Source organism: Glycine soja, chromosome 19, assembly GCF_004193775.1.
Source record: "Glycine soja cultivar W05 chromosome 19, ASM419377v2, whole genome shotgun sequence".
Classification (NCBI taxonomy): domain Eukaryota; kingdom Viridiplantae; phylum Streptophyta; class Magnoliopsida; order Fabales; family Fabaceae; genus Glycine; species Glycine soja.
The window spans coordinates 15,055,978-15,128,066 of NC_041020.1; positions in this window are offsets into that span (position 1 = coordinate 15,055,978).

A 72,089-nucleotide genomic window follows, 5' to 3' on the forward strand; every position below is an offset into this window, starting at 1 on the left:
TCCCTTTCCTCAAGTTGACAAAGTGTGCAGAAGTCGACAATAGTCTCTGCATGTTATTAGGCGTTGTGTCTTACAGATAGCAAAATAATGTTTATACAGATAACCAATTGGGGTATTTCCGCCTGCCCCATAACCTCACGGGTTAGTGGTTGACAGAGGTAGCCTGCGCCGAGGACGACGTAAATCTCTGCGTGTCAACGGGCTTGCTTGCGTCATGTTAACAAATGGTGCAGAACACGACGTTAGTCTCTGCATGCTATCAGGCGCTGAGTCTTACAGATAGCAAAAGAATTTTTATACGGATAACCAGTTGGGGTATTTTCGCCTGCTCCCTAACCTCACGGGTTAGTGGTTGACAGAGGTAGTCTGCGCCGAAGACGACGTAAATTTCCACGTGTCAATTGGCTCGCTTGTCTCTGGTTGATAAATGGTGCAGAATTCAATGTTAGTCGTTGCATGCTATCAGGCATTGAGTCTTACAGATAGCAAAAGAATGTTTATAAGGATAACCAGCTGGTGTATTTTCGCCTACCTCGTAACCTCACGGGTTAGTGGTTGACAGAGTTAGTCTGCGCTGAAGACGACATAAATCTCCGCGAGTCAACGGACTCGATGGCCTCTGGTTGAAAAAGGGTGCAGAAGACGACGTTAGTCTGTGCATGCTATCAGGCGTTGAGTCTTAGAGATAGCAAAATAATGTTTATACGGATAACCAGTTGGGGTATTTCCGCCTGCCCCCTAACCTCACGGGTTAGTGGTTGACAGAGGTAGTCTGCACCGAAGACGACGTAAATCTCCGCGTGTAAACGGGCTCGCTTGCATCTGGTTGACAAAGGGTGCAGAACACGACGTTAGTCTCTGCATGCTATCAGGCGTTGGGTCGTACAGATAGCAAAATAATGTTTATACGAATAACCACTTGGGGTATATCCGCCTGCCCCCTAACCTCACGGGTTAGTGCTTGATAGAGGTAGTCTGCGCGGAAGAAGACGTAAATCTCCACGTGTCAATGGGCTCGCTTGCCTCTGGTTGATAAAGGGTGCAGAAGACGACGTTAGTCTTTGCATGCTATCAGGCGTTGAGTCTTACAGATAGCAAAAGAATGTTTATACGGATAACCAGTTGGGGTATTTCCGCCTGCCCCCTAACCTCACGGGTTAGTGGTTGACAGAGGTAGTCTGTGCCGAAGACTACGTAATTCTCTGCGTGTCAACGGGCTTGCTTGCCTCTGGTTGACAAAGGGTACAGAAGACGGCGTTAGTCTTTGTATGCTATCAGGCGTTGAGTCTTAGAGATAGCAAAATAATGTTTATACGGATAACCACTTGGGGTATTTCCGCCTGCCCCCTAACCTCACGGGTTAGTGCTTGATAGAGGTAGTCTGCGCCGAAGACGACGTAAATCCTTCTCAACAGGATTTGTTCTTGTTGGACCTTGTGGCCTCAATAATCTTAAAAGGGATAGACTTAGAATGCAGAAGAAGCAACAACAATCAATTTAACAATGTTCTTTAAACATGCAATACACAATTTTATACTGGTTCGGCCACTTCCCGTGCCTACGACCAGTACTCAAGCAACCCACTTGAGATTTCCACTATCTTTGTAAAATCCTTTACAAAGTCTGAACCACACAGGGACAACCCATCCCTTGTGTTCAGATGCTTTACAACAAGAGACTCACAGTCTCTTAGCCAATCTCATTGAATAAGAAGAATGGAAGAAGAATTCTCTCTTCAAGAGAAGGATATTACAATTGAAGTCTATGGATGAACTCTTAATGGATTTGCAAGTGTTTGCCCAAGAGTTTTTTTTAAGAGAGTATTTGGCGATGAAGTTCTCTTGGAATATCTCTCTCATTACTTTTTGAAGTCAGACACACACATATATATAGGTCCTTCGTTCCTTTTCAAAATGGTTTGAAGAGATGTGTCTTTTCAAAAAGTTTTTTATGAAATTTTTCACTGGTAATTGATTACAGGTTTCTGGTAATCGATTACACAATTATTTTTTTTAAAGGATCATGACTTTTGAATTTGAATTTCAGGAGTTTCGTTGCTGGTAATCGATTACAGACATATGGTAATCGATTACATGTTCAAAATTCAAATTCAAAACCCTTTTCAACATCTATTTCTCAAACTTCCCTTCTGGTAATCAATTACACTTCCTGGTAATCGATTACTAGAGCCTTGCATGACTTTGAAACCTTTTGTTTTGAGGCAAGGCTTGATCTTGAATCAAGGCTTTGTTTGTTGAAGCAATCTTGTATTAATCTTTAAGCAAATGTAACAGCCTTGTTTGATTCTTCTTTGGCATCATCAAAATCATGTATACATACATTCACATTCTCCCCCTTTTTGATGATGACAAACATGTGATTTCTTCTCAACACCATCAAAGCTTGCATGATTTACATTCTCCCCCTTTCTCAAGCAAATTCTAAATTCTTCTTGACATCATCAAAATCTTCATGATTTACATTCTTCCCCTTTTTGATGATGACAACCACCTGCAGGTTAGGAGCAACAACAAAGAAAAAATATCTATTTGCATATAATTTACTCCCCCTTGATTTTGCAATGATTGCTTATATGAGACAGTTGAAGATTTCATATTTTTCATATGTAAACAAATTGTCTCATAAACAATAGATAATTTTTCTTACTATTTTATCTTTTATCTTTCTGTCCCCCTTTGTCAACATCAAAAACAAATCATGAATAGAGAGGAGAAAGATGTTACCACTTGTTGCAATGTATGAGAATCAAGTGATACCAAAAGGCATTAAAACAATCATTCAATATTAATCAAGCAAAAAACAAGTACAATAACACATCAATCAAACACAATCAAATACAATTAATCATCAAATATTTCAAATCAAATTAATTAAGTTAACAATCAACTAACTATACACAATAATTTCTATTAAAAAAAATTCAAATTTCAAATTTCAAATTTCAAATTTTAATTTTTAAATTTCAAATTCCAAATTCTAACTTCCAACTTCAACTTTTAGTAACTTCCCCTTCCAACTTCCAACCTCCATTTTCAACTTTCAACTTCCAATAACTTTCATTTCCAACTTCCAACTTCCAGTAACTTCCACTTCCAACTTCCAACTTCCATTTTTAACTTTCAACTTCCAATAACTTCTACTTCCAACTTCCAAATTTTAATTTCAAATTTCAAATTTTAAATTTTCAAATTTAACTTTTCAAATTTCAATTTTCAATTTCAAATTTCAAATTTCAATTTCAAAATTTCTTTTTCTAAATTTGAAATAGTTTTCTTAAAACATGAAACTAATTTGAAAAGTTTAATAGATTCTTTAAAAACAATCAAAAACTCAATCAGGAACAAATATCAAAGACAATACAATCAAACACACAATAAAAAATACAATCAATCAATCATCAAACACAGTCAATCAAATTCAATCACAATCATCAAGAACAGTCTAAACTCAAGTAGAAAACAAGCATAAAAAGTAATCAATCAAAGACAAGTGACCTGTTGGTATCATTTGATATTACTTGTTGGGGTTGTTGATCAAGTGGCCTTTGTTTGTTGTCTCCATATATCGCATATTCACTTTTCATGGGGAGAAATGTGGCCTTCGTTTGTTGTCTCCATAAATCACATATTCATTTATCTTGGAGAGAAATATGAATAAACTTTGATGCATGCCATGTGTTTGGAGAAATTGCTATCAATGTATCGACTTTGCTCTTCTCTATTTTCATAGTCTTTCATCATGATACCCAGACTTATGATTTTCTTCTCTGAATCACTTGAATAATTTATGACATTATCTTCCCAAGTGATATATCCTTTCTTTTCTTTCTTCTCTTTGAAATTCATCTTGTCGGATTTTTCCATTCTTCTTTTAAACACAGGACAATTTAATCTCATGTGCCCAAGTTGATCGCACTCAGCATTTTGGGGCTAAAGAGGAACTTTCTTCTTTCTTCTTTCATCATCATCTTCTTTCTTCTCTAGTTTTTTTTATGTAGTTGCATTTCTCTCTACCATTGTAGGAATAAATGAATCAAATTCAATGGCTTCCCATATCTTTAGATCTATGGCTTCTATAAAGATCTGCATTCGGATTTTCCAATAATGATAACCCTCACCATTGAACATAAGAGCCTATTTGTTAGTGTTTAGCTCTACTGAGCTTTAAAAGATTGGCTAAGATTTTGTTAAAACATAAGCACTTAGACAATGAAGGAAAGCTGGAGTTGCTGCACATGATGTCCAACGTTATGTCAAGGAATGAGATCGGGCTGCACAATGCACAAGGCAAGATAAAATGTCAAATGAAGAATTGAAGTTGCAGGATCCACGATGTCGGATACAATGTCCTGACATCCTGCCCGAGAATACTGGAGTTGCTGTACAATGCAAGATAAAAGTCAAGTGCAGAAGTGAAGTTGCAGGATCCACGATGTCGGATACAATGTCCTGACATCCTGCCCGAGAATACTGGAGTTGCTGTACAATGCAAGATAAAAGTCAAGTGCAGAAGTGAAGCTGCAGGATCCACGATGTCGGACACGATGTCCTGACATCCGGCCCGAAAATACTGGACATATAAATCTGTTATATCTTTAACAGATTATTGTGCAGTTAGCAAGAGATTAGAAGATCTATCTTTAGGAACGAATTAAAAGATCATTAAAGTTCGAATTTCAAAGTAGAAGAGTTCGTTCAGGGATTAAAGATTAAAGATTAAAGATTCAAACTAAAAGATCAAAAGTTATCTTTTAGTTCTTTAACTGCAGATTTTTTAGAAGAAGATAGATCTCCTCCAGCATCAAGGAGTTGCAGCCCAGAATCGTACACGGCTATATAATCATGGAGGCTGCACGAGTTCTGTACCAAGTCCGGGATTGAAGAGTTATTTTGTGAGTTTTGGGACTTGAGTCATTTGTGAGCCACCTTGATGGTACCCTAGCATCAAGTGTTGGACCTATGTGTGTAGAGTTGATCTCTTGTGTGTAGAGTTGATCTCTAGTGTGTAGAGTTGATCTCTTTTGTTCAGAGTTGATCTCTGGTGTGTCTTTGACTTAATTGTAAACACGGGAGTGTGAGTGAGAGGGAGTGAGCAGAGGTTCTCATATCTAAGAGTGGCTCTTAGGTAGAGATCGCACGGGTAGTGGTTAGGTGAGAAGGTTGTAAACAGGGGCTGTTAGACCTTGAACTAACACTATTGAGAGTGGATTTCCTCCCTGGCTTGGTAGCCCCCAGATGTAGGTGAGGTTGCACCGAACTGGGTTAACAATTCTCTTGTGTTATTTACTTGTTTAATCTGTTCATACAGACACATATAAACTGCATGTTCTGAAGCGTGATGTCGTGACATCCTGTACAACATCTATCCCCTGGTATCAGAATTTCAATTGGTATCAGAGCCAACACTCGAAATCACAGAGTGAGATCTAGGGAGATAAATTCTGATGAACATGGAGAAAGAAGGCGGACCAGTGAACAGACCACCAATTCTTGATGGAAGCAACTATGAATACTGGAAAGCAAGAATGGTGGCCTTCCTCAAATCACTGGATAGCAGAACCTGGAAAGCCGTCATCAAAGGCTGGGAACATCCCAAGATGCTGGACACAGAAGGAAAGCCCACTGAAGAATTGAAGCCAGAAGAAGACTGGACTAAAGAAGAAGACGAATTGGCACTTGGAAACTCCAAAGCTTTGAATGCTCTATTCAATGGAGTTGACAAGAATATCTTCAGACTAATCAACACTTGCACAGTGGCCAAGGATGCGTGGGAGATCCTGAAGACCACTCATGAAGGAACCTCCAAGGTAAAGATGTCCAGACTGCAACTATTGGCTACAAAGTTCGAAAATTTGAAGATGAAGGAGGAAGAGTGTATTCATGACTTCCACATGAACATTCTTAAAATTGCCAATGCTTGCACTGCCTTGGGAGAGAAGATGACAGATGAAAAGCTGGTGAGAAAGATCCTCAGATCCTTGCCTAAGAGATTTGACATGAAAGTCACTGCAATAGAGGAGGCCCAAGACATTTGCAACATGAGAGTGGATGAACTCATTGGTTCCCTTCAAACCTTTGAGCTAGGACTCTCGGATGGGGCTGAAAAGAAGAGCAAGAACTTGGCGTTCGTGTCCAATGATGAAGGAGAAGAAGATGATGTGGGTTCCAAAACACAAGGCTGTCAGTCTTGTTGTTCATACTTCACTTAGAGCATCAGCTAAGGAAGATTGGTACCTAGATAGCGGCTGTTCCAGACACATGACAGGAGTCAAAGAATTCCTGCTGAATATTGAGCCCTGCTCCACTAGTTATGTGACATTTGGAGATGGCTCTAAAGGAAAGATCATTGGAATGGGAAAGCTAGCTCATGATGGACTTCCTAGTCTGAACAAAGTACTGCTGGTGAAGGGACTGACTGCAAACTTGATCAGCATCAGTCAGCTGTGTGATGAAGGGTTCAATGTAAACTTCACAAAGTCAGAATGCTTGGTGACAAATGAGAAGAGTGAAGTTCTAATGAAGGGCAGCAGATCAAAGGACAATTGTTACCTATGGACACCCCAAGAAACCAGCTACTCCTCCACATGTCTATTCTCCAAAGAAGATGAAGTCAGAATATGGCATCAAAGATTTGGACATCTGCACTTAAGAGGCATGAAGAAAATCATTGACAAAGGTGCTGTTAGAGGCATCCCCAATCTGAAAATAGAAGAAGGCAGAATCTGTGGTGAATGTCAGATTGGAAAGCAAGTCAAGATGTCCCACCAGAAGCTTCAACATCAGACCACTTCCAGGGTGCTGGAACTACTTCACATGGATTTGATGGGGCCTATGCAGGTTGAAAGCCTTGAAAGAAAGAGGTATGCCTATGTTGTTGTGGATGATTTCTCCAGATTTACTTGGGTCAACTTTATCAGAGAGAAATCAGAAACCTTTGAAGTATTCAAAGAGTTGAGTCTAAGACTTCAAAGAGAAAAAGACTGTGTCATCAAGAGAATCAGGAGTGACCATGGCAGAGAATTTGAAAACAGCAGGTTCACTGAATTCTGCACACCTGAAGGCATCACTCATGAGTTCTCTGCAGCCATTACACCACAACAGAATGGGATAGTTGAGAGGAAAAACAGGACTTTGCAAGAGGCTGCTAGGGTCATGCTTCATGCCAAAGAACTTCCCTATAATCTCTGGGCTGAAGCCATGAACACAGCATGCTACATCCACAACAGAGTCACACTGAGAAGAGGGACTCCAACCACCCTGTATGAAATCTGGAAAGGGAGGAAGCCATCTGTCAAGCACTTCCACATCTTTGGAAGTCCATGTTACATCTTGGCAGATAGAGAGCAAAGGAGAAAGATGGATCCCAAGAGTGATGCAGGAATATTCCTGGGATACTCTACAAACAGCAGAGCATATAGAGTATTCAATTCCAGAACCAGAACAGTGATGGAATCCATCAATGTGGTTGTTGATGATCTGTCTCCAGCAAGAAAGAAGGATGTCGAAGAAGATGTCAGAACATCGGGAGACAATGTAGCAGATGCAGCTAAAAGTGGAGAAAATGCAGAAAACTCTGATCCTGCTACAGATGATTCAAACATCAACCAACCTGACAAGAGACCCTCCATTAGAATCCAGAAGATGCACCCCAAGGAGCTGATTATAGGAGATCCAAACAGAGGGGTCACTACAAGATCAAGGGAGGTTGAGATCGTCTCAAACTCATGTTTTGTCTCCAAAATTGAGCCCAAGAATGTGAAAGAGGCACTGACAGATGAGTTCTGGATCAATGCTATGCAAGAAGAATTGGAGCAATTCAAAAGGAATGAAGTATGGGAGCTAGTTGCTAGGCCCGAGGGAACTAATGTGATTGGCACCAAGTGGATCTTCAAGAACAAAACCAATGAAGAAGGTGTCATAACCAGAAACAAGGCCAGACTGGTTGCTCAAGGCTACACTCAGATTGAAGGTGCAGACTTTGATGAGACTTTTGCCCCAGTTGCTAGACTTGAGTCCATCAGATTATTACTTGGTGTAGCTTGCATCCTCAAATTCAAGCTGTACCAGATGGATGTGAAGAGCGCATTTCTGAATGGATACCTGAATGAAGAAGTCTATGTGGAGCAGCCAAGGGGATTTGTAGACCCAACTCATCCAGATCATGTATACAGGCTCAAGAAGGCTCTCTATGGATTGAAGCAAGCTCCAAGAGCTTGGTATGAAAGGCTGACAAAGTTCCTTACTCAGCAAGGGTATAGGAAGGGAGGAATTGACAAGACTCTCTTTGTCAAACAAGATGCTGAAAACTTGATGATTGCACAGATATATGTTGATGACATTGTGTTTGGAGGGATGTCGAATGAGATGCTTCGACATTTTGTCCAACAGATGCAATCTGAATTTGAGATGAGTCTTGTTGGAGAGCTGACTTATTTTCTGGGACTTCAAGTGAAGCAGATGGAAGACTCCATATTCCTCTCACAGAGCAAGTATACAAAGAACATTGTCAAGAAGTTTGGGATGGAGAATGCCGGCCATAAAAGAACACCTGCACCAACTCACTTGAAGCTGTCAAAGGATGAAGCAGGCACCAGTGTTGATCAAAGTCTGTACAGAAGCATGATAGAGAGCTTACTATATTTAACAGCTAGCAGACCCGACATCACCTATGCAGTAGGTGTTTGTGCAAGATATCAAGCCAATCCTAAGATAAGTCACTTGACTCAAGTAAAGAGAATTCTGAAATATGTAAATGGCACCAGTGACTATGGGATTATGTACTGTCATTGTTCAAATTCAATGCTGGTTGGGTATTGTGATGCTGATTGGGCTGGAAGTGCAGATGACAGAAAAAGCACTTCTGGTGGATGCTTCTATCTGGGCAACAACCTTATTTCATGGTTCAGCAAGAAGCAGAACTGTGTGTCCCTATCTACTGCAGAAGCCGAGTATATTGCAGCAGGAAACAGCTGTTCACAGCTAGTTTGGATGAAGCAGATGCTGAAGGAGTACAATGTCGAACAAGATGTCATGACATTGTACTGTGACAACATGAGTGCTATTAATATTTCTAAAAATCCTGTTCAACACAGCAGAACCAAGCACATTGACATTAGACATCACTATATCAGAGATCTTGTTGATGATAAAGTGATCACACTGAAGCATGTTGACACTGAGGAACAAATAGCAGATATTTTCACAAAGGCTTTGGATGCAAATCAGTTTGAAAAACTGAGGGGCAAGCTGGGCATTTGTCTGCTAGAGGAATTATAGCAGCTACTGCAATCTGAACGTGCCCAAACGAATCACTTAACATTAATAGCACGTTCACCACAAGGCAAATTCGACCGTTGCTTCACACGCCCCTCTACATTCTTCATTCAAATTTATATCTGCTTGGCATTCGTGTTTTCTCCAGCATTTCCCAATAGCTTTCTGAGATTTACGAAATCATTCCAAACGCTCTGCTTTTCCATGGCTACCTCACCAAAAGAAACTGCAGCTTCTGGTTCACCCGCTGTACCATCATCTCCGCACCAGGAACAACCAGAATTCAACATCCAACCCATACAGATAATTCCTGGTCAAGCTTCAGTCCCTGAGAAACTGGTTCCCAGAAGACAACAGGGAGTGAAGATTGCTGAAAACCCTAGCCTTGCAACAAGTTCTAGGGAAGTAGACAAGGAGATGGACAAGAAAATCCGCAGTATCGTGAGTAGCATTTTGAAAGACGCCTCTGTTCCTGATGCTGGTGAAGATGTTCCAACATCTTCCACCCCGAATGTTTCTGTGCCGGATGTTGAGAAAGATGTTCCAACATCTTCCGGGCCAAATGCTGAAGTACTCTCTTCCCCCAGCAAAGAGAGATCAACAGAGGAAGATGATCAAGCGACAAAGGAGACCCCTGCACCAAGGGCACCAGAACCTGCTCCAGGTGACCTCATTGACCTGGAAGAAGTCGAATCTGATGAAGAACCCATTGCCAACAGGTTGGCACCTGGCATTGCAGAAAGGTTACAAGGCAGAAAGGGAAAAACCCCCCTTAAGAGGTCTGGACGAATCAAGACTATGGCACAGAAGAAGAGTACTCCAATCACTCCTGCCACATCCAGAAGAAGCAAGGTTGCTATCCCCTCCAAGAAGAGGAAAGAAATTTCCTCATCCGATTCTGATGAGGATGTCGAACTAGATGTCTCGACATCTAAGAGTGCCAAGGAAATCACTGCCAAACGAGTCCAGCATTGGCCAAAGAAAGGGAAGCTTTCAGCAGGGAAGCTAAGTGTGAAGTATGCAATTCTGCACAGGATTGGAGCTGCAAACTGGGTACCCACCAATCATACTTCCACTGTTGCCACAGGTTTGGGTAAATTTCTGTATGCTGTTGGAACCAAGTCCAAATTTAATTTTGGAAACTATATTTTTGATCAAACTGTTAAGCATTCAGAATCATTTGCTGTCAAATTACCCATTGCCTTCCCTACTGTATTGTGTGGCATTATGTTGAGTCAACATCCAAATATTTTAAACAACATTGACTCTGTAATGAAGAGAGAATCGCCTCTATCCCTGCATTACAAATTGTTTGAGGGGACACATGTCCCAGACATTGTCTCGACATCAGGGAAAGCTGTTGCTTCAGGTGCTGTGTCCAAGGATGCCTTGATTGCAGAACTCAAGGACACATGCAAGGTGCTGGAAGCAACCATCAAAGCCACCACAGAAAAGAAGATGGAGCTAGAACGGCTGATCACAAGGCTCTCAGAAAGTGGCATTGATGATGAAGAAGCAGCTGAAGAAGAGGAAGAGGCAGCTGAGGAAGACAAAGAAGCAGCCGAGGAAGAAGAAGAAGCTGCTGAGGAAGAGGAAGATGCAGCAGAAGAGACAGAATCAGATGATGATTCTGAAGCCACCCCATGATCATCAGACCTTTATGTTTGCTTTTACTGTTATTAGTTAAAGGGGCATGTCCCTTTGAACAATTGTTTACTATGGGTCTGTAATATTTGCACATTAATTTCATGCATCCTACTTTTGCCAAATTTATGTCTAAAAAGGGGGAGTAATAGTATTATGCTTGCTATTATGCATGATTATGTTGAATGTATGATGTATGGCAGTAGGAAACGATGTATGCATGACTCATGATTTTGAGGGGGAGTTGTATGTATATGACTTTGAGGGGGAGACTGCTGCTGCTGAGGATGACTGTTGTAAGCTACTAGAAGATGCTGCAGTAAGAGCATGAAGACAGGGGGAGCAGATAGCAGATGTCACATGAGATGTCTCGACATCCTGGAAAAGACTAGTAGCTGATAGAAGATGCTGCAGTAAGAGCATGGAGACAGGGGGAGCAGAAGCAGAAAGCTGATGTCACGAGAGATGTCTTGACATCCTGGAGAAGACTTGTAGATTTGCAACTTGAAGAATTTCCGCTGTGCATGATTACTCTGATAATGGAAGTTGCTGATCCCACTTGCATAACTGCTCGTACCTGCTCAGGAAGTGTCTAAGTATGTTTTAGACAAAATTTGCCAAAGGGGGAGATTGTTAGTGTTTAGCTCTACTGAGCTTTAAAAGATTGGCTAAGATTTTGTTAAAACATAAGCACTTAGACAATGAAGGAAAGCTGGAGTTGCTGCACATGATGTCCAACGTTATGTCAAGGAATGAGATCGGGCTGCACAATGCACAAGGCAAGATAAAATGTCAAATGAAGAATTGAAGTTGCAGGATCCACGATGTCGGATACAATGTCCTGACATCCTGCCCGAGAATACTGGAGTTGCTGTACAATGCAAGATAAAAGTCAAGTGCAGAAGTGAAGTTGCAGGATCCACGATGTCGGATACAATGTCCTGACATCCTGCCCGAGAATACTGGAGTTGCTGTACAATGCAAGATAAAAGTCAAGTGCAGAAGTGAAGCTGCAGGATCCACGATGTCGGACACGATGTCCTGACATCCGGCCCGAAAATACTGGACATATAAATCTGTTATATCTTTAACAGATTATTGTGCAGTTAGCAAGAGATTAGAAGATCTATCTTTAGGAACGAATTAAAAGATCATTAAAGTTCGAATTTCAAAGTAGAAGAGTTCGTTCAGGGATTAAAGATTAAAGATTAAAGATTCAAACTAAAAGATCAAAAGTTATCTTTTAGTTCTTTAACTGCAGATTTTTTAGAAGAAGATAGATCTCCTCCAGCATCAAGGAGTTGCAGCCCAGAATCGTACACGGCTATATAATCATGGAGGCTGCACGAGTTCTGTACCAAGTCCGGGATTGAAGAGTTATTTTGTGAGTTTTGGGACTTGAGTCATTTGTGAGCCACCTTGATGGTACCCTAGCATCAAGTGTTGGACCTATGTGTGTAGAGTTGATCTCTTGTGTGTAGAGTTGATCTCTAGTGTGTAGAGTTGATCTCTTTTGTTCAGAGTTGATCTCTGGTGTGTCTTTGACTTAATTGTAAACACGGGAGTGTGAGTGAGAGGGAGTGAGCAGAGGTTCTCATATCTAAGAGTGGCTCTTAGGTAGAGATCGCACGGGTAGTGGTTAGGTGAGAAGGTTGTAAACAGGGGCTGTTAGACCTTGAACTAACACTATTGAGAGTGGATTTCCTCCCTGGCTTGGTAGCCCCCAGATGTAGGTGAGGTTGCACCGAACTGGGTTAACAATTCTCTTGTGTTATTTACTTGTTTAATCTGTTCATACAGACACATATAAACTGCATGTTCTGAAGCGTGATGTCGTGACATCCTGTACGACATCTGTCCCCTGGTATCAGAATTTCACTATTGATAGAATTTTCCTCAAAAAATGGAAATTTGGTTGAGGCCATATCTATTCTTGAAGTTTTTAAACTTTATACAAGAATCCCGCTCTGATACCACTTGTTGGACCTTGTGGCCTCAATAATCTTAAAAGGGATAGGCTTAGAATGCAGAAGAAGCAACAACAATCAATTTAACAATGTTCTTTAAACATGCAATACACAATTGATTGCAACAAAATAAATAAGATAAGGGAAGAGAGAATGCAAACACAATTTTATACTGGTTCGGCCAATTCCCGTGCCTACGTCCAGTACTCAAGCAACCCACTTGAGATTTCCACTATCTTTGTAAAATCCTTTACAAAGTCTGAACCACACAGGGACAACCCATCCCTTGTGTTCAGATGCTTTACAACAAGAGACTCACAGTCTCTTAGCCAATCTCATTGAATAAGAAGAATGGAAGAAGAATTCTCTCTTCAAGAGAGAATTCCTCTTCTTTCTTCTTATACAAAGAGATTGTTTAAGGGATCGAGGATTTTTTAAGTTGTAGGGAATTATGAACACAAGGGAAGGGTTGTCCCTGTGTGGTTCAGACTTTGTAAAAGGAGTTTTACAAAGATAGTGGAAAATTTCAAGTGGGTTGCTTGAGTACTGGATGTAGGCATGGGAAGTGGTCGAACCAGTATAAATTGAGTTTGTGTTTCTCTCTTCCCTTATCTAATTTATTTTGTTGCAATCAATTTTGTCTTGCATGTTTAAAGAAAATTATTAAATTGATTGTTGCTTCTTCTTCATTCTGAGCCTATCTCATTTAGAAGGGGGTTAAAAGTTTGTTAGTGGGAAATTAATTCACCCCTTCTTAAGATAACAGAGGCCACATTTGTCCAACAAATTCGTGTTATAAGTCACATATATATAGACCATTGGTGGTCATGAAAAATCCGGTTGAGAAGTTGTGACTGTTGGCGATATTCCTTGAAAATCCTCTCTGGTAATCGATTACAGAATTAGTGTAATCGATTACACAGTTGTTTTTCTTGAACAGTTGTGACCCTTCATTTAAAATTTGAATTCCCAACATTCAGAGTCTCTGGTAATCGATTACATATGATGTGTAATCGATTACACACTTTCAAATCATAGGTAATCGATTACATGTATTGGTAATCGATTACATGTGCCTTGAATGACTTGAAACCTTTCATTGTGAGGCAAGGCTTGATCTTGAAGAAATCTTGAATCAAGGCTATGTTGGTTGAAACAATCTTGTATTAATCTTGAAGCAAAATGAGCCTTGTTTGATTCTTTTTTTGACATCATCAAAATCATGTATACATACATTCACAGACAAAGGGTGCAGAAGATGACGTTAGTCTCTGCATGCTATCAGGCGTTGAGTCTTACAGATTGCAAAAGAATGTTTATACGGATAACCACTTGGTGTATTTCCGCCTGCCCCCTCACCTCAAGGGTTAGTGGCTGATAGAGGTAGTCTGCGCCGAAGACGACGTAAATCTCCGCGTGTCAACGGGCTCGCTTGCCTCATGTTGACAAAGGGTGCAGAAGACGACGTTTGTCTCTGCATGTTATCAGGCGTTGTGTCTTACAGATAGCAAAAAATGTTTATACAGATAACCAATTAGGGTATTTTCCCCTGCCCCCTAACCTCACGGGTTGGTGCTTGAAAGAGGTTGTCTGCGCGGAAGACAACGTAAATCTCCACATGTCAACGGGCTCGCTTGCGTCTGTTTGACAAAGCGTGCAGAAGACGACATTAGTCTCTGCATGCTATCAGGCGTTGAGTCTTACAGATAGCAAAATAATGTTTATACGGATAACCACTTGGGGTATTTTTGCCTGCCCTTTAACCTCACGGGTTAGTGCTTGACAGAGGTAGTCTACGCGGAAGACAACGTAAATCTCCGCGTGTCGACGGGCTCACTTGCCTCTGATTGACAAAGGGTGCGGAACACGACGTTAGTCTCTGCATGCTATCAGGCGTTGAGTCTTACAGATAGCAAAAGAATGTTTATACGGATAAACACTTGGGGTATATCCGCCTGCCCCCCAACCTCACGGGTTAGTGCTTGACAAAGGTAGTCTGCACGGAGGACGACGTAAATCTCCACGTGTCAATGGGCTCGCTTGCCTCTGGTTGATAAATGGTGCAGAAGACGACGTTAGTCTTTGCATGCTATCAGGCGTTGAGTCTTTCAGATAGCAAAACACTGTATATATGGATAACTAGTTGGGGTATTTCCTCCTGCCCCCTAACCTCACAGGTTAGCGATTGACAGAGGTTGTCTGCGCCGAAGACAACGTAAATCTCCGCGTGTCAACGGGCTCGCTTGCGTCTGGTTGACAAAGGGTGCAGAACAAGACGTTAGTCTCTGCATGCTATCAGGCGTTGAGTCTTACAGATAGCAAAATAATGTTTATACGAATAACCACTTGGGGTATATCCGCCTGCCCCCTAACCTCACGGGTTAGTGCTTGACAGATGTAGTCTGCGCTGAAGACGACGTAAATCTCCATGTGTCAATGGGCTCGCTTGCGTCTGGTTGATAAATGGTGCAGAAGACGACGTTAGTCGTTGCATGCTATCAGGCGTTGAGTCTTATAGATAGCAAGAGAATGTTTATACGTATAACCAGTTGGGGTATTTCCGCCTGCCCCCTAATCTCACGGGTTAGTGGTTGATAGAGGTTGTCTGCGCCGAAGACGACGTAAATCTCCGCGTGTCAATGGGCTCGCTTGCCTCTTGTTGACAAAGGGTGCAGAAGACGACATTAGTCTTTGCATGCTATCAGGCGTTGAGTCTTAGAGATAGCAAAATAATGTTTATACGGATAACCACTTGGGGTATTTTTGCCTGCCCCCTAACTTCACGGGTTAGTGCTTGACAGAGGTAGTTTGCACGGAAGACAACGTAAATCTCCGCGTGTCGACGGGCTCACTTGCCTCTGGTTGACAAAGGGTGCAGAAGAAAACGTTAGTCTTTGCATGCTATCAGGCATTGAGTCTTACAGATAGAAAAAGCATGTTTATACGGGTAACCACTTGGGGTATTTCCGCCTGCCCCCTAACCTCACGGGTTAGTGCTTGACAGAGGTAGTCTGCGCAGAAGATGACGTAAAACTCCGCGTGTCAACGGGCTCGCTTGCCTCAAGTTGACAAAGTGTGAAGAAGTCGACATTAGTCTTTGCATGTTATCAAGCGTTGTGTCTTACAGATAGCAAAAGAATGTTTATACAGATAACCAATTGGGGTATTTTCGCCTGGCCCCTAACCTCACGGGTTAGTGCTTCACAAAGGTTGTCTGCGCAGAAGACGACGTAAATCTCCACGTGTCAATGTGCTCGCTTGCCTCTGGTTGATAAATGGTGCAGAAGACGACGTTAGTCATTGCATGCTATCAGGCGTTGAGTCTTACAAATAGCAAAATAATGTTTATACGGATAACCAGTTGGGGTATTTCCGCCTGCCCCCTAACCTCACGGGTTAGTGGTTGACAGAGGTAGTCTTCGCTGAAGACGACGTAAATCTCCGCGTGTCAACGGGCTCGCTTGCCTCAGGTTTACAAAGGGTGCAGAAGACGACATTAGTCTTTGCATGCTATCAGGCGTTGAGTCTTAGAGATTGCAAAATAATGTTTATACGGATAACCACTTGGGGTATTTCCGCCTGCCCCCTTACCTCACGGGTTAGTGCTTGACAGAGGTAGTCTACGTGGAAGACAGCGTAAATCTTCGCGTGTCGACGGGCTCACTTGCCTCTGGTTGACAAAGGGTGCAGAAGACGACGTTAGTCTCTGTATGCTGTCAGGCGTTGAGTCTTACAGATAGCAAAAGAATGTTTATACGGATAACCATTTGGGGTATTTCCGCCTGCCCCCTAACCTCACTGGTTAGTGCTTGGCAGAGGTAGTATGCGCGGAAGACGATGTAAATCTCAACATGTCAACGGGCTCGTTTGCCTCTGGTTGACAAAGGGTGATGAAGACGATGTTAGTCTCTACATGCTATCAGGCGTTGAGTCTTACAGATAGCAAAAGAATGTTTATACGGATAACCACTTGAGGTATTTCCGCTTGGCCCCTAACCTCACGGGTTAGTGCTTGATAGAGGTAGTCTGGTGCAAAGAAATTACTTGTGTATCTCCACATGTCACCTGACCTCAGGGTCAGTATGACAGAGATTGTGGGGCGGCTGACAAAAGCGAGGCTCTTGCTCCTACGTATCCTCAATTTGTGATAAGGAACTCAGACCTACGTAGTTCTTGATATCTGTGAGACTAAAATAGTCTCAGTGTTTTCTTTACTAAAATGTGAACATGCTTTAGTAAAGAGACAAAACTTCCAACTGATCAGAGCAACATATTCTTTTTTGGATGAAAAACAATATGTCTATCGGGGAAGGAGAGTATGCTGATGAAATTTTCTCATAACTATAAATGAGATTTTTGGATGTTAGCATTTCGTTTCTAAATAACCATTTAGAGGAAACACTGGGTCCAACAAAAAAATAGAAGAAAATCACTAAAAGTGTATCAATCTCACATAGGTAAGTGTTTCATCCTATTTCTGAACCATAGATATGTCATGACTTGATTTTGCAAATCATTTCCTATCAAATCAAAGATTACATGCGTGATCATGGATCAATAGGACTTTTTCTTGGGAACGGTTTGTTTCTTTGTGGGAATTTTGGCTTGGAGGGTTCTTGGCCTTTTCCTTTTCTGTTTTTGTTTAGTGTGAGGCGAACAAGTCACCGATGCACCGGATTTTGGTTAGCAATCAAAGGGAGAGGACCACTTTAGGTCGTGGTTTCCTTTCTTTTCTTGTTTACTTGGCAAAAATTCCGTATTGCTCAGATATTGTCTGGTCCAAAGACCTTTTCTACACATTTCTTTTGTTTTCTTCCGATCCTTGATCGGGAATTTTCTTTTTTTTTTCTTTCTCCAATTTTTTTCTCGATTGGGAATTTTCTCTTTTTGCTTTTTGCCGATTCTTTTGATCGAGAATTCTCTCCTTTTTGTTTTCTTTTGAGGGTAAGGTTTATGGTGAGTTGGGACTTTGGCTCAAGGCTTGTAGAACGGATGGACATGATATATGTCAGGGTGTTGGTCTGGCCAGTGGTTCAGGGATAAAGGGGATGTCCCACATTATTTCCATGACATACATGCAACAATGATGATTAGGAAATATTATGCAAAACTGGTCATGCATGCACCTATGTGGACACTTAAGCATCAAGTTTTTATGGTCATGTGACACTAGGGCTCAGGATTCATTTTCTCTATCTAAGTCAACCCAATGTTTCCAAAATATGCTCCTTTATCAATTTATGCATTCATCCGAGTCCATTTTGGGCATTCGGGAAAATTTTAACAGCATTCACCCTTCAGGTGTATACACATTTTTTCAAAAACTGGTTATGATTAGTGAATTTTTTCAAAGAAAAGCTAGAAGTTATCTCTTTTCAAAAGCATATTGGCTTTTCAGCTAGACAACTTATTTTTCTTTTTTCTCTCTTTTTCTTTTTCTTTCCTATCATTTGTTTATTTCCCTTTTTTTTCTTTTTCTCTCTGAAAAGGTCGTGCGGATGAGGGCGCACACTACCTACTTACGTCTAACCACAATGTAAACGAAAAGAAATGCACAAAATGGTAAGACGCAAAAAAAAAATAATGATGAAATAACTGAGAGCCATAACACCAAATTCTAGCAGAAACAAAAACAGTATCTGAAACAGTAATGTTAGTAACAACATAGACAATAATAGAAAATAGTAATGTTAATAACAAAAGTACGGTGACCTTGGTCACGTGGCTCCGCTCCCTCCCAAGAAACCGAGCAGGTCAGTCATCTCTTCATCCATATGGGACTCATCTGCCTCACCGGGGGATCATGCAGGCTCTTCCCCTGCCTGGGCATCGGGCCAGTCTCCAGGCCATGCGACCTCAGCCCCAAACTGCTCCGGAGTAGGGCATGCAAAAGGGGAGGAACCCTGCTGATGGAAGCTTGCTTGTGGGGCTTCTATGGAGGCTGGATCTTTGAGCTTCAATGAGGTCCTTTAATGGTGATTTTCCACCATGGAGATGCAGCGGAAGACAAAGGAGAAGAGGTGAGAGGAGGCGCCATCCACTAGGGAATAAGCCATGGAAGAAGGAGCTTCACCACCAAGATGAGCCTTGGATAAGAAGCTTGGAGAGGATGCTTCAATGGAGGAAAAGAAAGAGGGAGAGAAAGAGAGAGGGGGGAGCACAAAATTGAAGGAAGAAAAAGGGAGAGAAGTTGAACTTTGAGTTGTGTCTCACAAGACTCTCATTCATCAAAGTTACAACAAGTGTTGCACATACTTCTATTTATAGACTAGGTAGCTTCCTTGAGAAGCTTTCTTGAGAAAACTTCCTTGAGAAGCTTCTTTGAGAAAACTTCCTTGAGAAGCTAGAGCTTAGCTACACACACCCCTCTCATAACTAAGCTCACCTCCTTGAGAAGCTTCCTTAAGAAGATTCCTAAAGAAGCTAGAGCTTAGCTACACATACCTCTCTAATAGCTAAGTTCACCTCCTTGAGATGAGAAGCTAGAGCTTAGCTACACACCCCCTATAATAGCTAAGCTCACCCCCATGACAAAATACAAAAATAATCCCTACTACAAAGACTACTCAAAATGCCTCGAAATACAAGGCTAAAACCCTATACTACTAGAATGGCCAAAATACAAGGCCTAAACGAAGGAAAAACCTATTCTAATATTTACAAAGATAAGCGGGCTTATACTTAGCCCATGGGCTCAAAATCTACCCTAAGGCTCATGAGAACCCTAGGGCCTTCCCTTGGATCTGTGGCCCAATCTACTTGGAGTCTTCTATCCAATGCCCTTGTGGGGTAGGATTGCGTCATTCCCTCCACCTTGGAAATGATTTGACCTCAAATCTTGAGGCTCGTCATACTCTGGGCTCCTTCCCTCAACACCTTTAAAAAGAAAAAAAAACATATGTATTAGTGGTGTTTGGTATGTTGAAGTAAGGTAAGGTCTGAAAACCCATTTCCTGGGCATCTTCCCATGAAAGAACATGGTTTCTCACCAACTCAATGAGTGGTGCTACAAGTATAGAAAAATATGGGACAAATCTTTTGTAAAAGTTTGTTAAGTCATGGAAGCCCCAAATTTTTCATATACTTGGTGGAGTGGGCCACTCAAGAATGACCTTTATTCTTTTAGGGTTCATGGGAACCCCTTGATCACTATTTGAAAAATTAAGCAAAGTAACGCAATAAAACATACCTTTTTCTATATTTTCATATTGATTATTCCTACCAAAAAGTATGACAAACCTAAGGTGTCTCATATGAGTACCTAAGTTTGTATTGAAACTTAATATAAGAACAAACCTACCTAATGGGTCCCTATGTACACACACCATGAAGATGTTAGGTGCACGAGTGATTTTATAAAAGAGGGTTGCACCACTCAAAACATTCATCATACCACCTATTTTAGGGACTTGGTGCCTAATAATACCTATTTTGGGCACCAACTGTCATACCCTAATTTCGTCCGGGGACCTTTGCTTGATGACATGCGACCATTCTTTGGTCCTTGTGAGGTGCTTGGCACCCATCATTAGGCAATTTATGAAATTCCAGGACATGCCGAAAAACCAAAAAAATGTTGATGCACAATCCGTAAGTTTCCGTGACACACCGGAAATCAAATGGAAGCATCGTTGCATAATTAAGTGAGGTTCCGTAACATTCCGTAAGTCAAAAAGGGGATGATTATGTAATCCGCAAAGGTTCCGTAACATTACGGAAAGAAAACAAGTATCGTTACGAAATTCGTAAGTTTCCGTAACTTTACGAAAAAAGAATCACCAAAAAACAGCAGAGGGGGGTGTACTTAGTAAAAATGGGGGTGCAAATAGCACCCAGGCCCACTTGAGAGTTAGGCCATTGAATTTTGTGCAATGTTTTACCGTGACTTACCCCTTTGTTGGTTTCCTTTCATTATGTTCTTGTGTATATAGCTCTTTGTTGCTTTTAGTGCGTTTTAAATGTATGCATGAAGTAAATATTTATTCATACAAACACCAACACTATTTGCACACACTGTGAGTGAAAAAGGGCCCTATACCCGGGTTCATGGGAGCATAAGGAGTGGAGGTGAATCTGTGATCATGCTAGGTCTCCGACTTGCTTGATTACAGTGAACCCTCATCTAGAGCTTTTCTCTTTGAAAACCTATTGTTGCTAGTAGTCCCTACTGCTACAATGTGTTCTTCAAAGGGGATGATACCTCTAGAAACCATCAAGAGAGATATAACTACCTTGGGGATTATTGCTAAAAGCCTAGTTAGTTCTCTCCCTTATAGGTCCCTTAAATAGGGGCACGAAGCAAACACGCTGCGTGCCATTTTTCACACTGCCATGCATGAGTATCATATACCCTTTTGCTTATATTCGGTAAATATTGTCATACTGTGCACATTCCCGCATTGTGTCTTCTACATAGGCATTGCATATGGGTTCTGTCTTGATCCCTGCTGTAAACAAACCAACGGAGGGTCCGTGTCGCCTTCTTAAAAACGTACGTTGGGGCATTTCGCTACCCCTATACGTCGTATCTAAGAAGGGGACAAATTCCCCGGACCCCCGCATTCCTAGATTGCATCCGTGTCATATGCATTCCTTCATGCATTCATCCATTCCACCCATGATAGATGTCGGAGTTTTGATTCGCACTAGATTTTATTTCACTTTAGTAAAACATGGGATCAAGTCAAAAGCCTTTGCTTAAAAAGAGGTTCTATCAAGTCAAAATCAAGAGTTTAGAGGTCACCAGTTTACGAAAGTTGGGGCAATTAATGGGTCAACTTCAACGGCAAGCCTTCTGCAAAGCCTATGGTAAGATTTGGGACCTAGCTAGGGTAGAAGTCTCCATGGAACCTATTGCCTCCCTCGCCCAGTATTATGATCAGCCGTTGAGGTGCTTCATCTTTGGGGACTTCCAGCTATCACCAATGGTGGAAGAATTTGAAGAGATCCTAGGATGTCCTCTAGGGGGAAGGAAACCATACCTCTTCTCAGGGTTCTACCCCTCATTGGCCAGAATTTCTAAAAAGTCCAAATCTCGGCGCAGGAATTAGACCGCCAAAGGCAAGTCGAAAATGGGGTGGTCGGAATACCGAGAAAATATTTGGAGGTAAAAGCAAGAATCTTGGCAGATAAAGGCGAGTGGACCCCATTCATAGATATTCTCACACTGTTGATTTTCGAGGGATTCCTCTTTCCAAATGTGGATGGGTTGGTGGACCTGGCAGCGATCGACGTTTTTCTCGCCTATCATAACCACAAGGAAAGTCTGGTTGTCACTATGCTAGCCGACCTATATGACACCTTCGACCGAAGATGTGAAGAAAGCAATGCAAGGATTGTTTGCTGTACTCCAGCTCTCTATGTGGGGCTGGTTTCACACCTTTTTCTCCAAGAAGGTAGGCCCGTCTATCCGCTACAAGGTTACCACTCGTGCTTCGAAAAAGGAAAGGTGAATTGGGACCAACTCTTGGCTAGCATGGGGGGGCGTCTGTTAATTGGTTCCCTCGCTAGAAGGAAGGAAGAATCAAGATTCTATCTTCATGCGAAGGATGTCCAAATGTTCCCTTGATGGGAACAAGGGGTTGTATTAATTATAATCCCGTTCTCGCCATAAGACAGCTTGGCTACCCCATGAGAGGAGCGCCATTAGACGAAAGCATCACGCCTTTCATCGCACGGGGTTTTAGTGACCACAACGCGAGGGTACTCCAAGGAGTTCGCAAGGCATGGGATGCGGCGTGAAGAAAGGACAGAGAGCTTAGGGGAAGCAGTAATGGGATCATCGGCGGCTATCATAAGTGGCTGAGAGTCCGAACACAAGGATTGGATTGGCTCCCAAATCTAAAGACTGTGAGGGACGATGAGGTTAAAGCTTCGGAAGAAAGTGATGAGGTACAAGCCCTAAAGGCAGAGCTTGAAAGAGCCCGAGTAGTCAAAGAGAAGTTCAAGTCCATAGCCATCAAAGTCTGAAAAGAGTATGATGAACTAAGGGACGTCAATATGGCCACCGCTGATGCCTTGGAACGAGAAACCAAGAAGGCCCAAAAGGAAGAACACGTGCCAGCAAAGTTTTGAGGGGCTTTATAGGGCAGCAATAGTAAGCTCAAGCTCCGAAGAGGTGAAAGGAATCATCACGGGTCAAAGGCATGATTTTGAAGGACGAGCTAAAGGCTTACCTTAGGTCGAAAAGAAATTTGTCCCAACAGTTAAGCGAGACTGAAGGGAATATGTGGGCCGTCATCGATGAGTGCAAAGAGAAGCTAAATCTAGCGGCGACTCACGAGCAAAGGCTAGAGGATGAGTACGCCAAGATATCAGCAGAAAGCGAAGCAAGGGAGAGGGTAATTGATTCATGGCACCAAGAGGCAGCAATGTGGACGGACCGATTTGCTCTTACTTTGAACAGGAGTCAAGAACTTCCCCGATTGCTAGCCAAGGCCAAAGCAATGGCGGACACCTACTCCGCCCCCAAGAAGATCCACGGACTTCTCAGCTATTGTCAACATATGATAGACTTAATGGACCATATGATTAGAAACCGCTAGGAAGTTTGTATTGTCGCTCAGATCTTGACTAGTTATAACTTTTTGAATAAAATGAGTTTATCCCACAAATCAGTGCGAATCAAGTCACTCCCGCATTTTATCTCTAGCATGCATTGTATGTTGGTCTCGTCCTTTGTCACGGGAAGCCGGAAGGTCCATATCACCTTCTTAATTGTACACATGGGGCACTGCGCCCCCAAATGCACAAGTAAGAAGAGATAATTTTCCGGGCTCTCGTGTCCGTAAAGTGCATTCATATCATGCATCGCATAAGCATCTCTTCATAACATCATAATGGACATATCCTGCATTTGTCCATTATCATATTCCAGCCTCACATTTTGCATGAGTCATGGCATCATCATGCATATGCGTTCAACAAACTTTTTGATCTGCAAAATTGCATACCATTTGTTTTCATGTTTGCTCATCCTTGCGTTTCCCTCTACAAAACAAAAACAAAAAAAGGGGGAAGCGTGAAACTTCACACTACATTCTTAGTTTCATGTGTTAGGCACCACGAGCCAACCATGTTGGGATCATAAACCCGTTTCACTTAAAAACAAAATAATTGAACATGGTACCTAATGCATGGTTAACTAGGAAATGGTGTTTCTTCGGGCATCTCAATTTCATAATTACATTTTCCGTGCATAAGCTTAAAGTATGCCCGAGTCATTCATCCCTATGAGATGTTGTTGAAGTATTGGCGATCAGAATTGCCATTCCTTGGATTATAGGGTTGAACCAAGCTCATGCTTTTACAAAAAGGTTCATCAAGTCAAGTTGAAATATGGAAGTAACCGTCTTGCAAAATTGGGGCAAAAGATGAATCGAGTCACATCACTGCTTCATCTACTGCCAAACATATTTAGGATTATTGATGTCCTTGTTACTTCCAGTTTCACCTTGACAAAGATGTCATGGACCATGTTGAAAATCTAAATTGATTCAACCCCATATCTTGCGTAAAAATTCGCAATACTTCAATTGTACATCATTCGCATGCATCCATGCTTTTCATTGGTTGCATTGCTCGTTGCATTCTTTCCTTGAAAAATAAAATAAAATGAACTTAATCATTGTTATAAAAAAGAAAGGGACACGCTTTACGACGCCCTTACCGAACTCGTGCTAGAGCTAGAGTAATGGGTGAAGTAGAGGAGATACAAGAGAAGATGAAGGCCGACATGGAGGCCATTAAAGAGAAAATGGCCACAATGATGGAGGCCATGATGAGCGTGAAGAAGATAATGGAAGCCAATGCGGTTGCAATTGCCGCTACCAGCGTTGTTGCTAAGGTGAACCCGACGTCCCCATCTGGCCTCAAGCAAATGAATCATCCAGCCTCAAATATGGTAAGCAAAGGTTTAGGAAGTACGGGCGGCCCCCATGATGTGCAAATTCAAAACAAGCACGCCTTCCCGCCATATGGCTTGCCTCCCAAACTATACACCACCCAATGTGGCGTACATTCCCAATGAGGATGTCAAAAACTCCACTCCTATACCCATTGAGAGCCAGCAACCCCAAACTGATCATGCACATGTCTCTTAAACCGTGGAAGAGACACATGAAATTCCCCACCACAATCTACCCGACTTCGAGCCTTGCCTCGGATATGCCACTGAAGGGCAAGCAGTTGGTGGTATACCCCTACAAAACCTTTTGGAGGGCCCTCAGTATCACCCACAACTGCACCTCTTGCATTCCACAGCGGTTAAAAACCCTCATGACTATGGCAGGAATGGGAAAGTTGGATCATCTAGAGGAAAGGCTCAGGGCCATTGAAGGAGGTGAAGATTATGCCTTTGCTAACCTAGAAGAGTTGGTCCTAATACCCAAACATGGTCAGTCCCAAGTTCAAGTTGCCGGACTTTGGCAAGTACAAGGGGACTACTCGCTCCAAGAACCATCTAAAGATGTACTGTCGAAAGATGGGGGCATACGCAAAAGATGAGAAACTGCTTATACATTTTTCCTGAGAAAGTCTTACTAGGACAACTGTCGCCTGGTATACTAACTTAGGAACCTTCTTGAGTCCATTCTTGGAAGGACCTAATGGTTGCCTTCATTAAGCAGTGTCAGTACAATTCTGATATGGCTCCGGATAGGATGCAACTACAAAAAGTGTGCAAAAAGGGGGCACGAATCTTTCAAAGAATACGCCCAAAGATGGAGAGACTTGGCAACTCAAGTAGCACCCCCAAAAACAGAGAAAGAGATTATCACAATGATAGTAGACACGTGACCGGTGTTCTACTATGAAAAAATGGTGGGTTACACACCTCAAAGCTTTGCAGATTTGGTCTTCGCCAGTGAAAGGATCAATGTGGGTCCGAAAAGAGGCAAATTTGATCATCCTACTAGGACGACTGAGAAAACTGGGGCAAATAAAGAGGGTGAGGATGAGGGAGAAACCCATGCTGTGACTGCCATTCCTGTACGGCCAAATTTCCCACCAACCCAACAATGTCATTACTCAGCCAATAACAAACCTCCTCCTTACCCACCACCCAGTTATCCACAAAGGCCATCCCTAAATCTACCACAAAGTCTGTCTACCGCACTTCCAATGACGAACACCGCCTTTAGCACAAACCAAAAACACCAACCAAGAAGTGAATTTTGCAGCGAGAAAGCCTGTAGAATTCACCCCAATTCCAGTGTCCTATGCTGACTTGCTCCCATATCTACTTGATAATTCAATGGTAGCCATAACCCTAGCCAAGGTTCATCAACCTCCATTTCTCCGAGAATACAACTCGAACGCAGCGTGTGCTTGTCACGGAGAAGCCCCGGGGCGTTCCATTGAGCGTGGTAGGGCTCTGAAGCGTAAGGTGCAAGGTCTAATTGATGCGGGCTGGCTGAAATTTGAGGAGAATTGCGTGTAAATCCTAACATTGACAAGAGATGCCACACATGGGGCAATTTTGAAAGCTGTTGTTAGGTGTCCCTAATGACTCATCAGGGTTTCCAAGTTTATGCCATTATTGTAAACCACAGCTACAATGTTAAAAGAAATGGATAAAGTTGATATCTTTGTCCCTCATCCTCTCACAAACGCATGTTTGCTTATTCAACTTTCATCGGAATGTGGGTGCAAGCCATTGGTTTGTTTGCTCAAGCGACCTGCGCTCCTGAGTGTTGACTTCCAAGACTGTTCAATCAGAGATTACTCGTCTTGCACGTTGGTGGGGGTGCCGTAAAAAAACGAGTAAAGTTCAAAACAAATAAGTTTCAAAATAAAAAAAAATAAAAAGGCATTTGATTGACTGTGTTTTCAATATAGACATTCATGTGACCTCATTTTGTCTTTTTAGAGAGAAGTGAGTTATCAAGAATAGGATGTTGGACAAATGGCCTCAGTTACCTTAAGAAAAAGGGGGGTTGAATTAAGATGCAAGGACTATTTCCCAATTAAACTTTTCGGATTAACAAAGCACATAGAGACAACCCTTCCCTTGTGTTCAAGAATCCCCTACAACAAGAGACCCACGGTCTCTTAATCCCTTTTCAGAAATAAGAAGAAGAGAAGAAGAGGTCTCTCGTAAAAGAGGTAGATTGTAAAATGAAGATCAATCAAAAATTCCTTATTGAATAAGCAAGTGGTTGACCAAGGAATCTTTTTGAGAGGATAAGACATTTCAGTTCAGAAAAACTCTTGATCTTTCGAGAGGATAAAACTGTTTGGGCAATGAAAACTCTCTTTAAAACATTTGAATGGCCATTCATAAAACATTTGAATAGATATGTCTCTTGGAAATTATTTTCTGAAAATCCCCTCTGGTAATCAATTACAAGACTTATGTAAACGATTACAGGTTTTAAAAATTTGAATTAAAACATTTTCAACTGCTGGTAATCGATTACCAGAGAGCAAATCTCAATTTGAAATGATAGGATTCTTTGGTCAAACCTTTTGTTTTTCAATTTGGAAACTTCTTCCTATGATTCTAGAGATCAAATTGATCATATATCTTGATTTCTTGTCTCGAATAAAACTTGGAAGCACTTGATCCTTTGGCATCATTAAGACATCAAAACATCTTGCTTCTACATAGGAGTCATTTGACTTAATCCATCAACTGAAAGATCCTTCAACTATTTCTCGTCCTTGGAAAATTCTTTTTGCAAGAATCAACTGCTTCTTTCATTCTTCCTCACTACGAGGTCGTGAAAACAAGACAACACTTGGTACCTCTAAGCCCTAGCTGGGGCAACGAAAGGCGCTATGCAAAAACCTCAAGCGAACCTAGGGGCAGATTAACAGTTCTCACCCAATAGGTTCCCTCCTACAAGGTCATGACGAAAGGCAACGATTGGTACCTCAAAGCCTTACACTGGGGCAATGAGGGGCACCGTGTATGAGCCTCAAGTGAACATAGGGGCCGATCAAAAGTTCACACCCGTCGATGTTTTTAAACAAGAAAAAAAAAGGGAGACAAGCCCTGGAATTTCAATAGATTGATTAAGCATCAAACGGCTCCATTGCCGTCACTCCAAAATGGTCAAGTGACTAAATCAAACAGAACACACACTCTGAGGGAGTTCCCGGAGAGATTTGCAAAAAAAGATAGGATGAGGTTGCATGAATTATCACCTCTTTCAAAAGGACAGTCAATCTGTGTTTTCCAAAAAAAATTAATTAAATCAAAATCAAAATCACAAAATAGGGAAAGAATGTCATGAACATTGTACAACTTTCCATTACATTGCATTGTTTCAAATGAAGTCCGCATTTACCAAATTTCACGACAAAGGTTGCATGCATCTGCATCCCTAAAAATCATGTTAACTGCATAGATTTCCTACATCTAATGTCCAAATCTTGTGGATTTGGGATGACCGGCCCTCTCGATGAGTCGATCTCTTGCTTTCTCATAAGGGTGGACCTTGGGTACTAGTTACCCTCACCGTTGAGAGGACTACACGTCCTCGCCTTGAGAGGACTACGCGTCCTCACCATCAGAGGGTTGCACGCCCTCACCATCAGAGGACTACACGTCCTCGCCTTGAGAGGGCTACACGCCCTCACCTTGGGTACTAGTTACCCTCACCGTTGAGAGGACTACACGTCCTCGCCTTGAGAGGACTACACGTCCTCACCATCAGAGGGCTGCACGCCCTCACCATCAGAGGACTACACGTCCTCGCCTTGAGAGGGCTACACGCCCTCACCTTGGGTACTAGTTACCCTCACCCTTGAGAGGACTACACGTCCTCGCCTTGAGAGGACTACACGTCCTCACCATCAGAGGGCTGCACGCCCTCACCTCCAGAGGACTACATGTCCTCGCCTTGAGAGGGCTACACGCCCTCACCTTGGGTACTAGTTACCCTCACCGTTGAGAGGACTACACGTCCTCGCTTTGAGAGGACTACACGTCCTCACCATCAGAGGGCTGCACGCCCTCACCTTTAGAGGACTACATGTCCTCGCCTTGAGAGGGCTACACGCCCTCACCTTGGGTACTAGTTACCCTCACCATCAGAGGGCTGCACGCCCTCACCTTTAGAGGACTACATGTCCTCGCCTTGAGAGGGCTACACGCCCTCACCTTGGGTACTAGTTACCCTCACCGTTGAGAGGACTACACGTCCTCACCATCAGAGGGCTTCACGCCCTCACCTTTAGAGGACTACATGTCCTCGCCTTGAGAGGGCTACACGCCCTCACCTTGGGTACTAGTTACCCTCACCGTTGAGAGGACTCCACGTCCTCGCCTTGAGAGGACTACACGTCCTCACCATCAGAGGGCTGCACGCCTTCACCTCCAGAGGACTACATGTCCTCGCCTTGAGAGGGCTACACGCCCTCACCTTGGGTACTAGTTACCCTCACCGTTGAGAGGGCTACACGCCCTCACCTTGGGTATTAGTTACCTTCATCTTCAGAGGACTACACGTCCTCGCCTTCAAAGGGTCATGTACCTTCAACTTCAGAGGACTACACGTCCTCGCCGTCAAAGGGTCATGTGCCTTCACCTTTGTAGGGGGCATGCCCTCACCTTCAGAGGATTGCACGTCCTTGCCATCATAGGACTACACTCCCTCGCCTTCGAAAGGCGACACGTCCTGAACTTCAGAGGGCTACACGCCCTCGACTTTAGAGGACTACGCGTCCTCACTTTCAGTGGGCTCCATATCCACACCTTAAGATAATTTAAGGTCCTCTGTCCTTAAATGCTTAACCGAGACTTGCACTCCCGGTTAAGGGACCAGTAGTTTCCTCTTAACGGTTCCTGGGCCACCCCCTGATATTGGAGGAGCGCCAACTGTGCGAGCACAACTAGAGAGGGAGGCTATCACACTGCTACTATGCATACTGGGGCAAGATTTCACCCGTGCCGCTGCAAAGAGACGAGTGCGGATCATGCGCACCAACATGACCACTCTTACATAGATGACATTGCTATATTCTGCCCAGCGACCGCAATGCCAATCTCCCCCTGCAAAAGTATCAGTTGGTCTGTGTCGTCCCGACATGGGTAAGTATGCATATGGTTCAACTGATTTCTGATACCATCTATTGTTTGCAGGGATCGCACCCACAAGACACCCAGTGGACCCGGAAAAGTCCAACAGGGCCCTGGGGTTTCCAGCTCTGGTTACGGGCCTCTATCAGTCCTATAGGGTGCCCGTACCCCCCCGACAAGGTTATGTCATCATAGGTAAGTATGCACATCGCTCAACTGATTTCTGATTTCATCTATTGTTTGCAGGGATCGCGCCTGCAAGACACCCAGTGGACCCGAAGAAGTCCAACAGGGTCTTGGAGTTGTCAAGCTCTAATTACGGGTCTCTATCAGTTCTACGGAGTACCTGTAACCTCCAGCAAGGGCATCAGGCCCCCTACTAATCGAGCTTTCATCAAGAAGTACTGCGCCCCCAGGCAGGCGCAGGGCGAAACACCACAACAGCATTGGGATGGCCGGTAGCGGGCAATAGACACACCGCCACCACCTCTAGAGTTAACCTCAGCTCATCCGCAAAAAGGTTAGAGCGTTGCCTACGACACATGGACGACCAGCAGGCGACCAAATCCAAAGCCAAAGGTAAGTAAAGTACTAGGTCAGTGACTGACAAGTCATAACGCGTCCAGCTAAAGACGTTAAAGAAGCGCTACTAGGAGGCAACCTAGTACCTTTTGAATCTATGCTTGTTATTTGATCACTTTTTATAGTAGGACGCACCTAGTTGCTCATGATCCTGGGGATTTAAATAAAACAAGCGCAAGCTCGAAAGGTAGTCACACCTCACAAAATATATATATGTATGTTTGGGTAGTGAAAATACCTTAGATATGCATGTATGTAAACAAAAAACACTTCACAAAATATATATATGTATGTTTAGGTAGAAAGATACCTTAGATATGCATGTATGTAAACAAAAAAACACTTCACAAAATATATATATGTATGTTTAGGTAGAAAGATACCTTAGATATGCATGTATGTAAACAAAAAAATACTTCACAAAATATATATGTATGTTTAGGTAGAAAGATACCTTAGATATGCATGTATGTAAACAAAAAATACTTCACAAAATATATATGTATGTTTAGGTAGAAAGATACCTTAGATATGCATGTATGTAAACAAAAAAATACTTCACAAAATATATATATGTATGTTTAGGTAGAGAGATACCTTAGATGTGCGTGTATGTAGCAAAAAAAAAATACCTTACAAAACATATATATGTATGTTTAGGTAGCAAGATACCTTGGATATGCATGTATATAGCAAAAATACCTCGCAAAAATATACACATGTTTAGGTAGCAAAATACCTCATGAAAAAAAAAAAAAAAAAAAAAAAAAAAATGCAGGTTAGCTCGCCTGGGCGAGCTAGGCTCGCCTGGGCGAGCCACCTCTGCACCAAAATATAAGAATGACGAGAGGGGGGACGTTTTTGCATTCAAAAACTTCCCTTCCCCCCTTTCAAAAGCCATAACCACGGGATTTACGAGTTTGCAGCCCTTGGGTCATCATTTTTCGCATTTTTTGATTCCGTTTCGCGCTTTTGTTCATCACCAACAAGTAAGTATTCCATCCCTAAGCTTTCTAGCTTTTCATTGGTGTATTTTGATCTCCCTTTTGTGCTCTAAATTGTGGGAGTGTGCTCAAATATATGGGGCAATTTTTATTTGTTTTCTTGCTTGATTAGGTTGAATTAGGGGTTTGTATGAGATGGCCCTAGGCCTATAATGCATTTTGGAGTAATGGGGCATGCCACATTGTCCCCGTTCTCTTGCTATTGACGCCTAAACGCGCGCCCACCAAGTGTTCGGTGAAATGCCTCAATGGCATTAGCGCGTGATTTTTGTAGGGAAACAACCCATGGGGCAATTTGGTTTGCACATATTTTTGGGACATGCATTCATTTTCGAAAGAGCTAGAGTAATTGCCCCGCATATGTCCTAGGCCTAGGAACCAAAGTTTTTATGCAAAAGTACACAAAAGGAGGTGCATATTGGGTAAAGTTACCCTCTTTTGGGCCAGCAATCAGCTATGGGCCACACTATAATATTTTCCCTACGCCTAGATGTCTAGGAATTGTGCTCGTCATGAATGCGTAGGTTTAGAATAGGTAACAAGATACCTTTGGCAATTTGCACTTTGGGTATGAATAGCGAAATGCTTGAATGTATGTATATATAATTTTTGGTAGTCAAAATGTCTCACAAAAAAATATATATATAAATATGTTGAATGTTGTATGAAAAAAAAAAACATATTCCAAAAATATATATATAATTTGAATACAATTTTAGTCAGCAAAGGAAAATATGCTTGAATTCGCATGCGGCTTTAGGTAGCAAAAACTTGAAAAAAGAGCATGAAATGTAGCACCTTATTGTGTAGATAGTCAAGATTCATCATGAAGTTTGCGTATGTAGGTATTAGAAATGCCAAGATGTGCACATGTGCAATTTTTGGTGCCCCAAAATGCTTGAGTATGCATGTATGTGAGTTTAGCCAAGGAGATGTGTGTGATGTAAGTAACAAATACACCTTGGAGGTACGTGTAAATAATCTAGGTAACGAAGCTGCCTTGATTGTAAATGGGCGCATGTTTTTCGGTTAAATGTCTTGTGCAAGAGAACGTTTGTAAGGAAATAGGCGCATAAGCTTGCTCTAAATTTACATTGATGTTTGTATTTGTGGGAGGAGGTTATATGCCATTTTTGCTTTAAGAGTAATGTCCCACTAAAACTAACTTTCCAAATGTTTGCCTTCGCAGGAATGGCCCCGAGGAAGCTTGCCTCAAAGAGGTCCAGGAAGGACAAGGCGGCCGAAGGAACTAGTTCCGCCCCGGAGTACGACAGTCACCGCTTTAGGAGCGTTGTACACCAGCAGCGCTTCGAAGCCATCAAGGGATGGTCGTTTCTCCGGGAGCGACGCGTCCAGCTCAGGGACGACGAGTATACTGATTTTCAGGAGGAAATAGGGCGCCGGCGGTGGGCACCACTGGTTACTCCTATGGCCAAGTTTGATCCAGAAATAGTCCTTGAATTTTATGCCAATGCTTGGCCAACAGAGGAGGGCGTGCGTGACATGAGGTCCTGGGTTAGGGGTCAGTGGATCCCGTTCGATGCCGACGCTATCAGCCAGCTCCTGGGATATCCGATGGTGTTGGAAGAGGGCCAGGAATGCGAGTATGGCCAGAGGAGGAACCGGTCTGATGGGTTCGATGAGGAGGCCATCGCCCGGCTGCTATGTATACCGGGGCAGGATTTTGCCCGGACCGCTGCAGGGAGGCGAGTGCGAATCATGTGCACCAACATGACCACCCTGACCCAGATATGGATGACGTTGTTCCTCAGCAACATCCTACCCACCGATCATAATTCCGACCTCCCCATGCCTAAGTGCCAGCTGGTGTACGCCATCCTGACACGGATGAGCATCCATGTGGCTCAGTTGATCGCTGATGCCATCTATATTTTTGCAGGTATGGCGCCCACTAGGCACCCTTTGGACCCAGATAAGTCCAACAGGGCTCTGGGATTCCCCGCGCTGATCACAGGACTCTGCCAGTCGTTCGGAGTCCCCGTTGCACCTACCAAGGTGATTCGGCCGCCCATCACCCGGGCTTTTATTGAGAAGTACTGTACCCAGAGACAGGCTCAGGGTGATGCTCCACAGGCCGCAGGCACGCCACCACCACCTCATCAGGCTGGCCAGGCTGGGGCATTTGACATAGAGCAGTATTTACGGCATTTGGTTCGCCAGCAGGCGGCCAACCACCGAGCACATGTACGGACCCATGATTGTCTGTACCAGATGAGCCTTAGCATGCAGAGCCAGGGCTTCGCTCCTTTTTCATGCCCTACTCCAGACCAGTTCAGGGCAGAGGTTGCATGGCCCGGAGATTGGCCCGAGGCCCAAGCAGGAGAGGCACCCCCAGAAGCTCCCGGCGATGGAGAAGAAGCCCACGAGGATGAGGAGATGGCTGATTTGCTTGACTTCTTGGGAGGGAGTGGAGACACGTGACTGGGAGATCCCCAGATTCATGTTTTCTTTCATATTTCTTTTGTCATTTTTATTCTATGTTATTGTTTTGACTTGAGAGACTAACGTTTGTTTTTTTGTTTCGATTGTCATTTGTACAGTGCATACATTTTTGTTTAGATTGTTGCGTTAGTATTTATATATCACTACTATCAATGATGTCTGAAATTCTGGAACCGTGTAGAGTTCTTCGCTTAGGAAAATCGTCCAAAAGTATATATGTAAAATAAACAAAAAAAATCATGATAAAAATAAAAATAGAAAAGGAAAGAAAATGAAATAGAAAAGGAAAGAAAATGAAATAGAAAAGGAAAGAAAGTGAAATAGAAAAGAAAAGAAAGTGAAAAGAAAAAGAGAGCAAATAAGGAAAAAAAAGGGCAAGTAAGGAAAAAGGTAGAAAAAAGAAAAAATAAGTTGTTAAGCTGAAAAACCAACATGCTTTTGAAAAGAGACGATTTCCAACTTTTCTTTGAAAAAATTCATTGATCATAACCAATTTTTGGAAAATGTGTATACACCTGAAGGGTGAATGCTGTGAAGATTTTCCCAGACGCCCGAAATGGACTCGGATGAATGCACAAATTGATAAAAGAACATATTTTGGAAACGTTGGGTTGACTAAAATAGAGGAAATGAGTCCTGAACCCTAGCATCACATGACCATAAAGATTTGACACTTGAGTGTCCGCATAGGTGCATGCATGACCAGTTTTGCATGAAGTTTCCAAATCATCATTTTTGCATTTGTGTCATGGAAATAATGTGGGGCATCCCTTTTATCCTTGAACCAAACCAAACCCTGACATGTATCATGTCTAGCCATTCTACAAACCTTGATCCAAAATCATGACTCACTATAATCCTTACCCTCGGAAGCAAAAAAGGAAAGAAGGAAATTTTCCAATCAAAGAGAAAGCAAAAAGAAAAGAAAGGAAATTCCCAATCAAAGAGTGGGAGAAAGCGAAAAGAAAAGAAAGGAAATTCCCGATCAAAGAGTGGGGGAAAGCAAAAAGAAAAGAAAGAAAATTCCCAACCAAAGAATGGGAGAAAGTAAAAAAGGAAGGAAAGAAAGTTCTTGATCAAAGAAACTAGAAGAAATGTGCGGAAAGGTCTTTTGACCAGACAATATCTGAACAATACAGAATTGTCGCCAAATGAACAAAAAAGAAGGAAAGGAAACCACGACCTAAAATGGTCTTCTCCCTTTGATTACCAACCAAAATCCCGTGCGCTAGCGACCTTTTTCTCGCCCCGCACTAAACAAAAAAACAGAAAAAGAAAAAGCCAGAAAAATCAAAAGCCAAAAACACACAAAAACCGAAAGAAGAAACCACCAAAAGAACCCATTCCCAAGGGAAGCCCTATTGATCCATGATCACGCATGTAATTTTTGATTTGATAGGAAATAATTTGCAAAGTCAAGTCATGACATATCTATGGTTCGGAATTAGGATGAAACACTTACCTGTGCGAGATTGATACACTTTGAGTGGATTTCTTCTATTTTTGTCGAACCCAGTGTTTCCTCTAAATGGTCATTTAGAAACGAAATGCTAACATCCAAGATCTCATTTAGGGTTATGGGGGATCCCATCAGCAGACTCTCCTTCCCTGGTAGACGCATTGTTTGTCACTCAAAAAAGCATATGCTGCTCTAAATCAGTTGGAATATTTGTCTCTTTGCTAAAGCATGTTTGCATTTTAGTGGAGAAAACACCGAGACTTTTTCCAGTCTCACAAGTTATCCAGAACTACGTAGGTCTGAGTTCCTCATTGGAGGATACGTAGGAGCAAGAGCTTTGCTTTTGTCGGCCGCCCCATAATCTTTGTCATACTGACCCTGAGGTCATGTGACGCACACCCCTTTTGTCATCCAGAGGCGGCGGGCCCGATGACAAGCAGAGACCAAGTTTGGTCATTCTGCACCCATGATACGCGGAGATACCTTACGGTTATCCGCACCCCTTTGCCATTCAGACACAGTCGTGTCCGATGGCACGCAGAGACCAAGTTTGGTCATTCTGCACCCATGATACGCGGAGATACCTTACGGTTATCCGCACCCCTTTGCCATTCAGACACAGTCGTGTCCGATGGCACGCAGAGACCAAGTTTGGTCATTCTGCACCCATGATACGCGGAGACACCTTACGGTTATCCGCACCCCTTTGCCATTCAGACACAGTCGTGTCCGATGGCACGCAGAGACCAAGTTTGGTCATTCTGCACCCATGATACGCGGAGATACCTTACGGTTATCCGCACCCTTTTGTCATCCAGAGGCGGCGGGCCCGATGACAAGCAGAGACCAAGTTTGGTCATTCTGCACCCATGATACGCGGAGATACCTTACGGTTATCCGCACCCTTTTGTCATCCAGAGGCGGCGGGCCCGATGACAAGCAGAGACCAAGTTTGGTCATTCTGCACCCATGATACGCGGAGATACCTTACGGTTATCCGCACCCTTTTGTCATCCAGAGGCGGCAGGCCCGATGACAAGCAGAGACCAAGTTTGGTCATTCTGCACCCATGATACGCGGAGATACCTTACGGTTATCCGCACCCTTTTGTCATCCAGAGGCGGCGGGCCCGATGACAAGCAGAGACCAAGTTTGGTCATTCTGCACCCATGATACGCGGAGATACCTTACGGTTATCCGCACCCTTTAGTCATCCAGAGGCGGCGGGCCCGATGACAAGCAGAGACCAAGTTTGGTCATTCTGCACCCATGATACGCGGAGATACCTTATGGTTATTCGCACCCATTCTTTTGCTATCTGTAAGACAGAACGCTTGATAGCATGTAGAGGCTGACACAGTCTTCTGCACCTTTTGTTCCTCCGGGAACAACAAGTCATTTACATGTGGAAATTTCATGGTCACCCGCGACTCTCGTCAGCCGAGAGGAGCGAAATTAGTGTCATACACTAATTTTCGTCCGGGGACCTTTGCTTGATGACATGAGACCATTCTTTGGTCCTTGTGAGATGCTTGGCATCCATCATTAGGCAATCTGTGAAATCCTAGGAACGACAAGTCACGGTCACCCGCGACTCTCGTCAACCGAGAAGGGCGAAATTAGTGTCATGCACTGATTTTCGGGGACCTTTGCTTGATGACATGCGACCATTCTTTGGTCCTTGTGAGGTGCTTGGCACCCATCATTAGGCAATTTGTGAAATTTTGGGAACAACAAGTCATTTGCATGTGGAGATTTTATGGTCACTCGCGACTCTCGCCAAATCGAGAGGGACGAAATTAGTGTCTTATCTTTACTTTTCTTTTATCTCCAATAAAAGACAAGTAAAGAGGGGCAACTGTCATACCCTAATTTCGTCCGGGGACCTTTGCTTGATGACATGCGACCATTCTTTGGTCCTTGTGAGGTGCTTGGCACCCATCATTAGGCAATTTATGAAATTCCAGGACATGCCGAAAAACCAAAAAAATGTTGATGCACAATCCGTAAGTTTCCGTGACACACCGGAAATCAAATGGAAGCATCGTTGCATAATTAAGTGAGGTTCCGTAACATTCCGTAAGTCAAAAAGGGGATGATTATGTAATCCGCAAAGGTTCCGTAACATTACGGAAAGAAAACAAGTATCGTTACGAAATTCGTAAGTTTCCGTAACTTTACGAAAAAAGAATCACCAAAAAACAGCAGAGGGGGGTGTACTTAGTAAAAATGGGGGTGCAAATAGCACCCAGGCCCACTTGGGCCCTCTAGAAGATTCCTCCAGAAGGCGGTTGCTTCTGGAGGAAGCAACCCTGCTCGCCTGGGCGAGCTGGGCGGCAACCACCTCCCCTATTTTGCTATAAATAGGGGAGGAAATGAAGAAGGAAAGGGTCCAGCCCCTTAGGCACTTCTCTCTCTTTCGAATTTGCTTGGAAAAATTGTTTCCGTGAAGAAAATCTAAGCCGAGGCGCTTCCGAAACGTTTCCGTAACGTTTTCCGTGAGGAATCTCGCAAGGGTTTCAACCGTTCTTCGACGTTCTTCATTCGTTCTTCGTCGTTCTTCGATCTTCAACGGGTAAGTACCTCGAACCAAGCTTTTCGATTCATTCTATGTACCCGTAGTGGTCCACATTGTGTTTCGTGCATTTTTATTCTCGTTTTGTTTACTTTTTATACCCCCTGTTGACATGCTTAAGCCATTTTACTTAAGTCATTTCTCGCTTAACTTAAAAATAAAATAAATTTCCACCGAACGTTTGAATTATATTATCCGTTAACTTCGGTTAAAATAAATTCCGACCGTTCGGTCGTGCCGTAACCACGTTGGAAATCAAAAAGAGGTAGAAAATAATATAATAATCAAAAAGACATCTTTTAGTAAAATAAAGCGGAAAATCAATCGGACGTTTTCTCTTTGGGATTTCTCATTCTTAATCGAATTGATTAATAACTAAAGTGAAACTAAAGGCTAAAATCAATTCGCCTAGTCAAGCTCGTCCATAAAAATAGGCTTTTGAAGTTTGTCATTTCATTTTCTCACTAAGTAAAATAGGATCATTTTTAAGGTCCAACACCTTAAAATGATCACCTCTTAAAGTAAAAAAGGGAATCACTTGATAAGAAAGAACTACGTAGGTCTGAGTTCCTCATTGAGGATACGTAGGAGCAAAAGCCCCGCTTTTGTCGACCACCCCAAGAGATCGTTAATGGTCCAATGCCTTAACGTTTCTCTCCTTTCAAAAACAAGAGATCGTTAATGGTCCAATGCCTTAACGTTTCTCTCCTTTCAAAAACAAGAGATCGTTAATGGTCCAATGCCTTAACGTTTCTCTCCTTTCAAAAACAAGAGATCGTTAATGGTCCAATGCCTTAACGTTTCTCCCCTTTCAAAATCAAAAGACCGTTTAATGGTCCAACACCTTAAATGACCTTTTGTTCAATAAAAACATCTTTCGCAAAAAAGACAAAAACAACTTAACCAAACACTTTGTTCCAAAAGAACTACGTAGGTCTGATTTTCTCATCCCAAATTGAGGAATACGTAGGAGCAAAGGGAAACACCCTTGTCGACCACAAAAAAGAAAAAAAATATAAAAAGGGTATAAAGGATATAGAGACATAAAAAGGGAACATAAAAAATCAAAGTCATGTTTGCACATTCGATTAAAGGCTGCCGTCCCTTGGGGCGGACGTGTGGGGTGCTAATACCTTCCCCGTGCGTAAATACAACTCCCGAACCTTTCACTTAAAAGTTCGTAGATCGCGTCTTTTCCGGTTTTTCCGACGTTTTCCTCAAATAAACGTTGGTGGCGACTCCGCGCGTATTCCTTTCGTGGAACACGCATCCCGCGAGTCACGCGTCGCCCTCCCGCCGAAGGGTAGGTTGCGACACCAACAAAGCACAAGGATTTAAGCTCTTGCGAACCAAACCCTCATCCAACAACTTCTTTACTTGAGGAATAAACTCAAGCCCAGGAGGTGTGGCAATGCTAGCAAGTGTCTTTTTACAAAAGAGAAAATGTGGAGGTTGTCTAAGAGGGAAAGTTTCTTTAATGTTTGTCTTTATTGTAAAATGTGTTTCCTTCTTAGCTAACCTCTTGGAGGAGACACTTACCTCCTTACACTTCTCTTTAACCACTAATGGTTGTCCTTCTTCTCGGGGGTAGATTTCTTCACTAGATTCTTCCCCTTTTGCTTTTTCACTTTCACTAGAGGAAGGTGAAGTAGTAGCCTTATCTTGGCTACTATAAATGTCTTGGCCCCTCATAATCATGGTTTTTGCGCTAGGGCTTTGAGAAGTAATGTATCCTCTTCCAAGACATTTAAAGCACTTTATAGAGCTAGTTTTCTCTTGCATACTAACCTTTGGGACTTGCTTTTCTATTGTCTTCCCCTTATCATCTTTGGGCTTAGAAGGTGTCACCCCTAAGATGCCTCGACCTTGGTCTTTCTTTGGATAAGAGTGAGAGCCATAAGATTTTGATGTAGACTTCTTTTTAAGTTGTTGCTCTACCCTTATTTCCCAAACTAAGTTAGCCTCTACATTGTCCTTCCCATGGAAGTATGGGAGGTTAATGTTAGCCTCTTGAGGCTTTCTTTCCTTTTCTCTTCTATGGGAGTGAGGTCCAAGATGTGACGTATGCCTTCCTTCGTAATAGTCACGAAGTTCTTCACTTAGGCTCTTGCAAGAGTTATGACTACTATAGGAGGCATGTTTTTCTATTTCCATTTCTTTCATTATTTTTCTTCTTTCTTCCTCTCTTATTTTCTTTCTTTCATCTTGACTTATTTCTTCCACTCTTTTCTTTCCTTTTTCTTTTCTCTCTTGTTTTTCTTTCCATAACTTGAGGGAACTCAACTCATCTAAGATTCTAGATAAAGGGTCTTTATGACTAGTACCCTCGCCATTAACACTAGATGAATGATGACTCATGTTGGTTCCTAAGTTGTGGTTCTTTCTTGTTGGAGGTTTGAAAACAAAAGGTAAAAGAAACTATGGTTGAAACTAGCCAAAATAAACACTAAAAGAGGTGTGAAAGATAAGGGAAAAATACTAATTGGTAAAAGGAAAGCTATCTAGGCGGTTTGAAAATGGAAGGTAAACGAAATAAGCTATGAAAGTAAGCAAGAAATGTAAACTAGGCGAATCCTAAGAGTGTTTGGATGACCACATTCAAGGTTCCCAACAAAACACTCACTATCCTAAGGAAAAATTGCCTAAAATTATTACACACAAATGGAAGTTTGGTAACCTATTGGAGGCCCCCAACACACTTCCAATGAAAGGCCTTTTTGTTACAAAACTTGAAAGCAATGAAGGTAAGTAAATTGCAAATTACAAAATTACAAAACTGTCCTCAATTTTGGTGGTTGTTCTCTCTTTGGTGATTCACTCAATTTGGAGTGCTTCTTAGTCCAATAGCTCTTAAGGTGGTTGGCCCCTTTCTTCTTGACTCAAATTCTTCAAGGGAAGACATCAATCCTCCTTCCAATTCCCTATATGGCAACCCACAAACAAGGAAACAAAGAGACAAGCAATAACCAAAGACAAAAAAAAAATGATATGAAAGCTAAACCAATGGAGTTTTAACAAGACAATTTTTCAAGGATTACTCAACAATTAAAGCAACGAAAAGGACATAGAAGCAAGCTAGGGCTCAAAGAGAAACTTAGAATGGCTCTAGAGTAGAGTAAAAAAAATATAAAAAAAGACTCAACAAACGTCTAGCTTTGGCACTTGTTTTCACAGTAATTTTCTATTGAAATTTCGGAACTAAGATTGGTATAACATAGGCACAAATTATAGAATAAATTTTGAGCCAAAAGAACAAGCACACTTCCCTTTCACTTTTTTTTCCTGGATACTGATTTTTCTGCCAACTTGTGTGATTTTTAGTATTTTTTCCTTTTATCCAAATCACTTGGTTCTTTTTTTATAACTTTTTTCCAGGTGTCTAGAAAATTCATTAAAAATTTAAGCTCAAAATTAGAAGTAACCAATTCTCAGTAATTTTTACAAGTTTGTATATCCAAGCTGCCAGCACCAGCGATTTTTTTTTTAAGCATGGTATATTGATTGCCTTGGGCTTACTTTCAACCTTCCTATGTATGTTGAACTCACTAGGATTGTTTAACATAGTTTTAGGAGTTCAATATTCACTTAGGATCAACATTTCAGCCAGCAATTCAATCACCAAAACTCAAATTCACAATAGACACAATCATAAGGAAACCTAAAAGTTCAAGAAAAGGTTCACAATCAAAGACTCTCTAAGAATTTTGCATGAACATGTTAAGGACTAAGTAACATGAAAGATTTGACTCAAATCAAATAATAGGCTAAAATAATTTCATACACTCATGAACAAATGAGTTAGACAAAGAAACAAGAAAATAAAATTCAGCACAACATAAGAAATCTTATGTGACAAGTTTCATGACTAGACATGACTTCTATGACAAAACTACAATAGGTGAACAAGTCACTCTAGATTTTTAAGGTTTTCTTATACTTTAATATTTTTGTAAGAATTTTATGGTTTAGGTTTCAGCCACAAAAAATAACAAGACAAAACTCAAAGGAACCTAAACTCAACACAATTTATGGTTCAAGAACAAGAACAAGAAATTTGAACCATAGAAAATCAAATCTAGCTTCTATAGCAAATTTAATCGGTGGAAACTCTAAAGAATCATGTTAAAAACATTTAGCACAAGACATGTGAGGAGATACATGGAGAAAAATGAAGAAACAACAATAGAAGAGAAGGTAAAGCAAAAAATTAATGGAGGTTTAGGAAGCACCTACTTGAAGCTCTTGTGCTCTGATTACCACTTGATGGAAGCTTGCTTGTGGGGCTTCTATGGAGGCTGGATCTTTGAGCTTCAATGAGGTCCTTTAATGGTGATTTTCCACCATGGAGATGCAGCGGAAGACAAAGGAGAAGAGGTGAGAGGAGGCGCCATCCACTATGGAATAAGCCATGGAAGAAGGAGCTTCACCAGCAAGATGAGCCTTGGATAAGAAGCTTGGAGAGGATGCTTCAATGGAGGAAAAGAAAGAGGGAGAGAAAAAGAGAGGGGGGAGCACGAAATTGAAGGAAGAAAAAGGGAGAGAAGTTGAACTTTGAGTTGTGTCTCACAAGACTCTCATTCATCAAAGTTACAACAAGTATTACACATACTTCTATTTATAGACTAGGTAGCTTCCTTGAGAAGCTTTCTTGAGAAAACTTCCTTGAGAAGCTTCTTTGAGAAAACTTCCTTGAGAAGCTAGAGCTTAGCTACACACACCCCTCTCATAACTAAGCTCACCTCCTTGAGAAGCTTCCTTAAGAAGATTCCTAAAGAAGCTAGAGCCTAGCTACACATACCTCTCTAATAGCTAAGTTCACCTCCTTGAGATGAGAAGCTAGAGCTTAGCTACACACCCCCTATAATAGCTAAGCTCACCCCCATGACAAAATACAAAAAAAATCCCTACTACAAAGACTACTCAAAATGCCTCGAAATAAAAGGCTAAAACCCTATACTACTAGAATGGCCAAAATACAAGGCCTAAACGAAGGAAAAACCTATTCTAATATTTACAAAGATAAGCGGGCTTATACTTAGCCCATGGACTCAAAATCTACCCTAAGGCTCATGAGAACCCTAGGGCCTTCCCTTGGATCTGTGGCCCAATCTACTTGGAGTCTTCTATCCAATGCCCTTGCGGGTAGGATTGCATCACCTGCCCCTGCTGACTGAGGCTGAACTGGTAGAAACACTCATGTATCTGCACCTGCCCACGGTGGTTGGCCGCCTACTGGAGAACCAAATGCTATAGATAACGCTCCACGCCCAGTGACCCAGCTGGATCGGCCTGTCGAGGTGGTGGTGGTGCGTCTGCGGCCTGATGTGCATCACCCTGCGCCTGCCTAGGCGTGCAGTACTTCTTGATGAAGGCCCGGGTGATCGGTGGTCGGATTACTTTACTGGGGGTGACGGGAACTCCGAAGGACTAGCAGAGGCCCATGATCAGCGCCGAAAACCCCAGGGCCCTGTTGGACTTATCTGGGTCCAGAGGGTGCCTGGTAGGCGCCATACTTGCAAACAAATAAATGGCGTTGGCAATCACCTGGGCCACGTGGACGCTCATCTGTGTCAGGATGGCATACACCAACTGGCACTTAGGCAGAGGGAGATCGGAGTTATGATCGCTAGGTAGGACATTGCTGAGCAGCAGTGTCATCCATGTCTGGGTCAAGGTGGTCATGCTGGTGCGCATGATCCGCACCTACCTCCCTGCAACGGTCCGGGTGAAATCCTGCCACAATGTGCACAACAGTTGGGCAATGGCTTCCTCATCGAACCCATCGGCCCTGTTCCTCCTCTGGCTGAACTCACACTGCTGGCCTTCCTCCAAAACTAGCGGGTCACCCAGGAACTGGCTGAGGGCATCTGTGTCAAAGGGAATCCACTGACCCCTCACCCACGAACGCATGTCTCGCACTCCCTCCTCTGTGGGCCAAGCATTAGCATAGAACTCTAGGACTATCTCAGGGTTAAACTTGGCCATGGGAGTCACCAGTGGTGTCCAACGTCTGCGAGCTATCTCCTCCTGAAAGTCCGTATACTCATCCTCCCTGAGCTAGACACGCCTCTCCCTGTGGAACGACCATCCTCTAATGGCCTCGAAGCACTGCTGGTGCTCGGCACTCCGGAAACGCTGACTATCAAACTCGGGGGCGGCACTGGACCCTTCTCCTATGGCATCTCCTCTAGACCTCTTCGTGGAGAGTTTCTTCGGAGCCATTTCTTGTATGGAGTGACCAAAGACACTAAAAATGGAAGCAAAAGCATAGAAATGGTGGCCTAGGGGCGAAAACCTGCAAAACCCGTGGGTGCTGCATTTTTGAATGAGGGAGGGGAGTTTTAGGTGGAGAGAAACTCACCCTCCCCTCGTTTTTATGTTTTCAGGTGCAGGGATGCTTGCCCAGGCGAGCTAACCCTGCATTTTTTTTTAAAAAAAAACACAGGTACGCGCTCTCTATGGGTCGGCATTCGCTTACTCGAACCCCATTAGGGTAAATTAGGCATCCGACCATTACCTTAAAGACACAATGTCGCAACATGCCCTTCGCGGGCGAGCGAGGGCGAGGCTCATGGGTGCGCTTTCCAAAGGAGGAAAGATGCACGGAGTCGCCACCAACGTTTGTTTGTGGAAAACGTCGGGAAAACCGAAGGAAACCGGTCAAAATGAAAATTCTAAGTTCAGGAGTTGTATTTACGCTTGAGGAAGGTATTAGCACCTCTTACGTTTGTCTCGAAAGACAACAGCCTATTTTTTAGAATTGTGGAATTGTGTTATCTTAACTTTTATTTCTTTTTATTTTTTGAGGTCGACAAAAGCGGGGCTTTTGCTCCTACGTACCCTCCTTTGGAGAGGAAATCAGACCTACGTAGTTCTTTCTTAAGCGTGAATCAAGTGATTATTTTTACTTGAAAGGTGATCATTTTAAGGCGTTGGACCTTAAAAATGATCCATTTTACTTGGTAAGAAACTGAAATGATAAACTTTCAAAACCCTATTTTTGTGGACGAGCTTGACTAGGCGAGTTGATTTTAGCCTTAGTTTCACTTTAGTTATTAGTCAATTCAATTAAGAATGAGAAATCCCAAAGAGAAAACGTCCGATTGATTTTTCGCTTTACTTTACTAAAAGGTATTTTTTTTTTATTATATTATTATTTTACCTCTTTTTTGATTTCCAACGTGGTTACGGCACGACCGAACGGTCGGAATTCATTTTAACCAAAATTAACGGATGATACAATACAAACGATCGGTGGAAATTTATTTTATTTTTAGATTAAGCGAGAAATGACTTAAATAAATGGCTTAAGCACGTCAAAAGGGGGTACGGAAAGTAAATGAAACGAGAATAAAAATACACAAAACAAATGGGGACCACCACGGGTACATAGAATGAATTGAAAAGCTCGATTTGGAAACTTACTCGTTGAAGAACGAAGAACGGATGAAGAACGGTGAATAACGGAGGAAAACCTTCACGGATTTGCTTACGGAAACCTCTCGGAAGCACCTCGGCTTGGATTTTCTTCATGGAAACAATTTTCCTAAGCAAATTCGAAAGAGAGAGAAGTGCCTAAGGGGCTGAACCCTTTTCTTCTTCACTTCTTCCCCTATTTATAGCAAAATAGGGGAGAAGCTTGCCGCCCAGCTCGCCCAGGCGAGCAGGGTTGCTTCCTCCAGAAGCAACAGCCTTCTGGAGGAATCTTCTAGAGGGCCCAAGTGGGCCTGGTTGCTATTTACACCCCCTTTTTACTAAATGCACCCCCATTTTCTATTTTTTTGTAATTCTTTTTCCGTAACGTTACGAAACTTTACGAATTTCGTAACGATGCTTATTTTCCTTCCGCAAGGTTACGAATCCTTATGGATTATGTATTTACTCTTTTTTGGCTTTCAAAGAAGTTACGGAAACTCACCGATTGCGCAAAAACACCTCTTTTCGATTTCCGCCACATTACGGAATTTCACGGATTACGCAAGCCTGCTTCCTTTCGATTTCTGAGACGTCTCGGGACTTCATTTATTGCATGTCATCAAGTAATAATCCCCGGACGAAATTAGGGTATGACAGTTGCCCCTCTTTACTTACCTCTCATCGGAGATAAGAGGAAAGCAAAGATAGGACACTGATTTCGTTCGTCCTGCCCTTTTCGCGATGACGACTCTCATCTCTACTTCTTCTTTTTTCTTCTGCACAAAACAAAATACAAACAACAACCAGAACAACGAATATAATACAGATATACACATATACACATACTTGGCGAAGGAACCGATCTGGAGAACAACAGAATAACGTGCTTCCCAGTCACCAGAAGCTTAGCACTTGATAATGGAGAACACATGAACAGTGCTAGGCAATGACATTCTTGGTGCTCCGAACAAAGGTGGAGTATGGAGGATTGCCTTGAGGGTCCTCTCTTAGGCAATCATGAAACACCGCTCCAAACTCGAAAGTGGAGGACACATGAACATCCCTAAGCAAGAACATTCATGTGGCTCCGGAAAAGGACGAGAATGGATGATTGCCTTGAGGATCCTCTCTTAGGCAATCATGGAACACAACTCCAAACTCGAAAGTGGAGGACACATGAACAGCCCTAAGCAATAACATTCATGTGACTCCGAAACAGGATGAGAATGGAGGATTGCCTTGAGGGTCCTCTCTTACGCAATCATGGAACTCAGCTCCAAACTCGAAAGTGGAGGACACATGAACAGCCCTAAGCAAGAACATTCATGTGGCTCCGGAAAAGGATGAGAATGGATGATTGCCTTGAGGGTCCTCTCTTAGGCAATCATGGAACACAACTCCAAACTCGAAAGTGGAGGACACATGAACAGCCCTAAGCAATAACATTCATGTGACTCCGGAAAAGGATGAGAATGGAGGATTGCCTTGAGGGTCCTCTCTTAGGCAATCATGGAACTCAGCTCCAAACTCGAAAGTGGAGGACACATGAACAGCCCTAAGAAATAACATTCATGTGACTCTGGAACAGGATGAGAATGGAGGATTGCCTTGAGGGTCCTCTCTTAAGCAATCATGGAACTCAGCTCCAAACTCGAAAGTGGAGGACACATGAACAGCCCTAAGCAATAACATTCATGTGGCTCCGGAACAGGATGAGAATGGAGGATTGCCTTGAGGGTCCTCTCTTAGGCAATCATGAAACACAGCTCCAAACTAAAAAATGGAGGACACATGAATGACAACGCAATTTATTCACGTGGCTCTGGAACAGGATGAGAATGGAGGATTGCCTTAAGGGTGCTCTCTTAGGCAATCATGGAACTCAGCTCCAAACTCGAAAGTGGAGGACACATGAACAGCCCTAAGCAATAACATTCATGTGACTCCGGAACAGGATGAGAACGGAGGATTGCCTTGAGGGTCCTCTCTTAGGCAATCATGGAACTCAGCTCCAAACTCGAAAGTGGAGGACACATGAACAGCCCTAAGCAATAACATTCATGTGGCTCTGGAACAGAACGAGAATGGAGGAGTGCCTTGAGGGTCCTCTCTTAGGCAATCATGGAACAGAACTCCAAACTCGAAAATGGAGGACACATGAACAACCCTAAGCAATAACAATCATGTGACTCCGTAACAGGATGAGAATGGAGGATTGCCTTGAGGGTCCACTCTTAGGCAATCATGGAACATAGCTCCAAACTCGAAAGTGGAGGACACATGAATGACAACGCAATTCATCCATGTGGCTCCGGAAAAGGATGAGAATGGAGGATTGCCTTGAGGGTCCTCTCTTAGGCAATCATGGAACACAGCTCCAAACTCGAAAGTGGAGGACACATGAATGACAACGCAATTCATTCACGTGTTTCCGGAACAGGATGAGAATGGAGGATTGCCTTGAGGGTCCTCTCTTAGGCAATCATGGAACACAACTCCAAACTCGAAAGTGGAGGACACATGAACAGCCCTAAGCAATAACATTCATGTGACTCCGGAAAAGGATGAGAATGGAGGATTGCCTTGAGGGTCCTCTCTTAGGCAATCATGGAACACAACTCCAAACTCGAAAGTGGAGGACACATGAACAGCCCTAAGCAATAACATTCATGTGACTCCGAAACAGGATGAGAATGGAGGATTGCCTTGAGGGTCCTCTCTTACGCAATCATGGAACTCAGCTCCAAACTCGAAAGTGGAGGACACATGAACAGCCCTAAGCAATAACATTCATGTGACTCCGGAACAGGATGAGAACGGAGGATTGCCTTGAGGGTCCTCTCTTAGGCAATCATGGAACTCAGCTCCAAACTCGAAAGTGGAGGACACATGAACAGCCCTAAGCAATAACATTCATGTGGCTCTGGAACAGAACGAGAATGGAGGAGTGCCTTGAGGGTCCTCTCTTAGGCAATCATGGAACAGAACTCCAAACTCGAAAATGGAGGACACATGAACAACCCTAAGCAATAACAATCATGTGACTCCGTAACAGGATGAGAACGGAGGATTGCCTTGAGGGTCCACTCTTAGGCAATCATGGAACACAGCTCCAAACTCGAAAGTGGAGGACACATGAATGACAACGCAATTCATCCATGTGGCTCCGGAAAAGGATGAGAATGGAGGATTGCCTTGAGGGTCCTCTCTTAGGCAATCATGGAACACAGCTCCAAACTCGAAAGTGGAGGACACATGAATGACAACGCAATTCATTCACGTGTTTCCGGAACAGGATGAGAATGGAGGATTGCCTTGAGGGTCCTCTCTTAGGCAATCATGGAACACAACTCCAAACTCGAAAATGGAGGACACATGAATGACAACGCAATTCATTCATGTGGCTCCGGAACAAGATGAGAATGGAGGATTGCTTTGAGGGTCCTCTCTTACGCAATCATGGAACTCAGCTCCAAACTCGAAAGTGGAGGACACATGAATAGCCCTAAGAAATAACATTCATGTGACTCTGGAACAGGATGAGAATGGAGGATTGCCTTGAGGGTCCTCTCTTAGGCAATCATGGAACTCAGCTCCAAACTCGAAAGTGGAGGACACATGAACAGCCCTAAGCAATAACATTCATGTGGCTCCGGAACAGGATGAGAATGGAGGATTGCCTTGAGGGTCCTCTCTTAGGCAATCATGAAACACAGCTCCAAACTAAAAAATGGAGGACACATGAATGACAACGCAATTTATTCACGTGGCTCTGGAATAGGATGAGAATGGAGGATTGCCTTGAGGGTCCTCTCTTAGGCAATCATGAAACTCAGCTCCAAACTCGAAAGTGGAGGACACATGAACAGCCCTAAGCAATAACATTCATGTGACTCCGGAACAGGATGAGAATGGAGGATTGCCTTGAGGGTCCTCTCTTAGGCAATCATGGAACACAGCTCCAAACTCGAAAGTGGAGGACACATGAATGACAACGCAATTCATTCACGTGGCTCCGGAACAGGATGAGAATGGAGGATTGCCTTGAGGGTCCTCTCTTAGGCAATCATGGAACACAACTCCAAACTCGAAAATGGAGGACACATGAATGACAACGCAATTCATTCATGTGGCTCCGGAACAAGATGAGAATGGAGGATTGCTTTGAGGGTCCTCTCTTACGCAATCATGGAACTCAGCTCCAAACTCGAAAGTGGAGGACACATGAACAACCCTAAGAAATAACATTCATGTGACTCCGGAACAGGATAAGAATGGAGGATTGCCTTGAGGGTCCTCACTTAGGCAATCATGGAACTCAGCTCCAAACTCGAAAGTGGAGGACACATGAACAGCCCTAAGCAATAACATTCATGTGGCTCCGGAACAGGATGAGAATGGAGGATTGCCTTGAGGGTCCTCTCTTAGGCAATCATGAAACACAGCTCCAAACTCAAAAATGGAGGACACATGAATGACAACGTAATTTATTCACGTGGCTCTGGAATAGGATGAGAATGGAGGATTGCCTTGAGGGTCCTCTCTTAGGCAATCATGGAACACAACTCCAAACTCGAAAGTGGAGGACACATGAATGACAACGCAATTCATTCACGTGGCTCCGGAACAGGATGAGATTGGAGGATTGCCTTGAGGGTCCTCTCTTAGGCAATCATGGAACACAGCTCCAAACTCGAAAATGGAGGACACATGAATGACAACGCAATTCATTCATGTGGCTCCGGAACAAGATGAGAATGGAGGATTGCTTTGAGGGTCCTCTCTTACGCAATCATGGAACTCAGCTCCAAACTCGAAAGTGGAGGACACATGAACAGGCCTAAGAAATAACATTCATGTGACTCCGGAACAGGATGAGAATGGAGGATTGCCTTGAGGGTCCTCTCTTAGGCAATCATGGAACTCAGCTCCAAACTCGAAAGTGGAGGACACATGAACAACCCTAAGAAATAACATTCATGTGGCTCCGGAACAGGATGAAAATGGAGGATTGCCTTGAGGGTCCTTTCTTAGGCAATCATGAAACACAGCTCCAAACTCAAAAATGGAGGACACATGAATGACAACGAAATTTATTCACGTGGCTCTGGAATAGGATGAGAATGGAGGATTGCCTTGAGGGTCCTCTCTTAGGCAATCATGAAACTCAGCTCCAAACTCGAAAGTGGAGGACACATGAACAGCCCTAAGCAATAACATTCATGTGACTCCGGAACAGGATGAGAATGGAGGATTGCCTTGAGGGTCCTCTCTTAGGCAATCATGGAACTCAGCTCCAAAATCGAAAGCGGAGGACACATGAACAGCCCTAAGCAATAACATTCATGTGGCTCCGGAACAGGATGAGAATGGAGGATTGCCTTGAGGGTCCTCTCTTAGGCAATCATGGAACACAACTCCAAACTCGAAAATGGAGGACACATGAACAGCCCTAAGCAATAACATTCATGTGACTCCGGAACAGGATGAGAATGGAGGATTGCCTTGAGGGTCCTCTCTTAGGCAATCATGGAACACAGCTCCAAACTCGAAAGTGGAGGACACATGAATGACAATGCAATTCATCCATGTGGCTTTGGAAAAGGATGAGAATGGAGGATTGCCTTGAGGGTCCTCTCTTAGGCAATCATGGAACACAACTCCAAACTCGAAAGTGGAGGACACATGAATGACAACGCAATTCATTGACGTGGCTCCGGAACAGGATGAGAATGGAGGATTGCCTTGAGGGTCCTCTCTTAGGCAATCATGGAACACAGCTCCAAACTCGAAAATGGAGGACACATGAATGACAACGCAATTCATTCATGTGGCTCCGGAACAAGATGAGAATGGAGGATTTCCTTGAGGGTCCTCTCTTAGGCAATCATGGAACACAAATTCAAACTCGAAAATGGAGGACACATGAATGACAACACAATTCATTCACGTGGCTCCAGAACAGGATGTTTGCGGGACCGAACGGTCCACCGAGTTTTTCCACCTAAAAGGATGACACGCTTTTTGCAAAGAAAAATAAATCATTCGCGAGAGCACCACATCTTAGAGAAACAATATATTTGTGCCAAGGGTAATCTTCCTTGTAACCGAGAATGAAGAGTAGGACGTCAACTTCTAGCTTTCAAATGAACACGCAGGGGAAACATCGGGCTAAGCTGAAAATAAATCACTCATAGTGTATAAAACTCACAAGGCAAGTGTCTTATCCTATTCCCAAACCATAACTGCACCATGACTCTATTTTGCACGCGACTTCCTATCGAATCATAGATCAAGCGTACAATCACGGACCAATAGGATTTTCTCGAGGTCAGCGTTTTTGGAGAGGGAGCTGGGTGTTTCGGTCTTTTCCTCTTTGTTCATGTGGGGTGGGATATTGCCAGTCAAGAATGATTCTGAGCGGCAATCTGGCTTTGGAGACTTTCTATCCTCTTTCTTTCGTTGATCGAGAGTTGCTTCTTTTCCCTTTTCGCTTCCTTTCGATCTTTGATCGGGAATCCTTCCTTTCCTTTCTTTTGTTCTTTTCTTTATTTTCATTTTTCCTTTTTTCTTTCCATTTCTTCCTTCTCTTTCTCTTCACTTTTCCTTCCCCATCCCTTTCTTTGGGAAATCGGGTTTTAGCATTCCACTCGCTCTCCCTTGAGGAGATTTCACTGTCCTTTGCTTCGGGGGAAAGAATGAGGATTCCTCTTTTACAAGCCAAGGTTCAAAAAGGTCCGAGGTTGTGTTTCAATGGGGTCTTTTATCGTGGGAACCCAATCTTGATATCTGGGGCGAAACAAATCTGGGTGACAAGGTGTCGGTCTCGGGCCGAACTTCCACATTATTCCATAAGGCACGCATGACAATGATGATTTGAAAATAACGTGCAAAATTAGTCATGGCTACAGCCAAGTGGGCACGCAAGCATCCCTTTTATGGCATCGTGACACTACGGTTGGGAATTTACACAGACAAACCCAACGTTTCCAAGTTATGTTCTTTCGTCAGTTCAATGAATTCATCCATCCTTATCTTGGTTCATTCCGGAAAATAAACTCTTAGCATCAGTCCCTTGTTTCCGGAAGATGCGTTTGCTCTTTACGAATGATTTATGCTTCTTAACTATAACATGTCGACCTCTGCGGTCTTTCTTTCTCTTTACTTTTTTTGTTTTATTTTTATATATGTTCACTAAAACTATACACTGTGGTCCTTTATGAGAAAAAACCTTTCTTTGTACATCTATATTTTATACATGACAAACTTTTTTCTGTACACGCATTAGAACTCTTCTTTTTACGTCACACGGTCTATATATACAAACCCTATTCAAAGATTTTTTCATTTTTCCCAACACACACTTATGGTTCACACAAAGGTTTCTTCATATACACTCGTTGCTCACCCACACAAGAATTCCTTTCCGCGCATCCTTTACACACAAAGATCCTCTATACACATTTTCCTTTTACATACATGTACAAATAAAAACCTTTTTCCTTTCTTTATGAACATGACTTTATTCACAACACTTCTTTCTTTTTAGTAGGATTTTTGGTTCATTTTATTTTTAGGATGACGTTCCTAAATGAAAAACTCTACACGGTTCCGGAATTTCAACAAACACTATTGACAACAATGAAACAAGTACCAAGGTAACAAAACTCAAACGATATGTATGTACAAAAAACAAGAGTCAAAACATGAAACAAACGTTAGTCCCTTAGTCAAACAAAAATAAGATGATATGCACCAAGAAAAAACGGAAACAAAAAGAAATATAGATCAAGGAAATCTCCCAATCATGTGGCCCCACTTCCTCCCAAGAAATCAAGTAAATCGGTCATCTCTTCGTCCTCGCGGGCCTCATCTGCCTCATCGGGAGCCTCTGCTGGTGCCCCTGCTGGTGCCTCTCCTGCTTGGGCCTCAGGCCAATCCCCAGGCCACGCGACCTCTGCCCTGAACTGGTCCGGAGTAGGGCACGGAAAAGAAGTAAAGCCCTGACTCTGCAGGTTGAGACTCATCTGATACAGACAATCATGAGTCTGTACATGTGCCCGGTGGTTGGCCGCCTGCTGGCGAACCAAATGCCGCAAATACTGCTTTGTATCAAACAATCCGGCTGGACCAGCCTGATGAGGTGGTGGCGCGTCCGCGGCCTGTGGTGCATCACCCTGGACCTGTCTCTGCGTGCAGTACTTCTCAATAAAAGCTCGGGTGAGGGGCGGCCGAATCACCTTGCTAGGTGTGACGGGGACGTCGAACGATTGGCAGAGTCCTGTGATCAAGGCGGGAAATCCCAGGGCCCTGTTGGACTTATCCGGGTCCAAAGGGTGCCTGGTAGGCGCCATACCTGCAAAAATATAGATGGCATCAGCGATTAACTGAGCCACATGGATGCTCATCCGTGTCAGGATGGCGTACACCAGCTGACACTTCGGCAGGGGGAGGTCAGAATTATGATCGGTGGGCAGGATGTTGTTGAGCAGCAAAGTCATCCATATTTGAGTCAGGGTGGTCATGTTGGTGCGCATGATCCGAACCCGTCTCCCGGCAACAGTCCGGGCAAAATCTTGCCCCGGTATACATAGTAACTGGGCGATGGCCTCCTCATCGAACCCATCGGACCGGTTCCTCCTCTGGCCATACTCGCACTCCTGACCCTCTTCCAGCATTAAAGGATATCCCAGGAGCTGGCTGATATCATCTGCATCAAACGGGATCCACTGACCCCTCACCGAAGACCTCATATCACGCACGCCCTCCTCTGTTGGTCAAACATTGGCATAAAATTCGAGGACTATGTCTGGATCAAACTTGGCCATGGGGGTAACCAGTGATGCCCACCGTCGGCGACCTATTTCTTCCTGGATCTCTTTGAGGCAAGTTTCCTCGGGGCCATTTCCTGCAAGAACAAACATTCAGAAGTTAGTTTTACAAGATAATGCTTATCCTAACGCAAACAATGTCATGCCAATCCCTATGATTTAGACCAAACTCATATGATCCATTCATGCACACACGCATGTGTAGAAAAATACCCTATTATTTACATCAACATACAAGGATATTCAAAACATTCTAGTTACCACACATATATATTTTTTTGGAAAGAATACTTACACGCATGCTCAAGGTATTGTACCCAAAATTACATATGTTCATATCCTAAACATTTGCTATTTACAAACTACCTATACATGTTTGAAATGTATATCATACAAATTTTTATTGTTTCTCTCATATGCATGTCGGAAAGCTAATTACATTATGCACACACTTTTGCACTCAAAAGTGACTTTCATGCCATCTAATCTACACTTGAGGGGCAATTCCACATCATATATTCATTTGGGAAGCATTCTTGTGCCATCTTTGGCATGGGTACATTTTTTTTAAAAGGCTCCTTATGCTACCTATCCACAAATATACATATTTTGAAAGGCATTATTTACTATTCACTCATTTTGCAAGATATTTTCATGCCATATATTCACATATATATACCGTTGAAAGGTATTTTCCAAGCTACCTAGGTGCAAGGTATTCCTCATGGGGCAGCCAAATTTAAATTTTAATAAAAAAACCCTCAAACATGTCCTACTATTCATGCCTTTTTTAAAACGAAAAATTTAGATTCCTAGGCATAAGTCATGATTCCTTGCATTGAAATTAAAAGCTTGGGTTCCTAGGCCAAGAATTACATTCGGACTCATATTTTAAATCCTTCATGCTGTCACTATGTATATATAAAACAGTCCCACAATCGCAAGCTTACAAAACCATGCTCATATGTCATTGAGGCATTTCACCGAGCACTTGGTGGGCGCATGTTTGGACATAAATTGCAAGAGAATGGGAGCAATGTGGCATCCCCCATTGCTTCAGGATACAACCTAGGCCTAAGGCCTTTTCATTCAAATCCTTAATTCCAGAAAACAAGCACCAAAGCAAATCAAAAACTGCCTCACAATTATAAGCATGTTCTCACAATTTAAGGCACCAAAAGATGAAGAAAACACATCAATGAGAAGCAAAAACCTCAAGGATGGAATAATTACTTGTTGGAGTGAATTGAAACACCCAAAACGAAAGCAAAACGCGATCAAAAGGCTTAGGGGAGAAAGAAACCGCAAGCCTTCGTGTTCTTTCTTTCTTGAATGAAGGGGGGGAAGTTTTTGGATACAAAAACGTTCCCCTCCTTTGTTTTTTATATTTTGAGTGCAGGGGTTGCTCGCCCAGGCGAGCTAACCTGCTACCCCTTTTTTTTTTTTGAGGGGAACATTAACCATGTCCCCTCCTCCCTTACGAGCTAGCGTTTGCCTAACTTGAACCTACTTAAGTTAGAATCAGGCGTCGATTACTTATTTAAAACAAACAAATAGTAAAAGAAACTGCAAACACAAAGGATACTGGGCTGCCTTGCAGCGACGTTCTCTGCTCGTTTAGCGCCGGGAAAGGGCAACAATTGGTCGGTCGTGACTCCATCCCCACTTGCATCCGTTCCTATGTACCTGCAAGTAAGAGCCAAAATGATATGCGACCAATCGTGAGCGGTCATCGTCTTACCTTGGTTGATTTCTACCATTGACTTGTCTTGACTTCTGACCGTGGCCTGAGACGATTCCGTTCCTCGCTATCACAAGATATGTACGTGCATGTGCATGTATGAATGTATGAATGTTTCTAATGCGATGATTTTATTTTAGTGAAGGCTGGTTAGGTTCAATTTTAGCGAAGAGGGCTCATGCTTATAAAAAATCTAAAACACAAAGTTTGAAACATCAAAGGGGGGACTAAAACCCCGCCCATCTTTTCTTTTCAAAGAAACTTGGCGAATAAAGTGAATGGGAATCCCTAGAGGAAACCAAAAGGAACGAGAAAAACTCAGAAATAAAAACGTGCGACAGTCCTCTCGATTGCCCCAGACTTTAAGCGTAATATCGTTTAACTACATCGGAGTTCACGGGCGAAGGCAATTCCTCGCCATCCATGTGGGTGAATATCAGAGCACCCCCAGAAAAAGCTCTTTTCACAACAAAAGGTCCTTCATAATTCGGGGCCCACTTGCCTCGATTATCTTTAACAGCGTGGGACATCTTCTTCAGCACGAGGTCCCCCTCGTTGAACTTGTGCGGGCGTACCTTCTTGTTGAACGCGTTCTTTATCCTTCGTTGATACAAACGCCCATGGCTCATGGCGGCCAAACGCTTATCTTCAATAAGGTTAAGTTGGTCGTAGCGTGCTTGAGCCCATTCTGACTCTTCTAGGCCCGACTCCGCCATTATCCTCTGAGAAGGAACTTCTACCTCAAATGGGAGTACTGCCTCCATCCGATAAACCAACGAGTACGGCGTTGCCCCAATCGAAGTTCGTACCGAGGTTCTGTACCCGTGTAGGGCGAAAGGCAATATCTCATGCCAATCCTTGTATGACACCGTCATCTTTTGAACAATTTTCTTAATATTCTTATTCGCAGCCTCTACAGCCCCATTCATCTTTGGTCGATAAGGGGTAGAGTTATGATGCTGGATCTTGAAGTCTTCGCACATCTCCTGCATCATCTTATTGTTCAGATTGGTGCCATTGTCAGTAATGATCTTCCTGGGGAGTCCGTATCGACAAATCAACTCCTTCTTTATGAATCTAACCACCACGTTCCTTGTGACGTTAGTATAAGAAGCTGCTTCAACCCATTTGGTGAAGTAATCTATCGCCACTAGAATGAAGCGGTGACCATTCGATGCTTTGGGTTCGATGGCCCCAATGACATCTATTCCCCACATGGAAAAGGGCCAAGGGGCGAACATAACATTCAGAGGATGTGGCGGAACATTGACGTTGTCTGCGTATGCCTGACATTTATGACACTTTTTTACATGCGCGCAGCAATCACTTTCCATGGTGAGCCCGTAATAACCGGCCCTAAGGATTTTTCTGGCCATGGCATGCCCATTGGCATGTGTCCCAAAGGAACCCTCGTGAATCTCCTCGATCATGAAGTTCGCCTCCTTGGCATCTACGCATCGTAAGAGGGTCATGTCGTGGTTTCGTTTGTACAGGATTGTACCACTTACAAAGAAACCAGTAGCCAATCTCCTCAACGTCCTTTTGTCATTGTCAGAAATCCCTGGTGGGTATTCCTTGTTCTCGACATACTGCTTGATGTCGAAATACCACGGTTTCCCATCCCGCTCTTCCTCTATTGCATAACAATATGCCGGCCTGCCTTGAGATTTGAATTCGATGTATGGCAGATCCCCGTGTGGGGCAAGTTGAAACATGGATGCCAGGGTGGCTAGTGCGTCAGCCATCTGATTCTTTTCCCGAGGTATGTGGTGGAAGGAAATGTCATCAAAGTACTTGGCTAACCTCAAGATGTGAGTTTGATAGGGTATCAACTTCGAGTCCCTAGTTTCCCATTCTCCTTTCAACTGGTGTATGACCAAAGCTGAGTCTCCATACACCTTGAGTAGTTTTACATCAAAATCAATGGCCGCCTGAACCCCGAGGGCGCACGCTTCGTACTCGGCCATATTATTGGTACAATCAAAACCTAGCCTAGCCGTGAAAGGAATACACTGATCATCCGGGGATACAAGGACTGCCCCTACTCCGTGGCCCAAAGCATTAGACACCCCATCGAAGCAAACAATCCATTTGTCTATGTCCTCGTGCGTCCGCTTCTCTTCAAACAGGGCCATGATATCTTCATCTGGGAACTCGGGGTGCATCGGCCGATAATCCTGGAGGGGTTGCTGGGCCAAATAATCCGCTAAGGCACTTCCCTTTACCGCCTTTTGGGTGACGTAAACGATATCGAATTCAGATAATAGTACCTGCCACCTGGCGATTCGTCCCGTGAGGGCCGGTTTTTCAAAGATGTATTTTACGGGACCCATTTTGGAAATAAGCCACGTGGTATGGCTGAGCATGTACTGCCTAAGCCGATGTGATGCCCATACCAGAGCACAACACGTCCTTTCCAACATTGAGTAGTTCATCTCACATGCGGTAAACTTCTTGCTTAGATAGTAGATGGCTTGCTCCTTTTTTCCAGAATCATCATGCTGACCCAACACGCACCCCATAGACTCGTCCAACACGGTCATGTACAGGAAAAGGGGTCTTCCCGTTACAGGTGGCATGAGTACCGAGGGATTCGCGAGACTCTGTTTGATCTTCTCGAAAGCCTCTTGGTAGTCACTGTTCCATAGAACCGCTTGGTTCTTACGTAACAGCTTAAAAATGGGCTCACAGGTAGGGGTGAGCTGCGAGATAAATCTCGCGATATAATTCAACTTGCCCAAAAATCCCCGAACCTGCTTCTCCGTGCGTGGTTCCGGCATTTCAAGGATGGCCTTCACTTTCTCAGGATCTATCTCTATCCCTTTCTGACTCACAATAAATCCTAGCAGCTTCCCCAACTTCACCCCAAAAGTGCATTTAGTTGGGTTCAGTTTTAATTGGTATTTCCGCAACCTTCCAAACAGCTTACGCAGATTGACAAGGTGTTCGTCCTCAGTCCGAGACTTGGCAATCATGTCATCTACGTAGACCTCTATTTCCTTATGCATCATGTCATGGAACAACGCCACCATGGCACGTTGATAGGTTGCCCCAACGTTTTTCAACCCGAAGGCCATCACTTTATAGCAGAATGTCCCCCATAGGGTGACGAAAGTGGTCTTTTCTATATCTTTGGGTGCCATCTTTATTTGATTATACCCCGAAAAACCATCCATAAACGAGAAAAGGGCGAACTTGGCTGTATTATCTACCAATATGTCAATGTGTGGCAGGGGAAAATTGTCCTTTGGACTGGCCCGGTTCAAGTCCCGGTAGTCTACACACATTCGAACCTTGCCGTCCTTTTTCGGGACTGGGACAATGTTGGCCACCCATTCCGGGTATCGCGCCACAGCTAAGAAACCTGCGTCAAACTACTACCTTACTTCTTCTTTAGTCCCCAGTGGAGTCGCCAACTGTCGCAACGTGCCCTTCGCGGGTGAGCGAGGGCGAGGCTCACGGGTGCGCTTTCCAAAGGAGGAAAGATGCACAGAGTCGCCACCAACGTTTATTTGTGGAAAACGTCGGGAAAACCGAAGGAAACCGGTCAAAATGAAAATTCTAAGTTCGGGAGTTGTATTTACGCTTGAGGAAGGTATTAGCACCTCTTACGTTTGTCTCGAAAGACAACAGCCTATTTTTTAGAATTGTGGAATTGTGTTATCTTAACTTTTATTTCTTTTTATTTTTTGAGGTCGACAAAAGCGGGGCTTTTGCTCCTACGTACCCTCCTTTGGAGAGGAAATCAGACCTACGTAGTTCTTTCTAACTGTGAGACTAAAAATAGTCTCGGTGTTTTCTTCACCAAAATGCGAACATTCTTTAGTAAAGAGACAAAACTTCCAACTGATCAGAGCAACATATGCTTTTTGGATGAAAAACAATGTGTCTATCGGGGAAGGAGAGTATGCTGATGAAATTTTCTCATAACCGTAAATGAGATTTTGGATGTTAGCATTTCATTTCTAAACGACCATTTAGAGGAAACACTGGGTTCAACAATTATAGAAGAAAAATCACTCAAAGTGTATCAATCTCACACAGGTAAGTGTTTTATCCTAATTCCGAACCATAGATATGTCACGACTTGATTTTGCAAATCATTTCCTATCAAATCAAAGATTACATGCATGATCATGGATCAATAGGACTTTTTCTTGGGAATGGTTTGTTTTTTTCTTGGTGGGAAATTTGGCTTTGAGTGTTTCTGCCTTTTCCTTTTCTGTTTTTGTTTAGTGCGGGGCGAGAAAGTCGCTAGCGCACAGGATTTTGGTTGGCAATCAAAGGGAGAGGGTCACTTTGGGTCGTGGTTTCCTTTCTTTTTTTGTTTACTTGGTGACAATTCTGTATTGTTCAGATATTGTCTGGTCCAAAGACCTTTCTACATATTTCTTTTGTTTTCTTCCGATCCTTGACCGAGAATTTTTCTTTCTTTCTTTTTTTTTTCTTTCTCCCACTCTTTCATTGGGAATTTTCTTTCTGTTTTGTGTCTTCTCCCTTTCTTGAATTGGGAATTTTCTTTTCTTTTTGTGTCTTCTTCCAAGGGCAAGGATTGACATTCTCACCTTGGGTCAAGGTTTATGATAAGTTGGGATTTTGGCTCAAGGCTTGTAGAACGGTTGGTCACGATATATGTCAGGGTTTGGCCAGCGGTTCGGGGATAAAGGGGATGACCTACATTATTTCCATGATACACATGCAACAATGATGATTAGGAAATTTTATGCAAAACTGGTCATGCATGCACCCATGTGGACACTCAAGCATCAAGTTTTTATGGTCATGTGACACTAGGGCTCAGGATTCATTTTCCCTACTTAAGTCAACCTAGTGTTTCCAAAATATGTTTTTTTATGAATTCATGCATTCATCCGAGTCCATTTTGGGCGTTCAGGAAAATTTTCACAACACTCACCCTTCAAATGTATACATATTTTTTCAAAAACTGGTTATGATCAGTGAATTTTTCAAAGAAAAGCTGGAAGTTATCTCTTTTCACAAGCATGTCGTTTTTTAGCTAAACAACTTTTATTTTTTTTTATTTTTTTCTTATTTTCTTTTCTTGCTCACTCTCTGTTTGCTCTCTTTTTTCCCATGAGGTATTTTGCTATATACATGCGTGTCCAAGGTATCTTGCTACCTAAACATACATATATATGTTTTGTGAGATATTTTTGCTATATACATGCATATCCAAGGTATCTTGCTACCTAAACATACATATATATATTTTGTGAAGTATTTTTGCAACATACATGCATATCCAAGGTATCTTTCTACCTAAACATACATATATATATTTTTTGTGAGGTATGACTACCTTCCGAGCTTGTGCTTGTTTTATTTAAATTCCTAGGATCATGAGCAACTAGGTGTGTCCTACTATGACTTGAGAAACAAAAGGTGATCAAATAACAAGCAAAGATTTAAAAGGTACTAGGTTGCCTCCTAGTAGCGCTTCTTTAACGTCTTGAGCTGGACGCTTGATGGCTTGTCGGTCACAGACCTAGTACTTTGCTTACCTTTGGATCTGGACTTGGTTGCCTATTGGTCGGCCATGGGTCGTAAGCAACGCTCTAACCTTTTTGTGGATGAGCTGAGGTGAACTCTAGAGGTGATGGCGGTGCGTCTATTACCCGCTGCCGGCCATCCTCAGGCTGCTGTGGTGTTTCGCCCTGCGCCTGCCTGGGGACGCAATACTTCTTGATGAAAGCTTGATTAGTAGGGGACCTGATGCCCTTGCCGGAGGTGACAAGCACTCCGTAGAACTGACAGAGACCCGTAATTAGAGCTTGACAACTCCAAGACCCTATTGGACTTCTTCAGGTTCACTGGGTGTTTTGCAGGCACGATCCCTGCAAACAATAGATGAAATCAGAAATCAGTTGAGCGATGTGCATACTTACCTATGATGACGTGACCTTGCCGGGGGGAACGGGCACCCTGTAGGACTACAGAGGCCCGTAACCAGAGCTGGAAACCTCAGGGCCCTGTTGGACTTCTCCGGGTCCACTGGGTGTCTTTGTGGGTGCGATTCCTGCAAACAATAGATGGTATCAGAAATCAGTTGAACCATCTGTATACTTACCTATGACCTTGCTGGGGGAACGGGCACCCTATAGGGCTGACAGAGGCCCGTAACCAGAGCTGGAAACCCCAGGGCCCTGTTGGACTTCTTCGGGCCCACTGGGCGACTTGTGAGCATGATCCCTGCAAACAATAGATTACATCAGAAATCAATTGAGCCATGTGCATACTTACCTATGTCATGACGGCACAGACCAACCGATACATCTGTAGGGGGAGATTGGCATTGTGGTCGCCGGGCAGAATGTTACTAAATAGCAATGTCATCCATATCCATGTAAAAGTGGTCATGTTGGTGCGCATGATCCACACTCGTCTTTTTGCAGCGGCACGGGTGAAATCTTGCCCCGGTATGCATAGTAGATGCGTGATAGCCTCCCTTTCTGGATGTGCTCGCACAGTTGGTCGCCCTCCAATATCAGGGGGTGGCCCAGGTATTGATAAAAGGAAACTAACTGGCCCCTTAACCGGGAGAGCAAGTCTCGGTTAAGCATCTAAGGGCAAAGGACCTTATATTCTCCTAAGGTGTGGATATGGAGTACACTGAAAATGAGGACGCGTAGCCCTCTAAAGGCGAGGGCGTGTAGCCCTCTGCAGGCGAGGATGTGCAGTCCTCTGATGGCAAGGACATATAGTCCTCTAAAGGTGATAGGTACTAGTACCCAAGGGTCCACCTTTATGAGAAGCAAGAGATCGACTCATCGAGAGGGCCGGTCATCCAACAAGATTGGACACGAAATGTAGGAAATCTATGCAGTTAACATGATTTTTAGGGATGCAGACGCATGCAACCTTTGTCGTGAAATTTGGTAATGCTGACCTCATATGAAACAATGCAATGCAATGGAAAGTTGTACAATGTTCATGACATTCTTTCCCAATTTTGTGATTTTGATTTTGATTTTTTTTTTTTTTTTTTTTGGAAAACACAGATTGACTGTCCTTTTGAAAAAGGTGATAATTCATGCAACCCTATCCTATCTTTTGCAAATCTCTCCGGGAACTCCCTCAAAGTGTATGTTCTGGTTGATTTAGTCACTTGACCATTTTGGAGTGACGGGAATGGATTCGTTTGACGTTTAATCAATCTATTGAAATTCCAAGGCTTGTCTCCCCTTTTTTATTTCTTGTTTAAAAACATTGACGGGTGAGAACTTTTGATCTGCCCCTATGTTCACTTGAGGCTCATGCACGATGCCCCTCATTGCCCCAGTGTAAGGCTTTGAGGTACCAATTGTTATCTTTTGTCATGACCTTGTAGCTGGGAACCTATTGGGTGAAAACTTCTAATCTGCCCCTAGGTTCGCTTGAGGTTTTTGTATGGTGCCTTTCATTGCCCCAGTGTCAGGCTTGGAGATACAATCGTTGTCTTTCGTCATGACCTTGTAGCAAGGAACCTATTGGGTGAGAACTTCTAATCTGCCCCTAGGTTCGTTTGAGGTTTATGCATGGGGCCTTTCATTGCCCAGTGTAGGGCTTTGAGGTACAATCGTTGTCTTGTTTTCACAACCTCGCAGTGGGGAAGAATGAAAGATGCAGTTGATTCTTGCAAAAAGAATTTTCCAAGGACGAGAAATAGTTGAAGGATCTTTCAGTTGATGGATTAAGTCAAATGACTCCTATGTAGAAGCAAGATGTTTTGATGTCTTGATGATGCTAAAGGATCAAGTGCTTCTAAGTTTTACTCAAGACAAGAATCCAAGAAAATCAAGTTATATGATCAAGTTGATCTCTAGAATCTTTAGGAAGAAGTTTCCAAATTGAAAATACAAAAGGTTTGACCAAAGAATTCTATCATTTCAAATTGAGATTTGATCTCTGGTAATCGATTACCAGCAGTTGAAAATGTTTTAATTCAAATTTTTAAAATCTGTAATCGATTACACAAGTCTTGTAATTGATTACCAGAGGGGATTTTCAGAATATAATTCCCAAGAGTCACATCTATTCAAATGTTTTAAAGAGAGTTTTCATTGCCCAAACAGTTTTATCCTCTCAAAAGATTAAGAGTTTTTCTGAACTGAAATGTTTTATCCTCTCAAAAGATTCCTTGGTCGACCACTTGCATATTCCATAAGGAATTTTGATTGATCTTCATTGTACAATCTATCTCTTTTAAGAGAGATTTCTTCTTCTCTTCTTCTTATTTCTGAAAAGGGATTAAGAGACCGTGGGTCTCTTGTTGTAGGGGATTCTTGAACACAAGGGAAGGGTTGTCCCTGTGTGCATTGTTAATCCGAAAAGAGAGAGTGAAAGTTTAATTGGGGAATAATCTTTGTATCTTAATTCAACCCCCCTTTTTTTTCTTAAGGTAACTAAGGCCATTTGTCCAACATCCTATTCTTGATAACTCACTTCTCTCTAAAAAGACAAACTTTTCGGAATGATAAAATGAGCTCGCATGAACGTCTTGAAAACACAGTCAATCAAATGCCCTCTTTTTTTTTTAACTTCTTTTTTTTTATTATTTTTATATTTTTATATTTTTTTTATTTTTATTTCTGAAACTTATTTGTTTTGAACTTTATTTGTTGTTTTACGACAACCCCAACAACGCGCAAGACGAGTAATCTCTGATTGAACGGTCTTGTAAGTCCAAACTCAGGAGCACAGGTCGCTTGAGCAAACAGACCAATGGCTTGCACCCACTTCCGGTGAAAGTTGAAAATCCTGAGGAGTCATTAGAGACATCTAACAACAACTTTCAAAATTGCCCCATGGGTGGCATCTCTCATCAATGTCAGGATTTACACGCGATTCTCCTCAAATTTCAGCCAGCCCGCATCAATTAGACCTTGCACCTTACGCTTCAGAGCCCTACAATGCTCAATGGAATGCCCCGGGGCTTCTCCGTGACAAGCACACGTTGCGTTCGAGTCGTATTCTCGGAGAAATGGAGGTTGATGAACCTTGGTTGGGGTTATGGCTACCATTGAATTATCAAGTAGATATGGGAGCAAGTCAGCATAGGACACTGGAATTGGGGTGAATTCTACAGGCTTTCTCGCTGCAAAATTCATTTCTTGGTTGGTGCTCTTGGTTTGTGCTAAAGGTGATGTTCGTCATTGGAAGTGCGGAAGACAAACTTTGTGGTTATTTTAGGGATGGCCTTTGTGGATAACTGGGCGGTGGGTAAGGAGAAGGTTTGTTATTGGCCGAGTAATGACATTGTTGGGTTGGTGGGAAACTTGGCGGTATAGGAATCGCAGTCACAGCACGGGCTTCTCCTTCATCCTCACCCTCTTCATTTGCCCCAGTTTTTTTTTGCATTTATCAAAGCAAGATGATCAGATTTGCCTCTTTTTAGACCCACTTCGATCATTTCGCCGGCGAAGACCAAATCCGCAAAGCTTGAAGGTGTGTAACCCACCATTTTCCATAGTAAAATACTGGTAATGTGTCTACTATCATTGTCATCATTTTTTCGTCATTGAGGTGCCACTTGAGCTGCCAAGTTCTCCACCTTTGGGCGTATTCTTTGAAAGATCCGTGCCCCCTTTTTGCACATGTTTTGTAGTTGCATCCTTTCCGAAGCCATTATACTGACGCAGCCTAACAAAGGCAACCATTAGGTCCTTCCAAGAATGGACTCGGGAAGGTTCCAAGTTAGTGTACCAGGTAACAGCTACCCCAGTAAGACTTTCTTTGGAAGGAATGTATCAACAATTCCTCATCTTTTGCGTATGCTCCCATCTTCCGACAATACATCTTTAGATGGTTCTTGGGGCAAGTAATCCCCTTGTACTTGTCAAAGTCCAGCACCTTGAACTTGAGAGGGGTGATGATATTGGGTACTAGGAACAACTCTTCTAGGTTAGCAAAGGCATAATCTTCACCTCCTTCAATGGCCATGAGCCTTTCTTCTAGATGATCCAGCTTTCCCATTTCTGCCATAGCATGAGGGTTTTTACTTGTCGTGGAATGCAAGAGGTGTAGTTGTGGGTGATACTGAGGACCTTCCGAAGTGTTTTCAAGGGGTATACCACCAACTGCTTGCCCTTCAGTGGCATTTTCGAGCCAAGGCACGAAGTCGGCTAGATTGTGATAGGGAATTTCATGTGTCTTCCCCATGGTTTAAGAGACATGTGCATGATCAATTCAGGGTTGTTGGCTCTCAATGGGTATAGGAGTGGAGTTATTGACATTCTTATTGGGAGTGTACACCACATTGGGTGGCGTATAGTTGAGAGGCAAGCCATATGGCGGAAGGCGTGCTCGTTTTGAATTTGCACATCATGGGGGCTGCCCGTACTTCCCAAATCTTTGCCTACCATATCTGAGGTTGGATGATTCATTTGGTTGATGTCGGATGGGGACATCAGGTTCACCTTAGCAACAACACTGGTAGCGGCAATTGCAACCGCATTGGCTTCCATTATCTTCTTCACGCTCAACATGGCCTCCATCATTGCGGCCATTTGCTCTTTCATGGCCTCCATGTCGGCCTCCATCTTCTCTTGTATCTCCTCTACTTCACCCATTACTCTAGCTCTAGCACAAGTTCGGTGAGGGCACCGTAAAGAATGTTTTTTTTCTTTTTTATAACAATGATTAGGCTCTCTTTTTCTTTTCAAGGAAAGAATGCAATGAGCAATGCAACCAATGAACAACATAGATGTATGCGAATGATGCACAATTGAAGTATTGCGAATTTGTACACTAGATATGAGGTTGAATCAATTTAGATTTTCAACATGGTCCATGACATCTTCGTCAAGGTGAAACTGGAAGTAACAAGGACATTAACAGTCCTAAATGTGTTTGGCAGTAGACGAAACAACGATGTAACCCGATCCATCTTTTGCCCCAAATACGGACACGAGAGCCCAGGAAATTATCTCTCCTTATTGCGCATTTGGGGGGCGCAGTGCCCCATGTGTGCAGTTAAGAAGACGATATGGATCTTCTGGCTTCCCATGACAAAAGACGAGACCCACATACAACGCATGTGTGACGGTATGATGCAGATGCGCATGCATGAAACGGAAAGAAAACAACACAAAGGGGTAATTCACACATACGAGACTGCAGAGATCCAACTTTAATGCTACGTTTTGGGCATGATGGCGCCTCAACGTAGTATTAAAAAGGTTACGTATTACTCTAAAGAAACCAAACATCACTAGCAAAACTGTAAACTAGTGCTATTTACCAAAAAAATGCATGAGAACGAATGGCACGGAGCATGTTTGCTCTTTACCCCTATTTGGAAACCTATAGGACAATATCTAGGGGTCTCTAATAACTACCCCCCAACTATTCATAACTCACACGGCTGTTCTGTAGAGGTATCATCACTCAAGATAATAATATTGTGGCGGTATGGAATACCAGCGACAACACATTATAAAGAGAGAAAGCTCTAGACGAGGTTTCACTATTATCAAGCAAGTCGGAGACCTAGCATGATGATAGATTCACCTCCACTCCTTAAATTCCCATGAACCCGGGTGTAGGGCCCCTTTTTTACTCAAACCCGTGGGTGCTTAGAATGTAGTGTAAAGAATGCGAAATAGACAACAATTATTTACATTTTACACAGTTCAATAAAAGCACACCCAAAGTTTCACAATTCCACAATTCCTAAAATAGGCCTAACTCACAAAAAGGTCCCCAGTGGAGTCGCCAACTGTCGCAACGTGCCCTTCGCGGGCGAGCGAGGGTGAGGCTCACGGGTGCGCTTTCCAAAGGAGGAAAGATGCGCAGAGTTGCCACCAACGTTTATTTGTGGAAAACGTCGGGAAAACCGAAGGAAACCGGTCAAAATGAAAATTCTAAGTTCGGGAGTTGTATTTACGCTTGAGGAAGGTATTAGCACCTCTTACGTTTGTCTCGAAAGACAACAACCTATTTTTTAGAATTGTGGAATTGTGTTATCTTAACTTTTATTTCTTTTTATTTTTTGAGGTCGACAAAAGCGGGGCTTTTGCTCCTACGTACCCTCCTTTGGAGAGGAAATCAGACCTACGTAGTTCTTTCTTAAGCGTGAATCAAGTGATTATTTTTACTTGAAAGGTGATCATTTTAAGGCGTTGGACCTTAAAAATGATCCATTTTACTTGGTAAGAAACTGAAATGATAAACTTTCAAAACCCTATTTTTGTGGACGAGCTTGACTAGGCGAGTTGATTTTAGCCTTAGTTTCACTTTAGTTATTAGTCAATTCAATTAAGAATGAGAAATCCCAAAGAGAAAACGTCCGATTGATTTTTCGCTTTACTTTACTAAAAGGTATTTTTTTTATTATTATATTATTATTTTACCTCTTTTTTGATTTCCAACGTGGTTACGGCACGACCGAACGGTCGGAATTCATTTTAACCAAAATTAACGGATGATACAATACAAACGATCGGTGGAAATTTATTTTATTTTTAGATTAAGCGAGAAATGACTTAAATAAATGGCTTAAGCACGTCAAAAGGGGGTACGGAAAGTAAATGAAATGAGAATAAAAATACACAAAACAAATGGGGACCACCACGGGTACATAGAATGAATTGAAAAGCTCGATTTGGAAACTTACCCGTTGAAGAACGAAGAACGGATGAAGAACGGTGAATAACGGAGGAAAACCTTCACGGATTTGCTTACGGAAACCTCTTGGAAGCATTACGGAAGCACCTCGGCTTGGATTTTCTTCACGGAAACAATTTTTCTAAGCAAATTCGAAAGAGAGAGAAGTGCCTAAGGGGCTGAACCCTTTTCTTCTTCACTTCTTCCCCTATTTATAGCAAAATAGGGGAGAAGCTTGCCGCCCAGCTCGCCCAAGCGAGCAGGGTTGCTTCCTCCAGAAGCAACAGCCTTCTGGAGGAATCTTCTGGAGGGCCCAAGTGGGCCTGGTTGCTATTTACACCCCCCTTTTTACTAAATGCACCCCCTTTTCTATTTTTTTGTAATTCTTTTTCTGTAATGTTACGAAACTTTACGAATTTCGTAACGATGCTTATTTTCCTTCCGCAAGGTTACGAATCCTTAAGGATTATGTATTTACTCTTTTTTGGCTTTCAAAGAAGTTACGGAAACTCACGGATTGGGCAAAAACACCTGTTTTCGATTTCCGCCACATTATGGAATTTCACGGATTACGCAAGCCTGCTTCCTTTCGATTTCTGAGACATCTCGGGACTTCATTTATTGCATGTCATCAAGTAATAATCCCCGGACGAAATTAGGGTATGACACACAACAATAATAATAACTGGGAATTTAAAGGATACTAGGCTGCCTCTCAGTAGCACTTCCCGCTCATCTGGAGCTGGACATGGGACGAAGATCCGTCGATCATGGGCCTAGCCTCTACTCGCGTTCGTCCCTAAGTACCTGAAAGCAGGAAATGACATTGCACGGCAAATCATGGCCACATTACCGTTTACCTCGATTTGCCTTTGTCTTTGGATTTGGCTCGGTATTTGACCATCGCCTAAGACGATCCTGCTCCTGTCATAAGATAACAGATATGCATGTGTATGCGTATGCATGAGCGTTTTCAAATGCAATAATCTTTTTACTGAAAGCTGGTCGGGTTCAGTTTCATTTAAGCGCTTGGGGCATCCCATGGACTGAGCAAAAAGGCTCAGGTTATCAAATACTACACATATTTTAAAGCACAACGCGAGGACTGGACCCTCAATCCTACGTTCTTTTCTTTTAAAAGACTACGATGAGAAAATTACAGAAGACAGGAATCCCTGGGGGAAACCAAGAAGAAACTCACAAAAATAATAAAAAACATGCAATGACTTCCTCAATTGCCCCAGATCTTAAGCGTAGTATCGCTTGACAACATCGGAGTTCACGGGTGAAGGTAGCTCTTCGCCATCCATGTTGGCGAGCACCAGGGCCCCTCCGAAGAAAGCCCTTTTTACAACGAAAGGCCCTTCGTAGTTCGGGCCCACTTTCCTCTGTTGTCTTTCAGAGCTTGGGAGACTTTCTTCAGCACCAAGTCCCCTTCGTTGAACCGGCGCAGGCGTACCTTCTTATCAAAAGCGTTCTTCACTCGTTTCTGATATAAACGCCCGTGACTTATGGCGGCCAAACACTTGCCTTCTATGAGATTAAGCTGATCGAAACGTGCTTGGGCCCATTCCGATTCCTTTAATCCGGATTCCGCCAAGATTCTGAATGACGGGACTTCCACCTCAAACGGTAGCAACCTCCATTCCATATACCAACGAGAACGGTGTTGCCCCGGTTGACGTGCACACCGAGGTCCGACAACCATGTAACGCGAATGGGAGCATCTCGTGCCAATCGTTGTATGACACGGTCATCTTCTGGATAATCTTCTTGATATTCTTATTGGCTGCCTCCACGACTCCGTTCATCTTTGGTTTGTAGGGTGTGGAATTGTGATGTTGGATCTTAAACTCCTCGCACATTTCCCCCATCATCTTGTTATTCAAGTTGGTGACATTGTCTGTGATAATCTTAATGAACCTGACCACCACACTCCTGGTGACGCTAGCGTACGACATGGCTTCGACCCACTTAGTGAAGTAATCGATCGCCACTAGGATGAAACAGTGTCTGTTCGCAGCTTTGGGCTCTATGGCCCCAATCACATCTATTCCTCACATAGAAAATGACCATGGTGCGGCCAAGACATTCAGAGGCAAGGGCAGAGCATTGAAATTGTCTGCAAACGTTTGGCATTTGTGACACTTCCTCACATGGAGACAACAATCACTCTCCATGGTGAACCAATAGTAAACCACCCTTAAGATCTTCCTAGCCATGACGTACCCATTAGCGTGCATGCCAAAAGAGCCCTCATGGACCTCCCCCAGCATGTTCTCTGCTTCCTTAGCGTTCATGCAGCGTAGCAGAACCATGTCATGGTTTCTCTTATATAGTATGCTTTCGCTCACGAAAAAGCCGACTGCCAATCTCCTCAACGTCCTTTTGTCGTTGTCGGAAGCCTCTGGTGGGTACTCTTTGCTTTCAACGTATCGCTTGATATCGAAATACCAAGGCTTACCGTCCCGCTCTTCTTCCACCAGACAACATTGTGCGGGTGTGCCACGACACCTGAACTCAATGTGCGGTAGGTCTCCATGCGGTGTTAGCTGGAACATGGACGCTAACGTGGCAAGCGCATCCGCCATTTGATTTTTCTCTCGGGGAACGTGATGGTAGGAGATCTCATCAAAGAAACTAGCCAATTCCTTGATATAGGCCTGGTAGGGTATCAGCTTGTGGTCTCTAGTTTCCCATTCCCCTCTCAGCTGGTGAATCACCTGCGCCGAGTCTCCGTACACCTTGAGTAGCTTGACATTGAAGTCAATTGCTGCCTGGACGGTCAGGGTGCATGCTTCATATTCAGCCATGTTGTTGGTGTAGTCGAACCCCAGCTTGGCTGTGAAAGGTATACATTAATTGTCCGGAGAGACCAATGCTGCCCCAATGCCATGGCCTAAAATGTTTGACGCTCCATCAAACCACACGATCCACTTGTCCTGGTTCTCGTCTAGCTTTTCCTCAAACAAGGCCATGATGTCCTTATCCGAGAACTCGGGATGCATGGGTTGATAGTCGTTGAGAGGCTGCTGAGCCAAATAATCCGCCAAGGCGCTTCCCTTTATCGCCTTTTGGGTGACATAGACTATATCGAACTCGGATAGCAAAACCTGCCACCGAGCGATCCGCCCCGTTAGAGCAGGCTTCTCAAAGATGTACTTGACCGGGTCCATCTTGGATATCAACCAGGTGGTATGGCTCAACATGTATTGTCTTAGACGGTGGGACGCCCAGACTAAAGCACAACACGTTCTTTCCAGCAGGGAGTAGTTCATTTCACAGGCCATGAATTTCTTACTCAAGTAGTAGACAACACGCTCTCTTTTCCCGGACTCGTCATGTTGCCCCAGCATACACCCCATTGACTCGTCCAAAATCGTCATATACAAGATGAGAGGTCTTTCGGGCACCGGAGGCATAAGCACGGGAGGGTTCATGAGGCACTGTTTGATCCTTCCAAATGTCTCTTGACAGTCCTCGTTCCA